The sequence below is a fragment of the Heptranchias perlo genome, chromosome 11 (assembly GCF_035084215.1).
Source record: "Heptranchias perlo isolate sHepPer1 chromosome 11, sHepPer1.hap1, whole genome shotgun sequence".
NCBI classification, from domain to species: domain Eukaryota; kingdom Metazoa; phylum Chordata; class Chondrichthyes; order Hexanchiformes; family Hexanchidae; genus Heptranchias; species Heptranchias perlo.
In genome coordinates this window covers 47,694,276-47,757,713 of record NC_090335.1, presented here as the reverse complement: position 1 = coordinate 47,757,713, position 63,438 = coordinate 47,694,276, and the positions used below count along the sequence as shown (strand labels likewise).

Below are 63,438 nucleotides of genomic sequence, written 5' to 3'. Positions count from 1 at the left end.
AACTTATGCCAGCTCAGCATTATTGAAGCAGAGTCCATAGATTCTTTTAAAAGGAAATTAGTTACTTGAAAAGAGGCAGATTAAACAGTATGGAGAGTGAGCAGGAGAGTGGAATTAGACCAAGTGGCTCATATGTAAATAAACATTGGCGCAGAATTAATGGGATGAAAGGCCAGTTTCTGTACTGTAACATTCTATCTGGACTCAGAGATCTTAAATCATGAAAAGTCTGAAGCTTCCTCCATCTCATCACTGCAGTGAGAATACCCATGGGCAATAACTGAAGATATTTTATGGAAATTATTAAAAATAGCTGAGATTTTATTCTGATGAATGATGCGTAGCACAGGGATGGAGGAAGACATACTTAAATCCTGCAGCTATTCTCCAACTACTAAAACGTTGCATTGATTTTAAAAGAGGGAGCTCCCAAGCTAAACAAAATACATGCAGTCTGTGTAACTGTGGAATGATTAAAAATGTGTATGAAAAAAACAACAGTGAAGAAGAAATATGGTTTAATGAAGTTTATTTAGGGCATTAAACATGTCTGAATCTCTTTAAAGTGCGACACAAACATCTTCAAAAATCTGCGTATGTTTTTAAGCTGGGAAAGTGTTAGGATATTTATAATCTATTTATGTTAGAAATCTGTATAAATGTTAACAGATGATGTCCCCAGTTTAATAAAAGTTTATAGCACAGAAGGAAGCCATTGTGTCAGTGCCAGCTGTATGCTAGAGCAATCCAAAACTAATCTCACTGTCCCCCTCTCCCCATTGCCCTTGTATCTTCCAATTTTCCGTTAGAAGATACAATGGTCTCTGCCTTAATCACTCCTTGTGGCAACCATTCCATGTTCCAACAAATGACATCTCTTTCTCCTTTCTCTCTCAGTAACAATCTTACATTTATGACAATTTAAAAGTCTTTCCCTATTCACTCTATCAAAACCTTTTATAATTTTAAAAATCTCATATAAATCTCCTCTTAACCTTCTCTGCTCCAGGTGAATGGTCCCCAGCAGTTAGGTAAGTGGTGAGGAGGGGATGGGGGGGCGCGATCTTATTCAGCAAAGGGGGAGGATGCCCAGGGCAAAGGAGGCTCAATGTTTCCTTGTGAGTTCCAGAGGATCATTCCTGCTCCTCCTGGTCCACAAGGAAATCTACATTTTAAAAAAAACTTACCTGTCTGACCTCTTCTGGTCCATGATCCAGCTCCTAGCAGGTTTGGCCTAGCAGGGAAGTCCCTGCTTAGGCCTCCAGTTAAAATAGCCAATCGAGCCTAGATGACGTCATCAAATTTGGATCTGCATCTTTAAATAGGACCCCTTCGGCATGTCCTTGCTACTTGCAATTTTAAATTGCAGGCCATCAGGTCGGGATGGAAAAGGAATGGTTTCCGTCAGGTGGGGGGGGGGGGGGGGGTTGGGGGGGGAGTTAAAATTGGGGCCATAGTTGCTGCATGACCATTTCTTTCCCTTTTCCATAACCCCCCAAGCGCCCCTGCTATCTGCTCTCCTAGCAATCAGATTTGTTTCTAAGGGCAAACTTGAAACTAAAGAAAAATGCATACACATACAACAAAGGCGAGGATGACAAAAGGGAATACGAAAAGGTTAGGAAAGAAGTCAAAAAAACAATTAGGAAGGCAAAGAGAAACGATGAAATTAAATTATCAAGGAATGTAAAAAGAAATAGTCAGGTATTCTACAGACACATAAATAACAAAAGAAAAATCAGGATAGGGATAGGGCCACTAAGGGATGCACACGATATATTCACAGGTAATGACAGCGAAATGGCAGAAATATTAAATAATTACTTTGCTTCAATATTTACCAGGGAGATTAACATTAGAAGAAGAAATCAAAAAAGCTATAAAGACATTGAAGATAGCAAGAGAGGAGATAATTGATAAATAGTCAAACTTAGAGAGGATAAAACCCCTGGTCCGGATGGATTGCATCTGTGCATATTAAAAAAAGTTAAGGAAGAGATAGCAGAGGCACTATTTTTACATATATATATATACACATATAAAAATTCATTAGGAAAGGGAATAATGCCAGAGCACTGGCGGACAGCTAATGTGATTCCTTTATTTAAAAAGGGCGCTAGAACCAGTCCAGGGAACTATAGGCTAATTAGCTTAATGTCAGTGGTAGGAAAGATAATGGAATCCTTACTCAAAGATGTAATAGAAAAACATCTAGAAACCGAAAATATAATAAAGAATAGTCAGCACGGATTTCAAAAGGGAAGGTCATGCTTGATCAACCTTATTGAGTTCTTTGAAGAAGTAACAGAAAAGGTAGACAAGGATAATGTAGTAGATGTAATATATTTAGATTTTCAAAAAGCCTTCGATAAGGAACCACATAGGAAATTCATGACTAAGGTCAGAGCATGTTGAGTCAGGGGACAAGAAGCAGAATGGATAGCAAGCTGGCTACGAAACAGAAAACAGAGAGTAGGGGTTACTCAGACTAGCAAAAGGTGAGAAGTGGTGTTCCACAAGGATTGGTGCTGGGACCACTGTTGTTCTCCATTTACATAAACAATTTGGATCCGGGAATCGGAAATACAATTTCAAAATTTGTCGACGACACCAAATTTGGGAGTATAGTTAATACTGAGGAGGACTGCGACAAAATACAGGAAGGCATTAATAAACTTGCAGAATGGGCGTGTAATTGGCAAATGAATTTCAATATAGATAAGTGTATTTTGGTAGGAAGAATAAGGAGGCCACATACTCATTGGAAAGCAACAGTCTGAATGGGGTAGAGGAGCAGAAGGATCTGGGGGTACAGATACACAAATCACTAAATAGCGCAAAGGTCATAAAAAAGCAAACCAAGCACTGGGGTTCATTTCTAAAGGAATAGAATTGAAAAGCAGAGAAGTTATGTTAAACTTGTATAGAACCTTGGTTAGATCACACTTGGAGTATTGTGAACAGTTCTGGTCTCCATATTGTAAAAAGGATTTAGAGGCACTGGAGAAGGTGCAAAAAAGATTTACTACGATGATACCAGAACTGAGAGGTCATACCTATCAGGAAAGATTGAGCAGGCTGGGGCTCTTTTCTCTAGAAAAGAGAAGACTGAGGGGTGACCTGACAGAGGCCTTTATGATTCTGAAAGGGTTTGATAGGGGAGACGTAGAGAAAATGTTTCCATTTGCGGGGGAGGCCAGAAATAGGGGCCATAAATCTAAAATAATCACTAATAAATCCAATAGGAGAAATGTCTTTACCCAGAAAGTGGTTAGAATGTAGAACTCGTTACCACAGGGAGTAGTTGAGGGGACTAGCATAGGTGTATTTAAGGGGAAGCTAGATAAGCACACGAGGAAGAAAGGAATTGAAGGATATGCTGAGAGGGTTAGATGAAGGAGAGTGGGAGGAAGCGCGTTTGGAGCATAACACTGGCATGGACTTGTTGGGCTAAATGGCCTGTTCCTGTGCTGTATATTCTATGTAAAATCGTACTTTGTTAACTCAATCTGGTTTCTTCTATGGTTCATTCCTAATTTAGTTCGCATCGTGGTTAACCATAAACTGTCACAGTTCCGTTTTGCGTCTTAGCTCACCATGCCTGACTGGACTGCTCAAGGATGTTTCTTCCTGTGTCAGCAGACATCTGTTATGTTTATATGCTCCAGCTACATGTCTTCACTTTGGCTAACTTCACTTCCCCATGATGCCGATGTTAGCCTTTTCCTACTAGTGTCTCTAAAACCTACAGCCTCATCTGTGATTGAGACCTTGGGAGTAGAGAGACCACATGAGATGGAAATTTCGAAAGGGTGTCCGTGAATATGGAGAGTTGATATGGAGGGAGAGGCTTAAGGAGCACAAGAGGGCAGCGAAATCAGAGGGCAAGGTGAGTTGGAATGGAGATTGAAATCAACGAGGATGAAGAGTCGCTTAGTGCAGAGGCTAAGGGAGGAAAGGAGGGAAGATATCCTGGCGAGAAACCTGGGATGGAGCTTGGGAGGGTGGTAGAGAATGAGGATTTTAAAGGAAAAGTAAAGAGGAGAAGGTGCTAGAGAAGTAAAGAAAGAGACCAAGGTATGATTTGGGGATAAGGGCCATACCAATGCTATTAGATAGAGGTGAATTTGACCGTGTTGAAATGGATATGGAAATAGTCCTCACTAGAAATAGAGCTCTTACAGCAGATTCACCCTAGGGTGCTGAAAGAAATTGAGGCTGTGTTATGTAAACCATTGTCTCAGATATTTAACAGCTCAGCAAGGCCTGAGATTGTTCCCATGGCCTGGAGAGAGGTCCATGCGGTGCCTATATTTAAAAGGGCAGTAATTCAGAACTAGGAAACTTTAGGCCTACAAGCAGCTTGGTCCTGGAAAAGGAGCTCCTGTCTCACCAACTTGATCGAGGAGGTTACAAAGTTGATGGATCGTGGAAGGATTCTACACCATGATCCTGCCCGTAATAGGGTAGGATAGCGGCGGAGGATGGAATAAATAAAATATGAACATTATGACCGTCAATCCGAGACTTATTTAGGAGAGTGACTGGTGAATGGCTGCCTGGTGAGACATTTAAATTCTGGATCTCAATGTGTGTGATAGTTTTTTTTCTGCTTTTTCAATAATAGCATTTTAAAAACAGCTCCCTTGGTGGTGTAATGGTAAGAACACTGCTTGGTGTAGTATTGTCACATAGAACACGATTCCTTGTCTGTCCTTAGTTAGCTGATCTCAGCCAGGGCAGCAGCTGGTCACTGCAATTGCTCTCAACACCTCTGACCGGGGAAGAGGAAAATCAACCAGGGTTCCTGCTAATTGCTGTCCACTGATCCCAGTTGGAAAGTGTGCAGTTATTGGGTGTGGACAGGATTGGGCTTAGCTGTGATACCTTCCAAGGCTGAATAAACTGCTGACACTATCTAGGCTCACACATTTAGTTTGGGAAGGTATTGGAGAGCTGTCACTGCCCATAGAATCGTATGTCAGTATGAGTCAGTGATTTCAGGAATAATTAGACAAACAAAACAAGGAAAAGAGCATTCCAAAGAAGTCACTTTTCACAAAAACAACTTGGGGAAGATTAGAAAACATAAAGGCAACAGTTTTAGCCAACATTGCTTATTTTGAGGAATATGGCCTAAAAATAGAATTCTCTTCATGGATGACCCAAAAACAGCAAAATAATTAAACATTACTTTCAAACACAAAAATATAAAATATTTTCTGTTACATTTTTTTACACCAAAGGCCAGCCATTCCTTTTCATCACACTCTTAAACTTATTTTTCTCTCTCTTTTTAATTCCTCTTGTCACATGGATCATTTACCCTTCAAGGTAAAGCATGGGTTACCTGCTTCTAATCTTTCTCCAATACCATTTTGTAAACAGGTTATAGTCAACATCCGAGAATAGCATAGCTATTGATCAGCCTTGGCTCAAAGATAGCATTGTTGCCTCTGAATCAGAGGCTATGCTGTACGGTTGGAGGTAATGGCTCAGAAATTAGGGCCAGGGGGCACGGGGTACTAGCCTGGGTGAGGCCTGAGGTGCCACCGATATTGGGCCTCAGGCCTCGTTTCCATGAAGTGGACAAGCTGTGGCGAGCAAAAGGCAGCTTGGCCGGCTGAAGATCGGGTCGCTATGACACTCGTACCGGCCTTTGGGTAAATGAGGAATGGAGGCAACTGGGAGGAAGGGGGTGATCGTTGTTGATGGGGGGATCGCTGGCTGGGGAGGAGGAGGAAATTGCTTGCCGGGGGTGGGAACGATCGGGCCTCGAGCCAGGGAGGAACATTGGCTGTCCTGGCCACCATCACTAAAACAGATCATCTGGTCATTTATCTCATTGCTGTTCGTGAGACCCTGTTGTATGCAAATTGGCCTCTGCATTTCCCTACATTACAACAGTGACTACACTTCAAAAATACAGTGCTTCATTAGCTGTGAAGCATTTTAGGATGTCCTGAGGTTTTGAAAAGTGCTACATAAATGTAAGTTCGTTCTTTACTGATTGTCTGTTCCCACGGAGAAATGGTTCACCTCCTCCACTTTGCACTGCCCTGCAGTGACTTAACTGAGAAGAGAAAATCCCCATGAGTGCCACACCGTGGCTGCCAACCCACATCCTGTTTCTGTTTCGAGCAGCACCTTAGTGGCATATTGTAACAACCTCCTGTTAGAATACTACAACAACCATTGTCAGCTGCTTCATCAATGACCTTCCTCCATCATAAGGTCAGAAATGGGAATGTTCGCTGATGATTGCACAGTGTTCAGTTTCATTCGTAACCCCTCAGATAATGAAGCAGTCCGAGCCCGCATGCAGCAAGACCTGGACAACATCCGGGCTTGGGCTGATAAGTGGCAAGTAACATTCATGCCAGACAAGTGCCAGGCAATGACCATCTCCAACAAGAGAGAGTCTAACCACCTCCCCTTGATATTCAACGGCATTACCATCGCCGAATCCCCCACCATCAACATCCTGGGGGTCACCATTGACCAGAAACTTAACTGGACCAGCCACATAAATACTGTGGCTACAAGAGCAGGTCAGAGGCTGGGTATTCTGCTGTGAGTGACTCACCTCCTGACTCTCCAAAGGATTTCCACCATCTACAAGGCACAAGTCAGGAGTGTGATGGAACACTCTCCACTTGCTTGGATGAGTGCAGCTCCAACAACACTCAAGAAGCTCGACACCATCCAGGACAAAGCAGCCCGCTTGATTGGCACCCTATCCACCACCCTAAACATTCACTCCCTTCACCACCGGCGCACTGTGGCTGCAGTGTGTACCGTCGACAGGCTGCACTGCAGCAACTCGCCAAGGCTTTTTAGACAGCACCTCCCAAACCCATGACCTCTACCACCTAGAAGGACAAGGGCAGCAGACACACGGGAACAACACCACCTGCACATTGCCCTTCAAGTCATACACCATCCCGACTTGGAAATATATCGCCGTTCCTTCATCGTCGCTGGGTCAAAATCCTGGAACTTCCTACCTAACAGCACTGTGGGAGAACGTTCACCACACGGACTGCAGCGGTTCAAGAAGGCAGCTCACCACCACCTTCTCAAGGGCAATTAGGGATGGGCAATAAATGTTGGCCCTGCCTGTGATGCCCACATCCCATGAACAAATTAAAAAAACAGTAACAATTTGCATTTATACAACGTCCTCAAGGTTGGAAAATGTCTCAAGGTGCTTCACAGGAGTGTAATCAAATGAAAATGGATGCTTCGTCAAAGAAGGAGCTATAAGATGGGATGACTAAATGCTTGGTTAAAAAGGTAGGTTTAAAGGTGGGTCTTAAAGGAGCAGAGAGCGGTGGTTAAGAGCAACCATAAATGCCACCCCCCCTCCCCCACCCATCATGGCCAGACTTTCATAGTAGTGACCACAAGGCAGTACAAACTTCAGCTGTGGTACAAGTGAAGTTGAGCTGTGTGCATATCAGAATTAGGAAATAGAAATGTATGAGACAAACTCAAATGAGGGACTAGAAACAAATGTTTGCTAATTACCCACCAGTGATATCAGCAGTTGAGAATGACAGATGAGAAGTGAATGTCTAAAGCTGCACCAACCATAGTCACACATGAACAGCCCGCACAGGAGAAGCCCCTGGTATCTAGTCATATTACGAAAACTCATATTGATATTTAATAAAAGGCCCTGATTTTAACTCTGGATCACTTTATGGCGGGTGGGCAGCAGTGTGAGCTCGAACTCACCCGTTGCTCCAGAAATAAGGCTCAGGTTATTTTAACTCCCGGGCGTCATTTAAATTCCAGGCAGGAAGGCAGTGGGAAATGGCAGAATATCTCCTCCTGCTCCCTGAAGGAAAATGAATAAAAAGTTAAAACTTTCCTTTTTGGGCTACCTTTGGCCCCAATCCACCCCTGCTTCAGCTCATCAGCTGTTGAAATCCTCATCCATGCCTTTGTTACTTCTGGACTTGACTATTTCAATGCTCTCCTGGCCGGCCTCCCATCTTCCACTCTCCATAAACTTGAGCTCATCTAAAACTCTGCTGCCTGTATCCTAACTTGCACCAAGTCTCGTTCACTCATCACGCTGTGCTCGATGACCTACATTGGCTCCCGGTCCGGGAACGCCTCGGTTTTAAAATTCTCATCCTTGTTTTCAAATCTCTCCATGGCTTCGACCCTCCCTATCTCTGTAGCCTCCACCAGCCCTACAACCCTCCGAGATCTCTGCACTCCTCCAATTCTGGTCTCTTGTGCATCCCTGATTTGCATTGTTCCACCAATGGCAGCCGTGCCTTCTGCTGCCTAGGCCCTAAGCTCTGGAATTCCCTCCCTAAACCTTTCTGCCTCTCTACCTCTCTGTTCTCCTTTAAGATGTTCCTTAAAACCTATTTTTTTGACCAAGCTTTTGGTCATTTGACCTAATATCTCCATATGTAGCTTGGTTTCAAATTTTATTTGATAATGGTCCTGTGAAGCGCCTTGGGATATTTTATTACGTTAAAGGCACATTATAAATGCAAGTTGTTGTTGTTGTTGGCCTGACAGGAAATTCACTGTGGCCTCCTGCTAAGGCCGCCGAGTTAAAGTTGAAGTCCAGTGTACTTGTCGCCAGCTCAGAAGAGCAGGTTAAAATTCCAAGCAAACAGTTCCTGGCAGCTCTAGGGCGGTTAAGTGAACCTGGGTGATTTTAACTGCCCGAAAGTTTCCATCGGGCGTGTAGGGTAAGAATCACCCCCAAAGATTTAACATTTTCATCGTGCCAGCAGTTATTTTCTATATTTAAGTTTATCCCTCACCTGCTATCTTTGGTTTGGGATTGTGGAAAGGGATGGGCAATAAATCATTCACTAGAATGCTATTGGGAATGAAAGGTTATGGTCAACTGTGACTCGGTTAATTGATTTTTTTGAACAAATTAAAGATAGGGAATGCAATGGATGTTATATATATGGATTTTCAGATGACTTTTGATAAGGGGCCACATAAGAGATTCATTAGAAAAATGAAGGCATGTGGTAGTACAGGGAATGTAACCACATGGATAGAGCGATGGTTAGGGGGCAGAAACCAATAAGTAAATGAATATTTTTTGGATTACCAAGATGAGGTTAGTGGTGTGCCCCAGCGATCTGTTTTGCAGCATCTTTTGTTTTACATTTATATAAATGACTTGGCCTTAGGGACAAGGATAATCATCTTCAAGCTTACTGATGATACCAAATTCATGAGTGTGACAAACTGTGAGGAAGAATGTGGGAGATTCCCTCCCATCTTAATGATACAAAGATGGGAGGGAAAGTAGAGAGTGAGGAGGACATAAAAACCTACAAGGGGATATAAACAGGCTGGATGAGTGGGCGGAGATTTGGCAGATGCAATACAATGTTGGAAAATGTGAGGTTATGCACTTTGGCAGGAAAAATCGGAGAGCAAGTTATTATCTCAATGGCGAGAAACTGGAAAGTACTGCAGTACAAAGGGATCTGGGGGTCCTAGTGCAAGAAAATCAAAAGGTTAGTATGCAGGTGCAGCAGGTGATCAAGAAGGCCAACGGAATGTTGGCTTTTATTGCTAGGGGGATAGAATATAAAAACAGGGAGGTATTGCTGCAGTTATATAAGGTATTGGTGAGACCGCACCTGGAATACTGCATACAGTTTTGGTCTCCATACTTAAGAAAAGACATACTTGCTCTTGAGGCAGTACAAAGAAGGTTCACTCGGTTAATCCCGGGGATGAGGGGGTGGACATATGAGGAGAGGTTGAGTAGATTGGGACTCTACTCATTGGAGTTCAGAAGAATGAGAGGCGATCTTATTGAAACATATAAGATTGTGAAGGGGCTTGATCGGGTGGATGCGGTAAGGATGTTCCCAAGGATGGGTGAAACTAGAACGAGGGGGCATAATCTTAGAATAAGGGGCTGCTCTTTCAAAACTGAGATGAGGAGAAACTTCTTCACTCAGAGGGTGGTAGGTCTGTGGAATTTGCTGCCCCAGGAAGCTGTGGAAGCTACATCATTAAATAAATTTAAAACAGAAATAGACAGTTTCCTAGTAGTAAAGGGAATTAGGGGTTACGGGGAGCGGGCAGGAAATTGGACATGAATTTAGATTTGAGGTTAGGATCAGATCAGCCATGATCTTATTGAATGGCGGAGCAGGCTCGAGGGGCCGATTGGCATACTCCTGCTCCTATTTCTTATGTTCTTATGAAAACAGGTTAGAGGAGTGGGAGGTAGGTAACAGGGATAGTTTAGTCCAGCAAAATTGGGGAAAAAGAACAATGAAAGGAAGTATTCCCTAAATAACAGAATGGAGGCACATAGGGATCTATAAAAGTGCAAGTAAGAAAGGTCATAAAAAGTCAAATGGGATTTTGGGTACTATAAATAGGGCATTTAATCTAGAAACAAGCAAATAATGAAGAATTGTACGAGACATTGCTTTTGGCCACAAATGGAAAATTGTATGCAGTTCTGGGCACTCCATTATAGAAAGGATATGATAGCCTTGGAAAGGGTTAATTGAAGAGCCACTGGAATGATACTAGGAATGAAATAATATAGTTATGATGAAAGGCTTGAAAATTTGGGACATTTTCATTGGAACAAAGACGTTTAAGCAGGGATCTGATAGAGCTTTTCAAAATTATGAGATCGGTAATAGTGAAATATTGTCTACAGTGGTTGGCAAATTGATAGATCTTAGGGGATTATTATGAGAAGAATGAAGGAGACATTTTTCTCATAAGGGGTTATTTGAACATGGAATGCTTCACCACAAGTGAATATTTAATCAGCTATTATAATACCATTTAAAAGGGAATTGGATAAGTACTTGAAAAGTAAGAATATAAAAGATTCTGGGGAAAGGGAAAGGCAATGGGATTGGATTGGATAGCTCTCGTTGAGGACCTAGCAGTGATATAGACATTATAGGCTGAAAGGCCTCTTCCTGTACTCTAATTTCTATTATACTATTTCTACTATTTTCCTTTGTGATTTCTATGGAACGCTGAGTCCATTAATATCCCAATGTCTCTTTCACCAACGTTCCAAGCTATTTCAGCACCATTCGTGATGTAATTATGGCATCCATTTTTTCTTCATCAGTTATCTTTGCACTTTCCAGACCTTTATAAACTTCCACAGCCTTGGGTTTTCTGTTGTTCACAGTTTAAACATCTGTACTAGTGACAAGGGGTAACAACTTTGTTTACTCTCACCCCAAATCATGGAACCCTTTCACACCAACAGAAGATTGGCTTCTGAGCTGTATAAATCTTCTTGGATGAGGTTACAGTTTCCAGACAAAGATCAGATTTTTCCACTTGACTGTATATTTCTTCTCTTTTCTTTCTGAAACGCTTTTTTTCATATGTTCACAGAGTGAAAATCAAGAATACTATAGAAATAATGCCAATGTTATTATTATATTTTACTAAAAAGTAAAGAAAGACCATATATGATCGGTTTTTTTTATTAATCCACAGGTGTAATTTACTATGGGTTGCCTGGAACCATTTCCATGGAGAAAAAGCAAAATACTGCAGATGCTGGAAATCTGAAGTAAAAACAGAAAATGTTGGAAACACTCAGCACGTCAGGCATCATTGGTGGAGAGAGAAACAGAGTTAACGTTTCACATCGATGACCTGGAAGATGTTAGAGATGAACAGCTTTTAAGCAAATACAGAGACAGGGAAAAGTGGGCAGGGAAAGAACAAAAGCGCTGGGCATATACCAGGAAATGTTATGTGCATTAGGCAACACGCCGGTGAGCTTGTGCACAATGTTGCAGAGCATGGCGGAGTCCAGATCCAACTTGTATTGGGGTTTCACACAAAGCATGTCCAACATGGACCGAGCAGTCAGCTCCATCAACACGACAGTGGCATCCACCATCATGGAGCCTCTCCTGCTAGCTCTCACAGCTGCCAAGGAAGCTTAGACGGTTGCCATCTTGATTTTGGGGGTCATTGTTGACAGGGGCTTCCAGAGCATCACGTCACTCCTACACTCTGTTCTCGTGCAGAGCTGCAGGAGTACTGAGGGTGCAGTCTCAGGAGAGTGGCCTTGGCTCCATGGGAGAGGCACCTGTTGCTGTCTCTCAGGATGCCTGCTCCTCCGCCAGTTCCCTTTGTTAGTGCCACACAGCCAGCTGTGCCAGACTGACCCAGCCTATGCCGAGATGCTGCAGTGTGCAGCTGTGCACTCAAGGCCCATAGCTGCTTGGGATCGACCACCACAGTCACCTGAAGTATCTTCAATGGAAGAACAGCAGTCTTCCATCTCCCTTGCTGTAGCCACTGGGGAAACACTTCGTAGGAGCATTTGGATAGGTAAACGAGCACACAAGACAGGCACTAAGGGCTTGCACAAGGGTGATTCATAATTATTTCTGTTAATTATTAGATACAGATGGAATTAAGTTGTTTGATAATTTTTTTGTTCTGGATTTGGTGTTAGTGTTTATATTTGTAGTGAATTGAGGGCAAGATCCATAAGGCTTGGCTGAAGTAAGTCAGTGGGATGGTGGTAGTAAGGATAAGATTAAGGATTGTGGGATTGTTGGTGTATTTGGGATGGTTTAGGGAAGTTTTCTTCGATGAGCTGCTCCCTGACAGCCCTGGCAACAAGGGGCACTGGTGGTCGATGCCTCTCCTGCTCTTCCTCCTCTTCATTCTCCTCCTCCTCCTGCTCTTGCATCACTTCTTGTTGCCCAGGTGGTGGTAAGGGCTGCTCCTTTATGATCACAAAGTTTTACAGCATGCAGCAGGCGACCACAAATCAGGATACCCCTCAGTAGTGTACTGCAAGGCTCCTCCGGAACAATCCAGGCAGCGGACATGTTGCTCGTGTCCGCAATTGTTTGCTCGACCATGATTCTCATGGTGGAATGGCTCCCATTACAGGCCAGCTCTGCAGCTGTGCCCGGGTTCCTGACAGGAGTCATGAGCCATGTCTGGAGGGGATAGCCTTTGTCGCCCGATAACCAGCCTGTAACTTGAAGGCCTGGCTGGAATAAAAGCAGCACAGAGAACAGGCACAGGATGAAAGAGACATGAGACACCGGGCACAGAGCTGCATGATGCACTGCCTGTGGTCGCAAACCAGCTGTACGTGGAGGGAGTGGAATCGCTTTCAATTGATAAAGATACCAGGCTGGTGATGGGGAGCACACAAGGCTACGTGGGCGCTCTCTATGGCAACTTGTACCCTGGGAAAGCCTGCCATGTGGGTGAAACCTACTGCTTTCTCGCCTTGTTTTGCTCTGTCCATGGGGAATGAGATGTAAGTGTACCTCCTGGCGTAGAGAGTCTCGGTGACCTCCCTGATACAGCAGTGGACTGTAAACTGTGATATGTCATTTATGGCACCTGCTACAGCCTGAAAGGAGCTCGTGGCATAAACGTTAAGGGCCACTGTGACTGTGACAGCCACAGGCAGTGTTGTCCATGCCTTGGTGCGAGGCTCGAGCTGTGGCTGCAGCAGATGGCATAGCTCGGAGACAGCCTCCTTGGTGAAGCGAAGGCATTTGAGACAGTGTTCCTTAAGGTCAGAGAAGTGCTCTCTGAGTACGTGCTATGCGTATGGCTTCCTGCACAGTGTCCTCCTCCTCCTCCTCCTCCCTCTTGTTGTAGCTGCTCCCGCTCTCTGCTGTCTTCCTTGCTGCTCCCCCATCTCCTCCAGCCCTAAAGACAGCTCTACCAGACTACCCATGACTGCAGTCAAACTGTTTAGAAGGCAGCCAAAAACAGTGCAACCCCAGCAAAATCTTCTTCTCAGCGCTCAAACTTAACTCTCCAGAGAGAGAAAAAAACGCCAAAAAACACCCAGAGGTTATCCAGCAGCCTGAAATAACAAACCAGCAACTAATCTGTAATTACTGCATGATCTCTTTAAATAGTGCTGATGAAGGGTTTTTCCTAACTCTTAGTGCCACGGGTTGCTGGGTGAGTTTAGCAGGTGACGAGTCAGGTGCTGGGATTTACCACTATCGGAAAAGGGTTCCCCAACATGAGCAGGACCCTTATTTGCATATTATTCATTGGGCATCATTTTAGCACCCGCTATCGGGTGCGTTCCTGGCGGGGGGGCTCCGAAAATATGGGAATCCCGGAGCGGGATCGGAGCCCGGCTCCAACCCGCCCACTTCCGGGTTCCCCACTGACGCGCCGGCGTGCGCGCGCAGCCTCCGCAGGTGGGAATCCCGCAGGCAATTAAAGCCAGCGGGATGCCACTTGAAAGTATTTATCTTGCTCGTTCAGGTGGTTTACAGACCTGATTGAGCTGTTTTATTAGGAGGGGTGGGATTTTACACTGAACTGAGACTGTCTCCCATACTGGGGGAAACACTCCCAGTTCAAACGGAGGTGTTGCAGCCAGCAGCCTGTGGCAGCTGCAAAGGTGCATTCGACAGGTGGCCACTCCGTCACATTGGACAAAGTTTGGCCTCCACCACCCTCCTCCTAACAAGAAAATTCACCGACCTGGAACTGCAACCCCGGTGTGAGGACAAACTTACCTACCTTGCGGACCCCCTCAGATGTACATCTTCTGGATAGGGGCCGCCGTAGCTGCAGTCATGACCTCCTCGGAGGGCGAACAGCCTCACCAGCCTCGCCGTCCACGCCGTCCACCTCTGACACGTGGAGCTCCACAACAGAGTGCTGTGACACATCCACCTGCACAGCAGGAGGGAGGGCAACCGCAGAGAGAGATGCGTCGCAGAGGGCACTACCCTCGCCACAGGGTCCACAGACCGAGGCTCAGCTTCCTGGACCTCTCTGAGCAGCAGTGCACACGGAGGCTCAGAGTCACTCGACATGTAGTCGTGGACATCTGCAGCCTCCTTCATGCCGAGCTGCTCCTGGCTGGCCTGAGCACCATCTTCTTACCTGTCGCTCTCAAAGTCACCACTGCCCTCAACAACTTCTCCTCCGCATCCTTCCAGGGTGCCACCGGGGACATCGCCGACGTCTCTCAGCCGTCTGCATAAAAGAGCCCTGCAAATACACCTACACCCACTCTGCAGTGACACAATGGGTGGCATCAGTTGTGGGTCTTCATAGTGATCCTCAGGAAAGGGCATTATTGCACAAACCAGACAAGATTCGCAAGGACGTGGCAGTAGTGGTGCCAATATAATATGTAATGTGAGTTGGTCAGAAATTAAATATAAGTAAAAACCATGACAAACCCTCAAACACCCTTGTGCATCCCCTTCATGCTCACGACACGTTTGCCTTATGCTTCCTACTGCACATATGTGATGCATGCTCTGTGGCTGCAGCACAGGTAGTGGCAGGTTGAGTGAGGCTGACTGTGAAAGAGATGCATGAGAGGGTGAGTATGAGACAGAGCCATGAGATTATATGAGGATTGGGTTGAGTGGTAGTGGCGGGATGAGTACTGGCGAGGTGAGTAAGTGCAGGTAAGATGAGGATGAGGTTTGAGTGGGTATGAGGGGTGATGTGACAGAGTAGTGTTGGCAGTGCAGAAGGAGGTGTGGGGTGGGGGCGGTGATGTGGCAGATGGAGTGTAGGGGAATGAGTAAGTGTACTCACTTTGGCTGAGCTACTGAGGTCATTGGAGCGCCTCCTGCACTGTATGCAGGTGCGTGATATGTTGGTGGTGCTGGTGACCTCCTCTGCCACCTCGAGCCAGGCCTTCCTGGTGGCACAGGCAGGCCGCTTCCTCCCGCCCGCCGGGGGGAAGATCTCTGCCCTCCCCCTCCTCCTCACCCCATCTATTGATACCTGGAGTGAGGCATCATTAAAGTGGGAGCAGCCTTCCCCCTGGGCTGCTCCATGCTGTAATTTTTTCTATTTGTTGCAGCATCAGTCAGTGGAGGACTGCCCCTTTAAATAGAGCTCCTCCAGCTGACAGACCTTACTGCGCATGCGCAGCCCGCCCGACGCTCAGATCAGCAGTGGGGAACCCGGAAGACCAGGTAAGTTGGTCCAATTGGGCTGCGATCGCGCGGGTGGCTGACTAATTTCACCGGGCGCGTTACCCATGCGCCCAATAGCCCCTCCGCTGCGAACCCGCAGCCCTGGTAACATCGCGCCCATTGTTTTAATTAGTTCTGGCATGCGCTGTGGACGCCTATGAAGCCCGATCCAATAGGGTGGGTGGCACACTTCCCGCTTGAAATGAGTGCACGCTTCATGGCCGCCATATTGAAGGCTTATGCGCTTGCTTAATGCCCAAAAAACCCGCGCAGCGCAGTCGAATTTTTAGTTCAGTGAGTCACTGGCACATTGACCTGTTGGACTGCAATCTTTGCTTTTGAAACTAATCTGTGTTTGGTTTGTCATTTTAAGTTTAAGTTATGTTTTACCTTCCTCATTTTATATCTTGCTCAGTTAATTCCACTCAGATGGTAAATAAATTGCTAATCACGCTTCCTGGTGCGTGCTGCCTGAAACCCTTTCACAACGCTATGGTCATGATTAAAAACCACAAACACTAATGCACAATCAGACAACTCGGTTTCCACTGCTGCCTGGCTAAGCAAATGTGTGACCTCATTTCTGTGAAGCTGAAGTATTCAAAATGACAAATGTAGGTTATGTTCATTCACTCCACCGCAATAGAGAACTGTGCAGTTTCAGTCAGAACTTGAATAGTACAAGGGGAATGTTTCTGTTTTCAGCATCAGTTAAAGTACACTATAATAAAAACTTACAAAGGACATAATGGTCTGTATTTGTCTCTTGGTGGGTGGAAAGAGGTTATTGCTGTCACTAAATGCGCTTTGTTCTCTTGTTGGTTATTTTCATCTTCTGGTAAACAGCAGATTAAAATATAGAAACGTCCATCTACTAGGTGCTAGTGCTGTTTAGGTCACTGCTGAATAACCGAAAGTCCATCTGAGCTGGAATTGGGAGCTGGGCTTCATCAGATGAAATTTCTTTCGCAGCCCCCTCTCCCAAAATAAACCCTGCTCTTTGAGTATATGGTTGGAGACCTGCCCTGGTTTCTATTTGTTTTTACATTGCTTACTTTACAAAGTATGAAGGGAACATCATGAAGTATTTTTAAAAATGAGTTCCCATTACTTAATTAAACATGATGTTGTGTTTAACGGATTCGCCAACAGGTGCTGGCATCGCAGCAAAGCAGATTGGCTGTAGAGCTCAGGTACTCTGTCATAGTCACTCCCTTAGCCCAGTGAATTCTACTATAATTGGACACATTTCATGTAAGAGTAGCTGTGCCCAGTACTTGATCTGAGAGTCCAAAGTGGTATGATGTTCCATTGCGAATGTTGTCTTCCCTTAAGTCTCCCTTCTCACTTATCTTCCTTCAGCTTATGTAATACTATCCTCTCTAAAATCAGTGACAGCAATTGAACACACTTTCATTTTTAATTTATTTTGGTAAGATACAATTTTAAGCATTTTTTTCCTAGGAAACACAAAGAATGTTTGTAATTTTTAAATTAGAAGCCATACAAAATGGAATGCTTTCCATTAAAGTCACCTTGCTAGATTAAGGTGGTTTCAATATATATATATATATGTATGTATATATATACATTTTACAATCATATAAAACCAGACAAAAATAGCAATATCTAGAGATCATTTAACAGAAGATAGTTTCCCCTGAAGGATTTGAATGATTGCCTTGTATCCCGGTAATCAAAACTGGCCACAGTATACATGGTGTGGTCTGACCAGAGCACTGTATAGTTTCAGAATAACATCCACCAACTTGTTCTCTACTGATATTGCAATTTAGTTCAGCACTTTTGTGAAGTCCAACCCAGAGCACAAATTCTATTATAACGGTATATTACTCTCCAAGTGCTCAGCCCTTTAGATTTTTAGAATCCAATACTCCTGGATTATTTTGTTATTTTTGACTCTCTGACTCTGTATCTGCGGCAATGGCTGCAAGGATCTCAATATAGGGAAAGGATTGAAGGATTGAAAAATAAAATCATTTGTGAAAAATTAGGTTTGAATTTAGGAACTGAAAGATTCAAGAGGAAGAAGGTTCACAAATATTGAATGTTGGCTGTGATGAGAAGCTAAAAAAACAATTGAGCTGTTTGAACCGGGAGAGAAGCTGTGGTAAGTGAAGACATATTTACAAATTTCTAGTTAGGCACAGTTCCCATAGCAACAAAAATATCGAAATACAAAATCTTATATTACATTTGCTTCTTATTCACCTTTAGGATCGCCAACGATTGGTTCTATCGGTGTCCAAAGGCTCTTTTCATTAGCAGATTTCTGCTTTTTCTTTGGCCTCCGGTGAAAATACAAAGCAAAAATGATAAGAACAATAAAGATTATAAACGGGTAGATAAATATGAAGTAGAAGAGGGACGGTGATGCACAGGCCTTCGAGTGAAGAGTAGCAACTAGGAAAAAAAGACAAAAAAGTTAGAAATTATGAAGTTCTTTGAAACAATGTAAACATAATCATATACTATACAATCTGGATTTGACAATTGTAAACAATTTTACAACACCAAGTTATAGTCCAGCAATTTTATTTTAAATTCACAAGCTTTCGGAGGCTTCCTCCTTCCTCAGGTACATTTACCTGAGGAAGGAGGAAGCCTCCGAAAGCTTGTGAATTTAAAATAAAATTGCTGGACTATAACTTGGTGTTGTAAAATTGTTTACAATTATACAATCTGGGGTAGAGGTTGGATCTTCAAGCAAGTTTTTCTGACTGGTTAAGTTTGAGGCACAATGCCAAGATTTTTGATTCTACAGAAAACTCAATCAGAATATAATTTGAGTTATTTCAGGACTATAGGCCACTCAATGGGGAAGTGCGCAATACAGAATTTATTATAAAAGTGAAGGTAACTTGACAATTTTTAAGTGTTGAAGTTACAAGCTATACATCAAGATCTTCCTCCTCCTAAAGGGGAAACATTTTGTTTCCAGTTCCCAAATAAGTATTTTGATTATACAGCACATATTGTATTCTCGTTCACCATTAAATATTCAGTATTCAGTTTATACAATACATTCTGTATTTTAGTTCAATATTCAAGTTATATAACACATTCTATATTCTAGTTCATTATTAAACATTCACAATACACAACATGCTCTGCATTTTAGTCTATCATTAAATATTAAGGTTGAGCTCGTATTCAATATTGCAGTCCTTCATAATATAATGATGAAAGAACTTCCATTTATATAGCACTTTATCTCATCCAAGTAATTATTTTTTTGAAGTTCCATGCAGGGAACGGAGAGGTCAGATGATGGGATTTTCTGCACAGAGGAGTGAAAGTACGGGAGCAGCACTTAAAGCTGTGCCTGCACTTCTGGTTTTCCAATTTCATGTGATCTTGCTGATACTTGTTGTAAAATGAGTCAGGAATCAGCAAATTTGTAGAGGAGAGGGAAAGCAGCTCCTTTTCCAGAGAGAGCCCTGAAGGTAATGTGAAGGGTGAATTCCCATTTCTGGATTTGAGGGGCACTCTCCTCAGCAAGCTCCAGTAAGGGCTGTCTGGGGAAAAGTTGCTGAGCAGGTCAATGCAGTTTCTGCAATAAACAAATGAAGTTGAAAAAGACCTAGGAATCTTAATAGACTCATACTTAACAGTTCCAACCAATGAAGAGCAGCAATCAATAAGTCAACAGGTCATGGAACTATAATCACCAACATAGTATAATACAAGTCAGAGGAAGTCATGATTAAACTGTATAATGCTATGGTCAGATCACACTTTCAGTACTATGTCCAATTCTGATCACCGAGGCATAAGGTAGACATTGAAGCAATGGAGTTTGTGCAAAGAGCCACAAGGCTGATCCATGTTCTTTGAGATCTGAGTTATGAGAAAAGACTGGAGAAACATGGGCTTTTCTGCTTCAATAGAAACCGGCCTGAGAGGTACAAACATACAAAAACAGAAGACAAATAAAGACCATCTGGTCCATCAAGCCTGTCCCTTACTATTATGGTGCAACTTATGCACCTATGGCCCCTATCTACTGTCCTTCAGAGATTTAAATACTATAACACCTAAATCTTCCTCCTGCTCAACAGCCTTAAACCCTGCCTGATGTATACATGTTTGGTGTTGGCCCTACCCATGTACATTACACTACAAATCGTATAAGATTATAAATGGTATAGAAAAGATAAATGTGGAAAATTACCTTCAATTACATTGCAAGAGTAGGTCAAGGGCCAGAGGTTTAAACTAGTTAAAGTTAAATTTAGGACTGATATAAAGAAGTTCTTCTTCACACAAAGAATGATCAACACATGGAATGGACTCCTGAATAGAGTAGTGGAGGCAAAAACCCTGGAATCACTTAAGAACCAGTTGGATGCTGCAATGGGTGCACTTTAGGATCATTCTGGATAAAGGACCAAGCTGGGCCGAATGGCCTTCCATCCATAATTATCTTGCGACCAGGAAGAAATTCAACCCCCCGGAGAAGAATGCCAAGTTACATGAGTCCTGTATGTCAATAAGGTGCCTACAACTGTGCAGTGATTTTTGACCACATGATGGAACTGCAGTGCACTCTGGTGCATATGGTACCTCCAGGGGTTACTGTAGCAGAACACCCCTTATTAGAAGTCCTAAGTATAGCTGTGGGCTCCTTCAGGAGTGTCATAACTATGGCTCAGAGCTCCATTAGTATGTTCTTAAGGGATTCTCCATGCTGGCGGATCATCTGAGCAGAATTTTGATGCAGAGTTGGCATAGCTTCACAGCAGCCATGTGGTCTGCTCCCAAATAAATGGCCCAACATGCTGAGAGAGTGCTCAGTAGCAGGGCCACAGCTGGAGGAAGCAGATAAGAAGAGGTGTCTCTCATGATGACTCACCATCTGTGCTACACATCTGCCTCACTCAAAGGACCTAACCTGAGCCATATGGCAAATAATCCCAGGCAGCTACTGCAGCAGCACATCATATTTGCAGTTGCATATGCCATTACCTTTAAGTGTGCATATTCCTTTAATTTGGTCTGCTGCCAGAATTTCCTCTTGCCCCATTGGGCTTGCTCCTTGCACAAGGACTAAGTTGCACAGGCAGATATACATAATTATTTAAAGTAAAGTTGAAGTGGCAAAGCAGAATAAAAACCTCAACTGCACCAGGAGGGGAATTGTTCTAACCACAATGCAAAATCCAGTCATGAAATTATAAAGTTCTATCTTCAAAGCCCCACATCCATTCATTTTAGATGAAATGCACAACAGAAGTACCGTTCAAATACTGCTACATAAAAAAAAATTTAAAATATTTTTTTTAAATTTCAGTGATCCCATCGTGCATTATTGAATAGAGTCCCTACTGGAACAGGGTCAGAGAGATGATTAAAGCAAAATGTAACCGCTGAGTAATGATACATGTAGTAAACAGCTCTCTGAATAATTATGTGCACTCCAGACTTACATTAGGACAGAATTGTTTAAATCTTGAGGCAATGGCCAATTAGAACAACAGACTAGGACTTGGTTCATGTTTGTGTAGCCCTGAGTCAATCTCAATGTTGATTGTACTTCAATATCAGTAAATAATTCATTATATGTCACTAATATGTCTTTGCCACTAATAGAAACAAAACCAGCACTTGATACAAATTAAATGGAAATTCATTTGTTATTTTTTATGCATTTTAAAAGTCTCTGAATTTGGAAAAATAAATTATTTTAAGATTTTGTTCATTCAGGGGATACCTTTAGGATAAATAACAGTTATTTAACTAGTATTCTAATGTATAGTTAAAGCTGATAAAGATGGAGCAGAATAAGACAGTTGGGGAGAAACACTATGGTATTCACGGATCTTGAAGTAAGGCTGAGGACAATAACAAGATAGAAAGAAAGAACTTGTATTTACATAACGTTTTTCACAACCTCAGGACATCCCAAAGTGTTTCACAACCAATTAAATACTTTTGAAGTGTAGACATTGTTGTCATTTAGGGAAAGGACTTTTTTTTTAACCAGGATGTTGGGCACATGTGCAAATGACATGTGCACTGGATGGTGCAGGCACTTAAGTAAATGAATATTCACTTCTGCAGACATCTCTTCAGGCTCTTCTGTCACTGGGTGAGGCTGGTCCTCTTCTTCTCCATGATTCATAGCAACGGCCCATTGTAGGAGCAGCAGGTTACATTCATTTGGGTCACCTCTGCCCAATACATGTTAGCACTACAGGCAGCAAGTGTCACATTATTGGCCCCAATAAGTCAAATTGCATCTTTATTACATGGGATTCTGGGATTTTAACTAGTGCTTTGGGGATGGCTTGCCATAATTTCATCTATTCAATGGTTTATTGTGGCTCAATGGTTTATTGTGACTGAAAAGTCAAATTCCATTTTTATTTTATGGGATTTTCCAGGATTCCGGCATGTTTTAGGAACCATATTCCTGATGGCCTTTCCCATTGCATTTCTTTGTTCATTAGTGTAGTGTGTGTATGAGTGACGAGGCATGGGGAATTTGTTCTCTTAGAAAAAAATGTTATACTGTACATTGTTAACAATGTCAAATTTACCTCAGATATGTTTGCTGCAATATTTTAAAGCTTTTGCAACAGAAATGAATAAAAATGTTTAGAGGATGCCTGAATAGTCTTTGCATCTTTCCAAATATTCACAGTTACTATTGTGTGACAGCTGTAAAAATGCTACTCTATAAATAATTAAATAGTTGTTCCTGAATATATTGCAAGAAAAATACAGAACTGTCTAGAATTATTCACCAGTTACAACCTTGATATTAATGGCATGATTCCAAGCATTAACTGATGAAATATATTTATATTGTGTCAATATGTAGAGCGCTATGAAATCAGAGAAGAAGATAGTTAATCTAGCTTTATGACAAGTTATTAAAATCTAATTTTGTCAGGACCATACCTCCCCATAATTTTCCTTTTTAATTGCTTACAATTTTTAATTTAAGCCTCAAATTGGTCGAGGTCTTTATCTGGTGAGTGGTTGGAGCCTGAGAGAGAGGGAGAGGGAGAGGTGCCCGTTATGGGGCTCTTTCATTGAGGAAGGAGGCTCAACAGGCTCTCCACTGCTGTCCAGAGTTTACCACCAACCTTCTCCTTGTGGTCTGAGGTCAGCCATAGCACGCTGGAAGGAAGTGAACTCAGGTGAGCATTTAAGCATGGTGCGGCAATCTGGGGTCAGGCAGCATACTTCCTGCAGTTTTTTTTTTATTCGTTCATGGGATGTGGGCGTCGCTAGCGAGGCCAGCATTTATTGCCCATCCCTAATTGCCCTTGAGAAGGTGGTGGTGAGCCGCCTTCTTGAACCGCTGCAGTCCGTGTGGTGACGGTTCTCCCAGTTGGGGTGGGAGGGAAAGTGTGACTGGTGCTGTGAGGCCAGTAGGCCACCTCACCTGATTTTTCTTTAGTTTTCATCACTATATAGCCTGATTTTGGACAGTGCAGCAAAGGAAAATCCAGCCCATCACTTCCTCCATAAACACTCTTTTCCTATTCTGATAATAAAAAAAAGTTGAATTATTGTGCTTAGCCTCCTTTGTTACATTCTGCTCTAATGTCCTTTTTGGACTCATAAAACCATTTATAACTCATTTTCAACATTTTCTTATATTACTTCCAAAGTTCTTCTCTCCCTTTCGTCCACTGGCTTTCTATAATTTTTCTTTCTTATCTCCATTTTAATTTCTTGGCTCATCCACTTTGGAGACTGTTTAGCTTACACTTAAGGGGTAACTTTCAGACTACTGTGAGCCCATATTGGAAATTCCAGTGTGCATTGCTTATGATTTTCCAGCCATTTAAATGAATGGTCTAAAAGACATGTGCTGCATGGACCACTGCCAGGCAGCTCCTGTCAGGAGCGCAAAGTCGAGAAATTGCTCTTTTAGAATCATTGCCAATCTTTTTCTCCACAAGGGCCATTGTATCTGTGCAACTGCTAGTTCCATATATTATTTGCACTTCAAGGCAAGTCATTCTTTGTTGCAGGAAAAGAAACAGCTCATAGTATTAAATAAACAAATTGCCATTTGCTCCAGTCCTGCAATTTTTATGAGATATTTAGGAAATTTGTTTACCTGCTCTATGCACTTGAACAGTTGTTGTTGCCGACGTATTCTCTCCCACTTTGTACCAGATGCTGTTGGGATCCAAAAGCCACTCTGTTACATGACAATAGTAACTTCCGCTGTCATCCACACCAGTTTTCTGTATAATCAGCTTGTACACACCATTAGAGGTCTTCTCATCCCGGAATTTCATCTTCTTCTGAGTATCTGTAAGCAATTCTCCATAGTACTGGACTATATTATTGCGACCAATGTTCAGAAGATTTTCCCCTTTGACATTTGGTTCCTGTATCTTACTGAAGAGCCACGTGACTGAGAACTCAGAATCATTTTGTGTTTGAGCTAAAATTCTACATTCAAGTTCAGTGATGTCATTGGTCCTTTTCTGTATGGTTCTAACTGGCTTCGTGAGCTGCAGGAGACTTGCTACACAGGTAGAAAAGACAGTATATCAAAATAATTTCATTGTATTTCTTTGTACCATTTAGGTTCGAGGTGAAGCATCACAGAGATCAGTCAATACCTAACTATTGCTTTAGTTTTATAAACTCATCTATGATTTAGGAGAGTGACCTTCCAGAATTAATGGCCATGTTGCACAGTTGAGCTCCATGGCACCAGCAATCATTCAGTGCACTCTCACCTCCTTTGCACTCGTAATGTTCTTATTGTAAATTTACACCTTAATTTTTATCCAATTCTTTCATATATTTGTCTTACTTCTATATATCCATCAGTTGAGAGAACAGGTTACCTTACGCTTGATTAGTTCTCTCATTACTCTATTAATACCAATTTTATTTTCTGAAGGTACAGATGAAGATAGAGAAGCTCAAACACAAATTGCAGATTTTTCAAAATTAATTTGAACTGGCCAACTTTAACTCCTTTCTGTTGTAATGTCAGGTTCAGTGCTGTAACACTGTGTAAAGTGGCAGAACATGTACAGAGCACCAATACATTTTAAAATATATGTTTTCTCCCAAAAAAACTGCAACAAAACTGCATTTTAGCAATATGTTGATATTGGGATAAGACATAAAAAATACTATTTGTGCAGCTTTGTAAAGTGTGGACTTAATGACTTAATACAGCCCCTTAGATAACTTTTTTAACTCAAGTATCTCAGATAGATACAAGTAACCTAATTTTCACAAGCACCGTTTCATAGTTGGTTGCATGTGAACGACCAGAAGTAACTGCAACGGATTGATGCGTCCTAATGATGGAAATAGTCTTTTTATTGCCTCTTGTTTGTTTTGCAATCTATTTATAACTCATCTTCCTATTTCATTGTATTTACTTATTTTGTTTTTCACCGATTCAAATTTTGCTTTCTTCCCCTTCAGTTTTCTCCCCTTCGCTCACAAATGCGCTAACTCCTGCTGGAAAATGGCTCAACAGTTGCCTGAGCTTTCCAGTACCATGCCGATGGCACCATTCTTCATGTGTGAGCCTAGACAGTGAGTGTTAGCAGGCTATTTGATCGTTGAGGATGTCACATTTGAGCCTGATCCTATCTTCATCTGATCATAGAATCATACAATCATTGAAAATTAACAGCACAGAAGGAGGCCATTCGACCCGTCATGTCCGCGCGGGCTGAAAATGAGCCAGCCAGCCTAATCCCATTTTCCAGCACTTGGTCCGTAGCCTTGTAGGTCACGGCACTTCACACGCACATCCAGGTACTTTTTAAATGAGTTGAGGGTTTCTGATGTCCACACATCACATACTTTTCCAGTAGGAGTCACCGGATAACAACCACAAGTAGATACCCTGGCAGATTTTAAACCCCCTTCCTATCCCAGGGCCACTGAGACCCTTCTCTCCTACTGCACAGACCCAGAATTGGAATTGGGACCTTGTGGTCTGCATGGCTTACTTCCATACTGGTGTTGTAAGATTCCTTACATCCATACTGCACAGTGCACATAAAAAATGGGGCCATTATTTCATTTTCAATTTTATCTTTCTTTTTAGAAGGCAGGTTAATATCTTTCATACTGGAACACGGGTTCCACTTTAATGTACCTTTGATCTTGTAATAGCTAAAAGCGCCCTTTCCGTCAAATTACCTGGGGGCCTAACCTTCACTTCCAGGATGTTTGATGTTGCACTGGCTTTCTTGACCCATTGGTTTGGATGATGTCTTCCCCATAATTCAGCGATACATAGGAACTTCCCAGCTTCCAGCTTGCTGGCTCTAGAGACACTCAGCCGGAGAGTATTGGACACCGTTTTCACTACTATCGCTTTTCCTTTGAAGTTTTCCACCTTGTCCCCCCACACAATCGCAGTGTCATGGGTGAAATTAACAAGGTGGTAGCTGTCATTAGAATTGGCTGGTTGGAATTTCCAGGATACAGATACTGACACATAGGTCAGGTGTGAAGGTCTAATGAAACATTGGAGTTCAAATGTACCATAGTATCTCACAGATGGTGTCCGGGTTATTGCAGTAACTGCAAAGCTGCTTTCTGTAAACATTAAAAGAGAAATTAATGGATATTGCCAAATCTAGAAAGACTATTCAGTACAGATCAGTGAATCTCAAATTGTACCAGGTTGAAGGAAAACAGCACAGGTGATCGATCCCACAGGGGACAAAAATTGTTCAAGATATTGCAATGTCAGTTCCCTTGGCACATATTCTAGAACAGGTCTGGGTTCACTGGACCAGAACAGTGCCCTTTTGACCAATTCAGTGGCAGTTTGAACATTGTCATAAGGGACCCCTAAAAGGCCCCATATCTCAGTACTAATTTGAAAACCAAATGTTAGTGCTGACTAAGTTCCTCTGTCCATTTTCCCCAAGAATGCCTGCTGGAGGACAATGGAATGAGAAACAGCAATCATGAAGGAGAATACAAAGACATTCTTTACTGTGGGACACAGCTGTCCTTTTGGAACTAATTTTGTTTAATTCCTTTTCCAAACAACCAAACCAGCCATATAGACAGATGGAATGTGGTTTATATGCCATTTTGCCCCATTTCCTACAAGAGTTAAGGTCCTTTTAATCCTGTCACATTGAAATGCAAATGATTTTAATACTGGTTTTATTGGGATTTCCATTATAGTCATTTGAGAAATGCAGTGTTGAACAAGGTGAACCCCAGAATTACTTTGTTAGTCCTCTTAAAATTCTATTATCATGGTTAAATAGTACTGCAAGGTAACATAAGGTTCTATATGCAGTTGACTACATGACATGAGTTTAGAAACCAAGCTCTGTTATTTATTTCCAGGCCATCTCAGTCCCCATCAAACTAGTAAGTTTTAAGGGGCATTGAACTGGTTAACAGGGAGGGGAGAAATACTGCACAGTATTCTTGGTGTGCTGACATCATAGCAAATGATTAATGATATGTCTGAATGCAAAATTCGTATCCAGTGTTCACCAAACAAAAAACAACAGTTACCAAACACTTGCCAAACACGTTTAATGGAAGCTACGCCTCTTTGAAGCTCATTTATAGATTTAGGATTGGAGCCAGTAGCAAAAAGGGCAATGTTTAAAACAAAAATCATGCAAAGCGTTATTAGAATATGCATTACTACAAGTTGCTATTGAAGCTGCATTAATCACAACATTGAGAAGGGATTTGATAAACATTTGAAAGAAGAAAAATATTAAAGAGTAAGGGGAAAGAACAGGGAAATCGGATTACAGTAGATGGCTTTGATATGGAGCTAGCACAGGCATGATAGGCTGAATGGCCTCTTTCTGCACTGAAATGTCCACGATTTTGATTTCTGTGATATAGTGTTTAGAGTAAAGCCATTGGGGTCGATTTTAACCCTACCCAGAAACCAGGCGGGTGAGCAGTTTAAAAGGAGCAGGTTACTTACCCATTCAGACCCCGATCATTTTCAATATTAACCTGCAGGGTTTTGCAGGCGGATGAGATGCTCGCCTAAGGCAGGCAGAAGCCTCATAGATTTAGGCAAATCAGGGTCCTATGACAAGAATTGGACCCCGATACAGTTTTAATTGGGGGCTGAGCGGGGAAGCCCCCACAGCTTTCCCACGAGGCAGAAGCAAGTTTGCAGGTGGTCTGAAGAGGCCCTTCAGGTAATTCTAAAACTTTCTTTTGTTGTGCTCCTCTGGGTGCAAAAAGGAAAGTCGCAGCCTCCTCTGCCCCAGGGTCTCCCTGTTTCCACCCCCCCCTCCTTCCCGTGAGACCATCCCGAAACCCCCTCCCCACCACTTACCTGGAAGTCGGCAGGTGGCTCTTCGCATGCCGGTAGCCGTTCTGTGCCCTCTTCACGCCCATTGTAGGTCAAAAATGAACCAGTGGCATTTAAATGAAGCCTGGCGGTTAAAATCACCGTAGCCTCCTTCTGCCTCTGCCAGGCGGGAAATCAACTCGCTGGAGCGGTATCCCGCCAGAAACCCGCTCCGAGTTAAAATTCAGTTTTCTCCATTGCTTGTTGCCATTTAGTTTCTTATTGAAAGCAAAATGAATAATACAAAGGAAATATGAAGCAATTTCATCTTTCACAGGTTGTGACAGGCTTCTATTAATCTATTCAAAACTATAAAAATGGAATAATTATGGGCTAAAGTTTCCAGGCCAAATTGCCACTAGTAGGGTATTGGAAAAAGATGTGTGCATTGCCCACGACTTTCAGATAAAGCTTTCACTGTGTGTGAGGCTCCATCAGTGGCATGGAGTCCTGGGAAATTTAACCCATAATCTATTAAATTCTAATATAAACCGGAAGATGCTCGAAATACACAGCTGCTCAGTTAGCATCTGTAAGGAGAAAAGAAAGGTTAATATTACAGGATTTTAACCCCAAATATTTTCTCGCTACAGATGTGCTAATTGACCCTGTTGTGTATTTCCATCATCTTCTATTTTTATTTCAGATTTCCAGCATTTAAAGGGTTGTTTTTGCTTTTTATTTGCTCAATTTTAATATATTTTCTATACAAAGCAATATGGTGGCCCCATAATTTGGGGCTCCATCACCCTGTGCCGTAGGATGGTGAGATGTTTCACGATTCCCCACATGGTAGATTTCCCATCTTACAGAGCTGAAGAGAGCGCAGGTGGATACTGGACATTTTTTTCAACGACGTGTGGAAAAATCAGAGGGCCATTCATCCCCACACAAACTCTCACACACCTTCTTAGCAGCTGGTCACGAGTCACCTGCCCATTTTCTCAGTTGGGAATGGTGCATGGAACAAAGAGACCCAGAGTGGGGGTTATTTTATTTTTAAAATTTTATAAATAAAGAAGTAAGCAAAGAAAAATATGGTCATTTTCTGCCCACAATCCACTACATTAAGCTGACAGTTACCAAAAATGGACTAAAATCAGTGAAAATAATGGAAGTCCCATTTTTCATGCAGTATGCTGTGCCTTGGCTATGTATAATAGAATAAGGACCATCCTATTAAAAACACGATCCACGACCATCAGAGAGCCCTGCAATTACTTACATTGAAGTGAAGTATCATAGATATTCAACACTGAATTGCTTACCAAGTGATTTGATAGTCACTGTCATATTGCCGCTGACATAATCTCCGATTAGCTGCCAGTTTCCATTAGACTCTGCTGCCCATTCCATCACTTGGCAAGCATACTGCCCTTCATCTGAAGTCAGTGCATTATAAATAACCAACGTGAAGGAATCCGATCTCACTCTTGCCATTCTGACATCACTGTTAACGACGCGCTCGTGGTAAGGTTGATAAGTAACCTGAGTACCATCTTGGTTCATTCCAATGATATCATAGCTTAGGTCCTGTTTGTTTATGAACTGCCAGGTAATAGAGAGCTGACCATAGCCTGCAGTTACTGAATGAATACCACAAGCAAACTGAAGGTAATCGCTTTCCAAAACCTCGGTAGTATTACTGCTGATTACTACATTTCGGTTGGCTTCTGTGAAACAACAAAAATTAGTGTTACTGTGAGAAATACATTGAGGCTATGAATGTTTGGTAGAGAGATATAAGCCCTGATAATAACCATGAGGTGGGAAGGGAGCAGTGGGGGAGGATTTGAGGCCAGGGTACCCAGAAGTATGGCTTACCCGCAACTCCTGCTGAATTTAACGACAGGACCTCTTTAAAATTTTTTCAACAGGTTTCCTGGCTGTAGCCAGCCAGTTTGACGGTCTGGCTGGCTGTTGGGTGGGATGGCAGCTGGGGAGTGGAGCAGAGATGAGTCCAACATTGCGGCTGTGGGGGGGGGGAGGTCGGAGGGCATTGCGGGGTTGGGCGGAGTTGGACAGTGCGGGGGGGAGGAGGGTGAAGTCGGATATCACGGGGGGCAGTCTGATATCGCAGGGGGGTGTTAGACATCACGGGGGAGGAGCTGGACATCACGGGGGAGGAGCCGGACATCATGGGGGAGGAGTTGGAGGACATTACGGGGGAGGAGTTGGACATCACGGGGGAGGAGTTGGAGGACATTACGGGGGAGGAGTTGGACATCACGGGGGAGGAGTTGGAGGACATTACGGGGGAGGAGTTGGACATCACGGGGGAGGAGTTGGACATCACGGGGGAGGAGTTGGACATCACGGGGGAGGAGTTGGAGGACATTACGGGGGAGGAGTTGGAGGACATCACGGGGGAGGAGTTGGACATCACGGGGGAGGAGTTGGACATCACGGGGGAGGAGTTGGAGGACATCACGGGGGAGGAGTTGGACATCACAGGGGAGGAGTTGGACATCACGGGGGAGGAGTTGGACATCATGGGGGAGGAGTTGGACATCATGGGGGAGGAGTTGGACATCACGGGGGAGGAGTTGGACATCACGGGGGAGGAGTTGGAGGACATCACGGGGGAGGAGTTGGACATCGCGGGGGAGGAGTTGGAGGACATCACGGGGGAGGAGTTGGAGGACATCACGGGGGAGGAGTTGGACATCACGGGGGAGGAGTTGGACATCACGGGGGAGGAGTTGGAGGACATCACGGGGGAGGAGTTGGACATCACAGGGGAGGAGTTGGACATCACGGGGGAGGAGTTGGAGGACATCACAGGGGAGGAGTTGGACATCACGGGGGAGGAGTTGGAGGACATCACGGGGGAGGAGTTGGAGGACATCACGGGGGGGAGGGAATCAGACATCGTTGGGGGAGGGGGGCGTCGGACATCGCAGGGGTGACGAGTCAGAAGTTGTGGGGGGGGAACATGTTGGACATCGCGGGGGGAGTCGGACGTCGTGGGGGTGACGAGTTGGATATCGTGGGGAGTGGTCGGGCATTGTGGGAGGGAGTCGGGCATCACGGGGGTGACGAGCTGGATGTCGCGGGGCGGAGTCAGACATCACGGGGGGAGTCGGGTATCGTGGGCGGAGTCGGGCATTGCGGGGAGATGTCAGGCATCGCAGGTGGATGTTGGGCATCGCGGTGGGGGGTCGGCTGACCACAGGGATCCCGCGCAGCGGGGGTGGGGGTGCAGGGGTTGGCCAATCTTGTGGAGGTAAGCTTAGTGGGCTGGGGGCAAGCACTCCTGCTCCTCCTGGCCCACAAGCAGTGCTGTAATGGCACTTATCTGCTGGATCCGGCCCTTCACGCCTCCCTTCAGCTGCCGGGTTTCCTGAGGCCCAAGAAACCCGGCCTGCAGGCACTAAAACTAAAATTAAGTTAAATTGGAGGCAAACGGCGGTATAGGGTCGGGTTGCCCATTTTTAATATCTTACTCCCACACCTGCCTGGGGGCGGGGGGCGGGGGTTAAAGTCACCCCCTAAACTCTGGATTTAATCAAACATATTAGATAACATAATATAGATCAAGAGGTGTGTGAACATCAGCAGAACCTCAGAATTGATTCACTATCAAATATCTGTGCATCTTTTTTCAAAAGATATATTTCTGAAAAGAAACTTATTCTTGACTCTCAGTTATCATTAGTGTATAGTAGAGACTGCGTAACATAGGCGGAAAGGCAGTGAAAAGGATTGTAAATTGCAAGCATAATCTCATATAACCTCAGCTCAATATGGACTGAATAACATTTTTCCCCTGATTATCAAAAAATTAAGTATTTGTTATATATTCTATCTCCATGTCCAATTGCTGCACTTTTCTCTCCACCGCCTGGATTTATATCCAGCCAACAGGGAGAGGATGAAGGTCTTTTCTCTCAGATGGACAATCCCAGTGCATTTATATAACACTGACAGATGTCGCAATTTCTGGCATCCATGAGTTCGTGATTTGTTCAAGGGCAGTATCGCCAGTTTTCCTTCAGTGAACTTTGTGCTATTTAAGATGAGAGAAACTATAAATTGTTTCCTATTTTTCCACCAAGTGTCAGCATCAAGGACTCCCAACTTAGCAATAATATGAATTAGGTACATGGTAACACTCTTTCTGTACTGTCCCAACTCTAACTTCAGAAGAGCACCAACTACTACACCACGATGATATTTCCATTTTGCCATCCTCATTGACTTCTTCAGTGGGTCAGCCTGAATTCAAAACAAGCTTTGTGCTGCAGAATCATTTCCATTTGGAGCTGGTTTCAGACTGCTGAAACCCATTTCCCATAGAAACCAATATGACATTACACTTTCTTTCTGTCCCAAGAGCCAAGTAATCTAGTTGGTGGTAATGCAGCTTTATTGTTTCCCGGCAGGTTGTGTCTGCAATATCCCCTCCTTCCTTTGAATCACGCAGCATCACCAGTATTACCCGCATTCATTGCATGAGGGGATAGTACATTAAGAGGGTGGGATGCATAGACCACGAGGGAAAATTACATGGTAATAAAGGACAAAATAGATAAACTAATGCATAGTATTGCTAGAAATATGCAGAACAAGTTTGTAAAATATGAAACATCTATTATTGGTAACGTGCAATGAGATAAGAATAATAGATCTCTAGTTAAACCAGGACATTAACTTGGAAATTAAAAACCAAGGTATAGAGTCTACAGAATGAATAGGCACCACAAAGGAGGTGAAAAATTGAAAATGTAGGTAAGAAAGGACACTGCGTGAATAGAAAGAAATCATATGCAGCCGAGACACTGTAAACTTAGTGGGAGGATAGAAGATTGGGAAGTCTTCAAAAGACAGCAAAAAGTAACTAAAGGATTGATTAAGAAAGGGAAGATAGATTATGAAAATAAATTAGCAAAAAATATAAAAACAGATAGCAAGAGTTTCTACAGTTATATAAAAAGAAAAAGGGTGGCTAAGGCAAACGTAGGTTCCTTAGAGGATGAGACCGGGAAATTAATGGTGGGAAACATGGAGATGGCAAAAATGCTGAACAAATATTTTGTTTCAGTCTTTACGGTTGAGGACACTGAGAATATCCCAACACTGGACAAACAGGGGGCTCTAGGTGGGGAGGAGCTAAATACGATTAAAATCACTAAGGAATTGATACTCAGTAAATTAATGGGACTCAAGGTGGATAAATCCCCTGGACCTGATGGCTTACATCCTAGGGTCTTGAGGGAAGTGGCAGTAGGGATTGTGGATGCTTTGGTAATAATTTTCCAAAATTCTCTGGACTCGGCAAAGGTCCCGGCAGATTGGAAAACTGCTAATGTAACACCCTTATTTAAAAAGGGTAGTAGGCAGGAGGCTGAAAATTATGGACCAGTTAGCCTAACATCTGTGGTGGGTAAACTTTTGGAGTCTATTATTAAGGAGACAGTAACGGAACATTTAGATAAACATAATTTAATAGGACAAAGTCAGCATGGCTTTATGAAGGGGAAATCATGTCTGACAAATTTGCTTGAGTTCTTTGAGGACATAACGTAAAGGGTGGATAAAGGGGAACCAGTGGACGTAGTGTATTTGGACTTCCAGAAGGCATTCGACAAGGTGCCACATAAAAGATTATTGCTCAAGATAAAGAATCACTGGATTGGGGGTAATATTCTGGCATGGGTGGAGGATTGCTTATCTAACAGGAAGCAGAGAGTTGGGATAAATGGTTCATTCTCGGACTGGCAACCAGTAGCCAGTGGTGTTCCGCAGGGGTCGGTGCTGGGTCCCCAACTCTTTACAATCTATATTAACGATTTGGAGGAGGGGACCGAGTGTAACATATCAAAGTTTGCAGATGATACAAAGATGGGAGGGAAAGTAAAGAGTGAGGAGGACATAGAAAACCTACAAGGGAATATAGATAGGCTGGGTGAGTGGGCCGAGATTTGGCAGATGCAATACAATATTGAAAAATGTGAGGTTATGCACTTTGGCAGGAAAAATCAGAGAGCAAGTTATTATCTTAAAGGCGAGAAACTGGAAAGTACTGCAGTACAAAGGGATCTGGGGGTCCTAGTGCAAGAAAATCAAAAAGTTAGTATGCAGGTGCAGCAGGTGATCAAGAAGGCCAACGGAATGTTGGCTTTTATTGCTAGGGGGATAGAATATAAAAGCAGGGAGGTATTGCTGCAGTCATATAAGGTATTGGTGAGACCGCACCTGGAATACTGCATACAGTTTTGGTGTCCATACTTAAGAAAAGACATACTTGATCTCGAGGCAGTACAAAGAAGGTTCACTTGGCTAATTCTGGGGATGAGGGGGCGGAGAAATGAGGAGAGGTTGAGTAGATTGGGACTCTACTCATTGGAGTTCAGAAGAATGAGAGGCGATCTTATTGAAACATATAAGATTGTGAAGGGGCTTGATCGGGTGGATGCGGTAAGGATGTTCCCAAGGATGGGTGAAACTAGAACTAGGGGGCATAATCTTAGAATAAGGGGCTGCTCTTTCAAAACTGAGATGAGGAGAAACTTCTTCACTCAGAGGGTAGTAGGTCTGTGGAATTTGCTGCCCCAGGAAGCTGTGGAAGCTACATCATTAAATAAATTTAAAACAGAAAATGACAGTTTCCTAGAAGTAAAGGGAATTAGGGGTTAAGGGGAGCGGGCAGGAAATTGGACATGAAGCTGAGTTCGGATCGGACAAGGCTCTGTGGGTGGCAGAGCGGGCCCAGGGGCTGAGTGGCCGGGTCCTGCTCCTACTTCTTGTGTTCTTTAGATTTGAGGTTAGGATCAGATCAGCCATTATCGTATTGAATGGCGGAGCAGGCCCGAGGGGCCGATTGGCCTACTCCTGCTCCTATTTCTTATGTTCTTAACTAAGATCATGGATAATGAAGGAAAAAGTTAATTATTATTGTTATCGATCTCATGGACAGGAGCAAAGGGTAGACAAGGAGATGCTTTTGCAAACAAGGATGTCTGTAAGAAGGACAGCATTTTAATAATAGGGAATTTCAATTGACTGGGTAAAATAGCAGAAAAAGAATGAAAGAGGAGTGTTTCCTGAAGTGGTGTAGTATTGCTTCTTTTACTCAATTTGTTGAACAGCAATACATTTAGCTGTTCTTCTGGCCCTAATCTTTAGTAATTAACTACGTATATTACATTGGAAAGAAATGGAGTACTATCTTCGATCTAATGATCCTAATATCATATTCACAGCCAATGTAAAAACGACAATGGCACAAAAATGTTGGAATTTTTAAAAAACAGATTTTGAGGGAATGCAAAATGGGTTAAACAAAGGTTAACTGGAACACAATAATGATTAAGGATCTACAGTAGAAAATGGGAAGTATTTAAGCAAATGTTATGCAAAAGCTACAATCGTAAGACATTCCCATCAAATCAAATCTAAACAGATTAAAAGGCAACAGAGGCCAATGTGATTAAAGGAAAATCATGGGGATAGGCAGAAGGCTATCAAAATATATAAATAATTCAGTAGGCAGGAGGATTGCGAAAATTATAAAATTATAAAGATAAGACAAAGCAAGTGAAAAAACTACTGAATTTAAGATGGCTGAGAACAATACACATATGGTTCATATTTTGCAACCTTGTTTTGCATATTTCCAGCACTTAAATATAGCATGAGGTCAGGCAGATTGTGGTAGACACAGAGGCCCAGGAGTGATTGGGACGACAGGGCCAAGGCAGGGTTGGGAGTGAGTGGCAAGTAAAGGCTGAGGCCTGCCAGAGAATGGAAGGTTCATGGTGCAAGCAGTAGGGAAGGCGGAGGCTGGCAGTGGAAGGCCCAAGGAGTGAACAGCAGGGGATCTGCTGGCAGGTATTATCAAAACAAACTAGGTTTGGTTTTGTATCTCTGCTGAGATGGTGGTGGAGGTTGAAGGAGGAAACTATCACATTGACTTCATCTTGCAGAAAACCTTTTCTTAACCAGTCAGAAACTGTATAAATACTGAATGTAGAGAAGGCTACACCAAACCAATCAGAAAGCTCATTTATGAGTCTGCATTCAGACAGACACAAAGATGTTATTATGTAGTATACACATGGTGAAGAAAGTATTGGTTCACTTAAAACTGATAGCTGGAAACCAGAATATGGTAACAAAGAAATAGCAGAGTTATTAAATGGTTACTTCAAATCTGTTTTTACTCAGGAAGAAGAAGGATTGTTGCCTAAGTCAAATATCAGATTTCCAGAAACTGCAGAGGGGGAGATTAACAATATGTAAATAACAAAGGGTATGCTTATAAAAAGGTGGGGTGTTCTTAAAAAAGTCAAAGTACCTATTCAGCTACACGCAGCCATACGTCTAAAAGGGGATAGAGATTGAAATGAACTTTAACAGACATTGTTGTAAGTTTGTTAAATTGAGGAATGATTCCTGAGAATTTATAGAGTGGTAATACAAGTTCACTATTTAAAAAGGGGTCAGGAGATATACCTGGAAGTCCAGGCCTGAGTCATAATCATAGAGCCCTGAAGAGGAGGCAATTTTTTTTAAGGCATTTTGTTCTCCATTGACTTCAATGGACAAGAAAATTGGACGGAGTGTAAAATGGACGGCCAATTCGTTATCGCCTGTTTTGCACTGTTGCCCAAGACAAATTTCTACCCCATTGAGTTTGAGATTTTACAATTATCTGGGCGTTGACCAGACGTTTTTCAGGATAAAAATATAAACATGCTCCTAATATCTTAATCACTACAAAAAGAAGAGTAAAGTCAATTTGAATGTTTCTTACGTGGCCGTTGAACAGTGATTGTAACCTCGTTAGATTTCTTAGTAGAGAATGCTCCAGATGAAATTTTCTCACTCTCCTCCACCTGACAGTGATATGCTCCGCCATCCTCCACTTGAATCTGATACATTTTCAGAACATAGTCTCTGTCATTTTTCTTACTGACCGTCACCTTTCCCAAGGTCTCTCTCATTTCATATTCACCATGAAAGGATGGTACTGCATTTGGTCCAATACGGATTATCTCATTGTTGTCCAGGAACCAGGCAACAGAGAAGAAGCGATCTGGGAAATTCTGAGCTTCAACCGTGCAGGTTATCTCCAGTGAACCACCTACAGTAATATTGACTGCAGTGGCTTTAATCAGAGCAAGAAACTTCTTACCTGCAGTGAAATAAAATCATTACTCTGCCAGTCAGTGTATTGGGTTTAGCCAAAAACAAAGAGAGCAAAATTTGCTATAATTTTAGTCCGGTGGAAGATCACCATTTCAATGCCAACTTGGATGTGGTGTGGAGAAAACAGGATCAAGTGCAAATTATATATAAATAGAAATATAATTTGCACCACACTGAATCTGCTTCAGTGGAGGGAATGCTGGGGACAGTTCCTGATATGTATAAGTTTCCTGGTGGTCCAGGGAGGTGGTCCCAACATACTCACATGCCTTTTTTGCTGATGTCAGTTAAATTTTGGATAGTCCCAGTCTACTACTAATCTTAAATGAATCCAAATGCTCATCCCTGTTCGACTGGAGATACCCAGGGCAAAGAGCATGATGCCATCAGGATTAGGGAGGGGGAATGGAACTTGGAGGCAGCATTAAGAAATCAAAAAGGGACAGAAGCAAAGGGATGTAAAATTAAACCAATGTGAATTTCTGAAAGCTCTCCTCATCAAAATTTAGAGACTGTCACCAGCTCAGTGTTGGCAGTTATCCAAGGTGAATCAACAAGTGTACTTATTACACTTGCCCTTAAATGGTGTAGCCTGGAGCATAAATGTTACTTTTAAATTGTAACACACTCCCTTTGGTGTAAACTGGAGAGTGCCACTGAAGATGAAACCGATCACATCAGCAGTTGAAGGTTAATAGCAGTGATTCACTCTGTGTATTAATATAATACTGACGTTCATCAAAGGTCATTGTTTCAAATTTCAACAAAAGAGCTGCAGTTAATGCATTTGAGACCATTTTCACTGTAATTAACCTGTCTAGTACATTATTGTTTCTTATGTTCTCCTGTCATTACCACTATTAGTCAGAGTCACAGCAAGCCGTTCAATGCTTGTCATCCAAAGCAGCAGTTCAGCTGAGAGCAGAGAAGAATAGAAAAGTTTAGAACATTTTAACATTTATAAATAACACAAATATATAAGTCAAAGGCACCGATGAGGTGGTCTCCAAAATAACTGATTATGGAGGCTGTAATTGGTCCCCACTAGGTCATAAAACATAACTGCACAGATTATCTATGACCAATTTTTGTTGTATTTGAAAAATGTAAAAAAACAAATGTGAGTTGGTTCCATTGAATTGTGAAATCCAAATGTGCTCAGCTCTTTGACCTGGTTCAGTATATTATTCTAAATAGAAGTACTCTTTGACCTAACTGCCAGTGCATGTGACCAATGCCTAGGGTTTCTGATTGGTTTTATCTGAAAACTAAAAGTTGGGTGAAACTGATTGAAATTTGGGGTGGAGAACTACCACACAGGTTCTGCACAGACCAACTGGCACCAATGAGATCAGTAAAGTCCAGCCCTAAGGCTCTCTTTAGTTGATCCTCAAGTCTATCAAAGCCAGAAGAGATAATCCATTCAACCCTGGAACACCATGCCTTTCTGACTGCAGTCTGAACATCCGTGGGAGAAGCACCAATTGTCCTTAGACTTGGGGGCTCTACGGCAGGTGTTTCTGGAGTTGCCACCCAATTCATTATGGGCTGTACTGTTATGAACCATCATGCAAGGCTGTGCAATGTGGGTGGTGGACTCCAAGCCGTCAACTGCAGCATACTGCTTAGCACAATTGCCAATGAAAGCACTAACTCTTGATGCTCAGAAAGCATTGTTCTTTTAAATAATTGAAAGGTCCAGATATGGTATTGCTAAGTGTACCTTGCAACATAATGTACGTTCATGGTTAGTACTGAAAGCGCTTTAAGATACTGTGAAGGGTGCATAATTGTAAGTGCCGTGGATGCTTAGTACACTCAGTTAATGGAAGGTAACAGTGGGTTCTCATAACTTGGCCGGCTTGGTAAGGTAATGAAACTTCTTTTGGCATTGCCTCCAGCTGTGTGGTATGTTGCTCATGGCATTCTAACTTGTAGTCTCTGCTATGTTGTTGGGTTTTACTCAAGATATTTTTCTCAGCTTTAGCATCCCAGACTCTTCAGTGGGTGAGCCTTTGTGCCTTATGACCTGAAGTGTGCCTTTACCTGCTCAATATTTAGGTATCTTGTCACAAACCCAAGGATAGGACAGAAAATCCTCATTGCTGTATTTTGGCTCAGTAGTTATGTCACGTGCCTCACGTGATCTTTCTCGACTTTGGAAAGTAGTAGAACAAACATTCCACTGGACCATGACTCCCTCACACATCTGTACTTTCTCCCCTTGTAGGAGAAGTGAGCGCAAAATGCAAGGGAGAGGAGTCAGATTGGAGGGAGGCCTCCATGAATCATGGCCCTGACAGAGGCGAAGGAGTAGGCCTTGGAAATTAGCCGAATGGTGGAGTGCCTGGCCGCACCCCCACAAATGTCTGGTGACAGACCTTTAACATCCCTCACACACAACATGGATTGATGTTATCAATGATTGACCTGTTGCCCACCTCAGTATGCTCATCGCAACATTACTTTTGCATTGATTCTTAATATTGCTGTATGTTCTCTTCCAGGGTCATCAAGGAGTGAAGACGTGGATGACGGCCATTGCTCAGGGGAGCTCCATGCCTCTAACGTCATCCACCAAATCTTAGTGAGTCATGCACCAGTGCAGATACTCACACCTCAGTGGGTCCTATTAGAGAGGTAGTTGGGTTGTCACCCGGTGGGTCACCACACACAAGCGAGCATGAGCAGACACTGGGGGCAGGGGCAGCAGTAGAGAGTCCGTGTCAGTGGACGCATTCATCTCCAAGCTTCAACTTGGCACAGATACTGAACACCGGGGGCCATACTTGAAAAGGAGAATGATAGAGGTACAGATGCACCTTTGCGACATACTGGAAGACATGCCACGCACATTTTCCACATTGATGCAGAGGATGAAGGAGTCCACCTCCAGCATTAGTGGACTGATGTTGCAGGTAAGTGTGGGAATGATTGCAATGGATGGAATGGCAGCCTCCATTGCGTTTCATGCACGGCTCACAAATGACTCCATTCAGGCCCTGGCAACAGCCGTGCGGACTCAGGGTGAACAACATGCGGCCGCCTTAAACAGGCAGACTGAAACATTAGCACTGGCCTTACAAGGTGTCACACATGTCCTCCAAACTGTGGTCCAACAGAGTGGTAGGAGTGATGTGGGCCTGGCCTGGGGGAGAGATGGTGGCGAAAGGTGCCATGGAAATGGAGACTCCACTCAAAGCGCCCCCATGTCTCATCCGGTGCCCCCCCCCCCCATAATCGGTACCCGCAAAGCTGCCTCCTCTCCAGATGGCTGAGTCTGCCCCTGCACAGGTGCAGGTGGAGCAGTCTTTGGCGGGTCCCTCACAGGCTCCAAAACCCAGAGGGCATAAGCCGAAAGCATTTAAGCAGTCCGGGCATGATTCTGAGCAACCTGCCACTACCTCTGCTACAGCCACATGGGATGCACCAAGTAGAAGCGGTAGGAAGAGGAAGTGGAAGGTTTTGTGATCACCACGGGTATGCACAAGGGTGCCTGACAGACTGTCATCTTTTTCAATTATATTTGGCTTTGGTTAAATGCACGTTAAATGTTATGATTCTCACCACCGCTGCCACTTCTTGCCCATTCTTGAGTCCCTTTTGAGAAAGCGCCCTTTCATGTGCTTCATCATAAATGGCGAGACTTGATGCCACCCATTGGGTGCATTTACAATGGGTATTTGTGTGGTTTTAGGACTGTTTTATGCAACCTGTGGGTGGTGTTGGTGGTGGTGATGGTGCTCATTCCAGGTGGTCTGTGTCCTTGACTATTGTCACTTTGCAGATCTCCCTGTGAGAATCTATCAAATATGAGTGACTTCCTGGCATCACGAGCAGCCAGGCGAGATGTTGCTCTGCCGATGGTTCACCCATCGTCCACCGACCCCCTCCTCCTCCTCCTCCTGCTCCTCGTCTTCTTCAATGTTGATGGCAGGTGCAGCTGCTTCACGAGCGCATGGGACCTCATCCACCTGTAACCCTCTCTGTTGAGCGATGTTGTGCAGGACGCAACACACGATTATTGCACACACGTAGCAATCTGTTCATCAACTGAAAGGGATATCACTTCATAAATGCACAGCTGGTTTGCGACCACCGGAAGAGGTTTCTGCAGGTGTGCGCCAAATTCCCTGACAGCTGCCACGATTCCTTCATTCTGCGTGAATCCAACATCCCGGCCCTCTTCCACGCACAAAACAGACTTAAGGGCTGGCTCCTTGAAGACAAGGGATACTCCCTGCAGATTATTATTCTACACATCCTTGCCGGTGAATACTGAAGGATTCCCCCAGATCGATCCAGGCACCTGAAGCGCATCTTCAGCATTCCTATGGCTTGTTCAATGACAGACCTGGTGGTGATGTGACTCGTTGTACCACAGCTGTGCCTTGTTGGAGGGGTTCCTCACAAGTGTCATGAGCCATGTCTGCAGGGAATATCCCTTGTCTCCAAGGAGCCAGCCCTTAAGTCTGTTTTGTGTGTGGAAGAGGGCCGGGATGTTGGATTCATGCAGAATGAAGGAATCACGGCAGCTGCCCGGGAATTTGGCACAAACCTGCAGAAACCTCTTCCGGTGGTCGCAACCAGCTGCGCATTGGTGGAATGATATCCTTTTCGGTTGATGAACAGTCCTGGCTCATGTGGAGGTCCTCGGATTGCTACGTGTGTGCAATCAATTGCACCCTGTGCCCTTGGGAAGCCAGCCAGAGAGTGGAAACCCACTGCCCTCTCAGTCTGGCTGATGTTGTTGATGGGGAAGTTGACGTAGTCGGATACCCTGGCAAACAAGCCATCCGTGACCTGTCGTATACACTTATGTGCAGATGACTGAGAGATCCTGGTGATGTCACTGGTGGCACCCTGGAAGGATCCGGAGGGAAAGAAGTTGAGGGCAGTGGTGACTTTAACTGAAACGGGCAATGCGTGGCCATCGGGCCCATCCAGGAGCAGCTCTGCATGAAGGAGCGCACAGACGTCTGCGACCACCTGGCGACTCAATCTGAGCCTTCGTAGGCACTGCTCCTCTGAGAGGTCCAGGAAGCTCAGCCTCTGCCTGTAGACCCTCTCACGAGGCTAGTGCCTCCTGCGACCTCGGGCCTTCTATTCTTCCCCCCTCTGCTCTTCTGCAGTTTCTTGTGGTGCACCTCTGCCTTGTGGAGCTGCAACTCCCAGAACTGCACGCCGTGCCTGCTACAGATGCTGATGTGCCTCCTCCTCAGATGTAGTGCTGAATACATCTACTGCGCACTCCCCCCCATCCTGATGATGTCAGTTTGAGGGGGCCCAAAATGTAGGTAGATATGCGTGAACACAATAATTCTGAATGTGAACAAAGAAATCTCAATCTAAACACAAAGAACTCCCAGCCATAGGTTTGTCTGAAAGAACTGATTGCCCTGCTGCAAAAACTCACCTTTTCTTCACATGTGTTGAATGGTTTAAATATCCAAATGGCTGCTGGCTGCAACTCGCCTCCGTTTCCATGGCATGTTTCAGAGGCCACGGGAGACATGTTCAGGTAGAGTTAAAGTCATTTGTCTGCCTCAATACACTATAATGTAATTCCCTTAACTGCTTCAAATACCTTAATTGCCCCTTTAAATGTCATCTGGCCGGCTGTAAGTGCTGGCGGGCTGGGTTTCTGAAGCGTGTGTGTGGCTAGGTACGTCTGGGTGAAACGCGGAAGCTGGCAGGTTGGAGCCGGGATTCGTTCCCGTTCCAAACTTTTAACATTTTTACTGCCATGCAGACTTAATAGGCAGTATTTTCTGGTTGGGTGGAATCCCACCACAACGTCAGTCCCAATGGCCCGTGCTGATCCCTGATTTTCTGGGGTGAGCCTCAGTTAAATAATTTGGGCCGACTCCCAGTGGATTTCCATCTGCAACAGGGATCCAGCGTCTGAGGGAAGGTGGAAAACAGTGAAATAGGGCCAGCCTCCTCTGGGATGGCTGAAGACAAAATATATATGTTTTCATTTTTAAATTTGCTGGACAGAGGATATAATCATTTGCCCCGCTCCCGTGGGAGAATTTAAATTTTAAATCTCTCTCCCCTCTCCATAGCAACACTATACACAAGGAATGTTGTTCCTACCATCCTGCCTTAATTATGGTGTTATTAACAAGACATGTGCCATATGATGTTTTCCCATCATTAACATGTCATTTGAATATGCACGCCCATATTTGGATGGACATCTTCAACATCTGCCGGCAGATAATCCTGGAAGTAGCAGCAGACCACCGGGAGCCCGTAGAACAGTTCACCACATGAATTTCCCCACACCTACCCCAGATCCACCCAAACTCAACAGGTACAGGAATTGAAAGATCAGCTTAAATTCTGAGTATTTGTCTAGATTGTGGGTGTCAAAACAAGCTGGGACATTTATATGATATACCAGAGACAAAAATGCTCCATTTTGGTCGTACCTATCTCATGCCATTCGCATTGTGCTGCTCATCTGGGCAACTGTGTCATTCCCTCCCAAACAGAGCCAACAGCTTCATAAAGCCCCATTCTAAAATGGTGGGCATCCTCTGTACTGCTACATTTCTTCCCAGCTTGCATTAGTATATGTACAGTAAGAACAGATAGTGATCATGCATTTGCCAGCCAAATGGCCTTTCTCAACACCACCCCACCCTGCCAGAGTGCATATCGGAAATTCAGGCATGTGCTGCACATAATGTTCTGACCATAATGGATGTAACAATCAGATTATGAAATTGTGGCTGTTTAAAGGACATACATTTCTATGCTTATGAGCCTTACCTATGCTTTTAACATTCACCGTGGTTTTTTCAGTACGTTTATTAGTCATGACTTGCCAAGATTTGTCTAAGTCTTGGATCCACTCTGTGCCTTCACAGTAAAACTCCCCTTGGTCTGACGTTTGCAGTTTGTAAATGGTTAGTTTGAATGAAGTGGCTCCAATCTTGTCCAGTCGTACATCTCCTGATGCCTGTCTCTGTTTGTACGCCTCTCCAGAATATAGGACAAAATCCCTTGTTAGAGAGATGACCGTGAGATTCTGATCTCCCTTCTGTAGGTACCATGTGACAGCCACGTGTGTGTGCTGTGATGTTTGTTTGGATACTTCACAGACCAGTTCCAGGGAGTCACCTTCCACTTTATTCAGGGTCTGGGGTACTGATGTTGCACTGAGTGTGTCTGAAATAACTGTAAGAACATATGTTTTCAGCATGGTTTGCAGGATCCACACTGGATATTCATAGGTTGTGGACAAGAATGCAATACTTCCACAATCTTACTTGTCTTAAAGCTACCTTAACTCAATTCATATCATCAGATGTTCAGCTCTTCCGCAGTATGGCATTTTGAATAACAACATAGAAAAACAAATAAAAATCTAATACTTCACGGGGATTAGTTGGCATGGTGATTTACAGGCCCTTAGCGTTTCATCATTTGGACTTACATTCAAATCAATCTTAGATAGAGGAGATGGGAGATTTCCAAGAAGAGCAGTTTTTACGTAGCATAATGTATTAAAGTATGCTTCGTCCTACATGCCCCCGAGGGCTCAATGGATAAGTGTACTGTATTGTATGGTACTGCGCTGTACACACCACGATGGTTATAGGTCACATCTGGGACACTGATGAACACCATTGTTGTCCTCAGAACCCCTTGGCTAGGATGGGAATAATCAGACAGGGATCCTGCTCCTGATAACTATCTAGTTATCCCTGCTGGAAAGTGCATGTGTATGGACATTGGTTAAGAATTAGATTGTGCTTGGCTGCAATGCATCTGAAGCTTGAATAGTCTGCTCAAACTGCCAACCCAACTGGCTCACTAATGTCCTTTTGGGAAGGAAACCTGCCATTCTTAACGAGTCTGGCCTATATGTGACTCCAGTCCCACACCAATGTGGTTGACTCTTAACTGCCCTCTAAAGTGGCCTGGCAAGCCACTCAAAACTGCTACCCAGCGGTTCAAGATGGCAGCCCACCACCAACTTCTCAGGGCAACTAGGGGTTTGTTAAAGGTCCTACTGCAGTCACTTTGAAGAATGTCAGTCCAGTTCCCGGCAAATTCAAACCCGCAGAATATAACTGGAAATGATCTAAATCATTTGGCATTAAATGGACAATCTCATGGATGATCCAGCCCTCATTAGGCACCAAGGAAACCAAGCGACTCCGCCATTGCCCTGCGGGGGAGGGGGGGTGGGCAGGGGGTGGTGCTGATGGGGGGTTCTGCAAGTCTCCTGCCAGTTGGAGACCAATTGAACTGTGTGATCTCTAGGGCTCAGTACTACAGTCGGCATTGCCATTGCTCACTAGGCCAAGGAGAGCTGCAAACAAAAAGCATTTTGAACATTACAAACAATGAAGGTTAATACTGTTCTTATGTTACTTGAGCAGATCACTCATCTGATTTGATTGTCAGTGAATGTGTTTCCCGTTCTATCCGCTCTTCCATGCAAATCACAAAGAAAATCTATTTCCCTGTAAATAAGCAAACTGCATGTACAGGTATCTTACATGATGCATTACTTTACATTTAATAGGATTTAAAAAAAAACTGTATGTTTAATAGAGTTCCATAATGGTAAATTTTGACATGGGGTTCGTAATGTAGCAGTGCTGTGTGTTTAATAGGGATTCATTATGGAGCATTGCTGTGAGTTTAATGGGGCATTATACTTCTGCATTGCCTTGTGTACAATAAGGTTTCAGAATGTTGTATTGCTCTAGGTGTTTAAAAGGGTTTATAATTGTGCATTTCTTTGTGTACATTAATATTCAGAATGGTGTATTAAAATTTGGATTGGATTGATGACAAGTTTTTGCTGCATTTTTAATATGGTGCAATGGTCTTTCTGTGTACTTTCAATAAGAATTAAGAATTGATAATGGTTAGGTATAGTACAGCCTTGAAAAATGAAATATAAAAGATGAGAATGTTTGAATAACCCACCTGTCAAGTTCATCACCGCACTGTAGGATCCCCAGTATACACTGTCTGTGTTGGGGGTGAAACACTCATACACCCCTTCATCGCTTTTCTGCAGGTTTGTAATGTGTAACAGCACAGAGTCTCCTTTAATTCTCTCTATGTAGATCTCTTTATTCATCACTCTTTTCCCATATATGGCATAAGAGAAATTGGGATCTTTTGTGCTGATAATCTGAATTTTCAGATCAGGCTTGTCCGGACGAGAGATGGACCACTCGAAATTCTGCTCTGGAGACTGCTGGTACCCACTCACATCACATTGAATTGTTATATGGCGTCCCTCAGCTCGGACTAGGGGCCCTTCTTGTAATTTCACTTGTCTTTGAGCAGTACACAGATCTGTATCAAGATATAAATACATGAGGTATTTCAGTTCCTTTTTTCTCTAAGTGATGACAAGAAATTCTGAAAGAACTAATCTGAATTTTATTCTGAAGAACAAGAAAAATTAAAATCTAGTTTTCATTTTGGAATGTAGTACAGAAACACTGATGTACTCCTTAAATGGCTAATGGAACTCAGTTACAAACAATGGTCATTTTAACAGCTGGTCACCAAACATTTGCATCATGAACAAATCCAACAAACACTACCTTAAACTAAAGTGAATAAATAGTGGATTCTTACATCTGGGGACTGCTATTTGTGTACTATGTTAACAAAGTTTTAAGCCTGTTTATTTGAAAACATGCCGATGACTGTTAAAATAGTGTATACAGAAATTTGACATGAATGCATTAACTGATGTGCAAAAAATAGCACACAGAGGAACTTCAACCACCATCAGGTGTGCAGACTGAGATGGAGGACACCTTGAGCATGATATTAAAAGGGGAAAACGGGTGGGTTGGGGGTGGGGGGACAATCAAAATCACTGTTTTTGGGAGTGGGCAGACATCCCAGCTGGAACCCGCACATTTTTGAATGAGACTCAGGCAAATCTGTGTGTGTGCCTACAGCAGTCACCAGGAAGTCCCACCCCCACTTAAATCCAGCAGGCTGATAATTAAAGGAGCAAATGTACCTCATTGAGGTACTTAAGGTAGTTTATTTTTTGTGTATTGGATAGTTAAAAAGATTTTATCATTACCTGGGCACTTTCCCACAGCTTCCCATTCACGCCTGGTGAAACCAAACGGAAAGGGCCAGGTCAGTGAAAAATAAACTAAATAAATTAAATAAAATTATATTTCCCATTGTGAACAAATTAAATAAACATACCTTAAAAACGATGTTGCCTGGATCCCCCCCCCACTCTGATCCCGATGTCTGATGTCTGCCCTCTGACCCCGATGTCCGATATCTGCCCTCTGACCCCGATGTCCGATATCTGCCCTCTGACCCCGATGTCCGATATCTGCCCTCTGACCCCGATGTCCGATATCTGCCCTCTGATCCCGTGTCCGATGTCTGCACTCTGATCCCGTGTCTGATGTCTGCCCTCTGATCCCGATATCCAATGTCTGCCCTCTGATCCCGTGTCCGATGTCTGCCCTCTGATCCTGATGTCCGATATCTGCCCTCTGATCCCGATGTCCGATGTCTGCCCTCTGACCCCGATGTCCGATGTCTGCCCTCTGATCCCGATGTCCGATGTCTGCCCTCTGATCCCGATGTCCGATATCTGCTCACTGATCCCGATGTCCGATGTCTGCCCTCTGATCCCGATGTCCAATGTCTGCCCTCTGATCCCGATGTCCGATATCTGCTCTCTGATCCCAATGTCCGATATCTGCTCTCTGATCTCGATGTTCGATGTCTGCCTCTGATCCTGATGTCCAATATCCGCTCTCTGATCCTGATGTCCGATATCTGCTCTCTGATCCTGATGTCCGATATCTGCCCTCTGATCCCAATGTTCGATGTCTGCCTCTGATCCCGATGTTCGATGTCTGCCTCTGATCCTGATGTCCGATATCTGCTCTCTGATCCTGATGTCCAATATCTGCTCTCTGATCCCGATGTTCGATGTCTGCCTCTGATCCTGATGTCCGATATCTGCTCTCTGATCCTGATGTCCAATATCTGCTCTCTGATCCCGATGTTCGATGTCTGCCTCTGATCCTGATGTTCGATGTCTGCCTCTGATCCTGATGTCCGATATCTGCCCTCTGATCCCAATGTTCGATGTCTGCCTCTGATCCCGATGTTCGATGTCTGCCTCTGATCCTGATGTCCGATATCTGCTCTCTGATCCTGATGTCCAATATCCGCTCTCTGATCCCGATGTCCGATATCTGCTCTCTGATCCCGTGTTCGATGTCTGCCCTCTGATCCCGATGTCTGCTCTCTGATCCCGTGTTCGATGTCTGCCGTCTGACCCCGATGTCTGATGTCTGCTCTCTGATCCCGATGTCCGATGTCTGCCCTCTGACCCCGATGTCCGATGTCTGCTCTCTGATCCCGTGTCCGATGTCTGCCCTCTGTCCCCGATGTCCGATGTCTGCCCTCTGACCCCGATGTCCGATGTCTGCTCTCTGATCCCGATATCCAATGTCTGCTCTCTGATCCTGATGTCTGATGTCTGCTCTCTGATCCCGTGTTCGATGTCTGCCCTCTGACCCCGATGTCCGATGTCTGCCCTCTGACCCCGATGTCTGATGTCTGCTCTCTGACCCCGATGTCCGATATCTGCTCTCTGATCCCGATATCCAATGTCTGCTCTCTGATCCTGATGTCTGATGTCTGCTCTCTGATCCCGATGTCCGATGTCTGCCCTCTGATCCCGTGTTCGATGTCTGCCCTCTGTCCCCGATGTCCGATGTCTGCCCTCTGACCCCGATGTCCGATGTCTGCTCTCTGATCCGGATATCCAATGTCTGCTCTCTGATCCTGATGTCCGATGTCTTTTTTTTTTATTCGTTCACGGGATGTGGGGGTCGCTGGCGAGGCCAGCATTTATTGCCCATCCCTAATTGCCCTCGAGAAGGTGGTGGTGAGCCGCCTTCTTGAACCACTGCAGTCCGTGTGGTGATGGTTCTCCCACAGTGCTGTTAGGAAGGGAGTTCCAGGATTTTGACCCAGCGACAATGAAGGAACGGCGATATATTTCCAAGTCGGGATGGTGTGTGACTTGGAGGGGAACGTGCAGGTGGTGTTGTTCCCATGCGCCTGCTGCTCTTGTCCTTCTAGGTGGTAGAGGTCGCGGGTTTGGGAGGTGCTGTTGAAGAAGCCTTGGCGAGTTGCTGCAGTGCATCCTGTGGATGGTGCACACTGCAGCCACAGGATGTTTAGGGTGGTGGATGGGGTGCCAATCAAGCGGGCTGCTTTATCTTGGATGGTGTCGAGCTTCTTGAGTGTTGTTGGAGCTGCACTCATCCAGGCAAGTGGAGAGTATTCCATCACACTCCTGACTTGTGCCTTGTAGATGGTGGAAAGGCTTTGGGGAGTCAGGAGGTGAGTCACTCGCCGCAGAATACCCAGCCTCTGACCTGCTCTCGTAGCCACAGTATTTATATGGCTGGTCCAGTTAAGTTTCTGATCAATGGTGACCCCCAGGATGTTGATGGTGGGGGATTCGGTGATGGTAATGCCGTTGAGTGTGAAGGGGAGGTGGTTAGACTCTCTCTTGTTGGAGATGGTCATTGCCTGGCACTTATCTGGCGCGAATGTTACTTGCCACTTATGAGCCCAAGCCTGGATGTTGTCCAGGTCTTGCTGCATGCGGGCACAGACGGCTTCATTATCTGAGGGGTTGCGAATGGAACTGAACACTGTGCAGTCATCAGCGAACATCCCCATTTCTGACCTTATGATGGAGGGAAGGTCATTGATGAAGCAGCTGAAGATGGTTGGGCCTAGGACACTGCCCTGAGGAACTCCTGCAGCAATGCCCTGGGGCTGAGATGATTGGCCTCCAACAACCACTACCATCTTCCTTTGTGCTAGGTATGACTCCAGCCACTGGAGAGTTTTCCCCCTGATTCCCATTGACTTCAATTTTACTAGGGCTCCTTGGTGCCACACTCGGTCAAATGCTGCCTTGATGTCAAGGGCAGTCACTCTCACCTCACCTCTGGAATTCAGCTCTTTTGTCCATGTTTGAACCAAGGCTGTAATGAGGTCTGGAGCCGAGTGGTCCTGGCGGATCCCAAACTGAGCATCGGTGAGCAGGTTATTGGTGAGTAAGTGCCGCTTGATAGCACTGTCGACGACACCTTCCATCACTTTGCTGATGATTGAGAGTAGACTGATGGGGCGGTAATTGGCTGGATTGGATTTGTCCTGCTTTTTGTGGACAGGACATACCTGGGCAATTTTCCACATTGTCTGGTAGATGCCAGTGTTGTAGCTGTACTGGAACAGCTTGGCTAGAGGCGCAGCTAGTTCTGGAGCACAAGCCTTCAGCACTATAGCTGGGATGTTGTCGGGGCCCATAGCCTTTGCTGTATCCAGTGCACTCAGCCGTTTCTTGATATCACGTGGAGTGAATCGAATTGGCCGAAGACTGGCTTCCGTGATGGTGGGGCTATCGGGAGGAGGCTGAGATGGATCATCCACTCGGCACTTCTGGCTGAAGATGGTTGCAAACGCTTCAGCCTTGTCTTTTGCACTCACGTGCTGGACTCCGCCATCATTGAGAATGGGGATGTTTGCAGAGCCTCCTCCTCCCGTTAGTTGTTTAATTGTCCACCACCGTTCACGACTGGATGTGGCAGGACTGCAGAGCTTTGATCTGATCCGTTGGTTGTGGAATCGCTTAGCTCTGTCTATAGCATGTTGCTTCCGCTGTTTAGCATGCATGTAGTCCTGAGTTGTAGCTTCACCAGGTTGGCACCTCATTTTTAGGTACGCCTGGTGCTGCTCCTGGCATGCTCTTCTACACTCCTCATTGAACCAGGGTTGATCCCCTGGCTTGTTGGTAATGGTAGAGTGAGGGATATGCCGGGCCATGAGGTTACAGATTGTGCTGGAATACAATCCTGCTGCTGCTGATGGCCCACAGCGCCTCATGGATGCCCAGTTTTGAGCTGCTAGATCCATTCTGAATCTATCCCATTTAGCACGGTGGTAGTGCCACACAACACGTTGGATGGTGTCCTCAGTGCGAAGACGGGACTTCATCTCCACGAGGACTGTGCGGTGGTCTGCCCTCTGATCCCGTGTTCGATGTCTGCCCTCTGACCCCGATGTCCGATGTCTGCTCTCTGATCCTGATATCTGATGTCTGCCCTCTGACCCCGATGTCCGATGTCTGCTCTCTGATCCCGAAATCCGATGTCTGCCCTCTGACCCCGATGTCCAATGTCTGCTCTCTGATCCCGATATCCAATGTCTGCTCTCTGATCCCGATATCCAATGTCTGCTCTCTGATCCTGATGTCTGATGTCTGCTTTCTGATCCCGATGTCTGATGTCTGCCTCTGATCCTGATGTCCGATATCTGCCCTCTGATTCCGTGTCTGATGTCTGCCCTCTGATCCCGATGTCCGATGTCTGCCCTCTGATCCAGTGTCTGATGTCTGCCCTCTGATCCCGATATTCAATGTCTGCCCTCTGATCCCGATGTCCGATATCTGCCCTCTGATCCCGTGTCTGATGTCTGCCCTCTGATCCTGATGTCCGATATCTGCCCTCTGATCCCGTGTCTGATGTCTGCCCTCTGATCCCGATGTCCGATGTCTGCCCTCTGATCCAGTGTCTGATGTCTGCCCTCTGATCCCGATGTCTGATGTCTGCCCTCTGATCCTGATGTCCGATGTCTGCCCTCTGAACCCGATGTCCAATGTCTGCTCTCTGATCCCAATGTCCAATGTCTCCACTTTAATCTTTGTACCCCCCGCCCCCTCCATCTCTATCCTGACTGCCGATGATCTCTCTCTCTCTCTCTCTTTCTCCCCCCTTTCCCCTGAAGGATGTACAGCTCCTGTCGGCAGTCAGCCTGTCAATTACCCCCTAACCCCGGACTCTTCCTGTCAGCATGTTAAAAATTGTGCTTCTTGTGTTTGTGGTTAGACAACCCTGCTTGTAGATGCAGAGTTTACAAAACCTGAAAGAATTGTTTGTGATCAGGTCAGAATGAGACAACTCATTACCCTATTGTGCGGAGGAGGCTGCTGAAACAGGAATTGCTTGCTGAAAGAGCAGATTGGCTGGCGTGACAGTTAAGATTAGGAAAGGAAGTGGCAGTAGGGGAAGAAATTATACTTCATTCATTTGCATCGGTCAGATGCCCCTCTTATTGGTTGAAGTCACGGAGAAGTCTGAAATGTTCGTAGTGACTAGGCACTGATAAAAACATATAAAGGAGAAAATGGCGGAAAAGTATATCCTTATTTGAGTAGTAGATTGTAAATAAAGCTTTCTGGCATTAATAACACCATTCAGACAGTCATAAACAATATTGTACCTTAGTGCCAGATATATTTTTGGTTACATTTAGATCTGAACTTTCTCTTCTTGAAACAAGCCCTCAAGATAAATATTATACGCACAGAGACATCCTGGATATGGAGGCAATAAATACTGAATGCAAATGGTCAACTTTATAGAGTTAAATCCAATTTTGCTTCAATCAGACTTAAATTGACTTCCCTGGGTGGGCACGCTTGGACTTGATTTCAACTATAGCTTTTTTCTCAATTGTTCTGCTGATCCAAGGCTGGGATGAGATTATCGTCACAACAGTCTTAATACAGCTGAGGCTCAGCATTTGATCTGATTTTAAAGTGTCACTGATTGATTCAGGTCCCCATACTGCTTGACGAGTACATTTAACAACTAAAGTTAAAACAAAGAGTGACGAAGTTGTGTCAGTTGTAGTTGCACTCCTGTTGCTTGTCGATGCCTAGAGATTTTATTACAAAGATACAAATAATAGTTGATATTGAGGGGAAAGTTTTCCAAGACCCTGCACACTCAGTGGATGGCTTGTCAAAAAAAATCACAAGTGCACTGCCCACAGTTTTCCATCCATTGTTTTCTATGGACAGTGCACCAGCACAGGGTCTTGGAAACTTATGCCCTTGATCTTACATTGTGGCTTTTAATCTGCAAAATATTTGACGTTATAATGAGAAGAGGTGACTATTAAAATGGAACCTCCATTAGTTGCATTTCTGTCATCTGCCATAAATTATCCACTAGGATATTTACAGCACAAAGCCTTGAAGAGGACATGGACAACTAACACAATCCCTCCACTTTCTTTAAATAGCGTCATGGGATCTTCAATGTCCATCTAAACCAATAGATCGACAGATTCTCAGTTTAACATCTCAGACAATGGACAGCATCTCCAATGATGCAGCATTCCCTTACTTCTGTACTGAAGTGTCAGCCTAGTTTATTTGTTAAAGATCTGGAGCTTGAACCCACATCCATCATTCAGAGGAGAGAATGCTACTAACTGAGTTATAATGAAATGCATCCATATGTGTAAAGAAAGAACTTGCATTTATTTAGCACCATTCACAACGTCAGGACATCCCAAAGAGCTTCACAGCCAATGAAGTACTTAAAAAAAATGTAGTCACTGTTGTAATGTAGGGAAACACAGCAGAGAATTTGTGAACAGCATGGTCCCATAAACAGCAATGAGATAAATGACCAGATAATATTTTAGTGATGTTGGTTGAGGGATAAATATTGGACGGGGTACTGGGAGAACTCCCATGCTTGTGCGTAAGTATTCACTTATTATGTCATATATTTATCATATTGTAATAATCTGTGTCTATCAAAAAAAGATTAAGGCCTGGATTGTAACTGTCAGTGGATTGCTGGTGGAAAACAGTGCTGGTGAGTTAATTTCCTGTCAACCAGCGGTAGAGTAAAGACCAGACTGATTTTAACAGCCAGGCCTCATTTAAATCCTGCTGGCAGACTTCCTGCTGGAACAGGCGGGAGGTTGGCAGGAAGTGGCGGAAAACCATGCGGCACAGGGGCCGCCCGCCAACACCATGGTAAGTGGCAGATTCAGCTTCAGGGACTGTCTCATTGGGACCTTGTGTTTGAGAAGGCGGGGGGGGAGTCGACAGCAGGGGTGGTCTAAGTTTTCCTTGTGGGGCCTGGAGGCGCACTCTTCTGGCCCCGGATACTCTTCCCTCTGGCGGGAAAGCCACAGCAACTTCTCCACTCATACCACAAGTTAACACTGCAGTCAGGTCCCTCTGATGAGCGTTAAGTATGTAATAGTCATAGACGGGGTCACCTAGCAATTTGAATAATAAATATTATAAAGGCAGGTCAGCGGTATCACAGTAAATCAGCATTAACTGAATTGCTGATGATCAATCAGTGTCTAAGACTGATATAGATTGGTGAGATTAATTTAGGATTAAACTCCTTACAAAGCTAACAAGTTCATAGTATCATTGTAGGTACAGCACAGGAGGAGGCCATTTGGCCCATCATGCCTGTGCCGGCGCTTTGAAAGAGCTATCCAATTACTCCCACTCCCCTGCTCTTTCCCGATAGCCCTGTAATTTTTTCCCTTCAAGTATTTATCTAATTCCCTTTTGAAAGTTACTATTGAATCTGCTTCCACCACCCTTTCAGGCAGCACATTCCAGATCATTACAATTCGCTGCGTAAAAAAATGTTTTCCCATGTCACCACTGGCTCTTTTGCTGATCACCTTAAATCTGTGTCCTCTGTTTACCGACCCTTCTGCCACTGGAAATAGTTTCTCCTTATTTACTCTATCAAAACCATTCATGATTTTGAACATCTCTATCAAATCTCCCCTTAACCCTCTCTGTTCTAAGGAGAATAACCCCAGCTTCTCCTGTCTCTTCACATAACTGAAGTCCCTCATCCCTGGTAACATTCTAGTAAATCTCTCCTGCTCCCTCTCTAAGGCTTTGACATCATTCCTAAAGTGTGGTCCCCAGAATTGAACACAATACTGCAGCTGCAGCCTAACCAGTGTTTTATAAAGGTTTAGCATAACTTCCTTGCTTTTGTACTCTATACCTCTATTAATAAAGCCCAGGATCGCATATGCTTTTTTAACAGCCTTCTCAACTTGTCCTGCCACCTTCAGAGATTTGTGTACATACACCCCAGTTCTCTTTGTTCCTGTACTCCCTTTAAAATTGTATCATTTAGTTTATATTGCGTCTCCTCATTTTTCCTACCAAAATGTATCACTTCACACTTCTCTGTGTTAGCCTTTCCACCATCTACAAGGCACAAGTCAGGAGTGTGACGGAATACTCTCCACTTGCCTGGATGAGTGCAGCTCCAACAACACTCAAGAAGCTCGATACCATCCAGGACAAAGCAGCCAGCTTGATTGGTACCCCATCCACCACCCTAAACATTCACTCCCTTCACCACTGGCGCACTGTGGCTGCAGTGTGTACCATCCACAGGATACACTGCAGCAACTCGCCAAGGCTTCTTTGACAGTCCCTCCCAAATCCGCGACCTCTACCAGCTAGAAGGACAAGAGCAGCAGGCACATGGGAACAACACCACCTGCACGTTCCCCTCCAAGTCACACACCATTCCGACTTGGAAATATATCGCCGTTCCTTCATTGTTGTTGGGTCAAAATCCTGGAACTCCCTTCCTAACAGCACTGTGGGAGAACTTTCACCACACGGACTGCAGCGGTTCAAGAAGGCGGCTCACCACCACCTTCTCAAGGGCAATTAGAGATGGGCAATAAATGCTGGCCTTGCCAGCGACGCCCACATCCCATGAACGAATAAAAAAATTTTTTATCTGCCACGTGTCTGTCCATTTCACCAGTCTGTCTATGTCTTCCTGAAGTCTGTTACTATCCTCCACATTGTTAACTACATTTCTGTGTTTCATGTCATCTGCAAACTTTGAAATTATTCCCTCTTTACCCAAGTTCATGTCATTAATATATATCAAAAAGAGCAGTGGTCCTAATGTTGACCCTGGAGAACATCACTGTATACTTCGCTCCAGCCTGAAAAACAACCGTTCACCACTACTCTCTGCTTTCTGTCCCTTAGCCAATTTTGTATCCACACTGCCACTGTCCCTTTAATCCCATGAGCTTTATTTTTGCTAACAAGTCTATTATTTGATACTTTATCAAATGCCTTTTGAAAGTCCATATACACAACATCAACCGCACTATCCTCATCAACTCTCTTCGTTACTTCATCAAAGAACTCAATCAAGTTAGTCAAACACGATTTTCCTTTAACAAATCTGTGCTAACTTTCATTTATTAACCCATACTTTTCCAAGTTAACAGCATTAGATACCCAGTCTATTAGATAGATTGGAGTCCATGCCATGCTGGTAGCCAATGTGCTGAACAGAACTTGTATGACTTCATCGTTATGAGCAGTATGATTAAGCTGATTGTTTGCCTTCCTCTGGGACAATGATGTTGGCTTCTGGACTGTATGGTTGATAAGCCTCCTTCTGTAGAGGGGTTATCCATTCCTTGCTCCTTGCTAAATCCACCTTACATACTGGTAATTGTATCTGGATTAGCTGGCTTAAATCTCACCTTCCTTGATGTCAAGAAAACTTGTATATCTAAGTAACACACTATCTCTGCCTATAACTGGCTGGTATAGCCTTACAATCTGACTTTTATAACCTCTTCCTCTTTGTACTGGAGGCACTTTGACCCCTTTAGAGGCACCCTTCTGCATACGCTAGGTAAAGACTAAAAAACAAACAGAAGAGAAAGAAGACAAAAGAGAACAAAGAAAATCTGTTAAGTGGTGTACCAAATCCCTCTTATATACCTTGATTTTTACAGAAAACCCCCTCTCTCATTCAATTGACCAATCTGAGTGACACATGTTAGAAGAGTTTATCTCTTTTGGTATCAATCACTTCAAGCAGCCTTGAGGACCTCCAAGTTAATGAGGCATGGGTACTTAGGCATGCCAGATCATAATCCTACTCCCTTGCTCCTCAATCCTCCCCTAACACTGGGTTTTATGCAGGTACAGATAAGGCATGACATATTTATATGCCACTAATGAGCTAGCTCCAAGCTGGTGTACTTGATGTTGGTTTTCTTTCACTAGTAAGGAATGTTTTGTTCATATATGGTTTTAATTAGTTTAATATCTTTTGACTCCTAGAACTCAGTTTAACTACTGATTCTATTTTGAGGACAACTTTAAGCTTGAAATTTAATTTTGAGGACACGTCCCAGGCAATTCCAGGGCATTTCGCCTGCACTTGTACATGTCCAAATTCTTTGACAGGGTCCGGCATTGTGAACTTCTAAACAAGTTACCGTAATATGGCCTCCCCCAATGCTATGTTCTTGGTTATCTACTTTTCTCTCAAACCACTTTATCTGCACTGAAGTTGATCTCTCTTTCCATCAATCCAGGGATTCTCAGGCTTCTGCACTGTCTCACACTCAGCTCCTTCTCCATAGGAAAACCTTCTCCATTCATTGTCCAATCCTAACCATTCAGCCTGGCAGATTCAAACAGCTGAAATGAACCTTGGAACATCATAATCACTCAGCGCTAATAATACTATGAACTCAGAATTTATATTGCAGTGACATAATAATACATGTATGTAACATAATACATAACGTATTGTAGTACACACACAACAGGTTACAACATATCCAACACTTTGAACAAGGCTGTAGATAACCACTTTAAAATTACTTTCAACCATTCTCTTAATCAATCAATTACAGTAACTTACTTCAAAAAATAACATATTTTTGCTAATAACGTGGTAAATGTTATGATTTATCTATCCTGGTGCAGAGCACCGATGGTTCAAATGGTTTCAAACTGCAAACTGGAAACTTTAGTAGTTCATGATTGTTACCTGTACCCCAAAAACTTATTGCAGCCTAGAAATCGCTCTCCATATATCAATGATATTCATGTTATGTGGGAACTTTTAAACTTTTTGTCAGTTTTGTTTCAAACAACAGCTGTCAGTGCAGACAGCAACTCTCCACTTTGTGATCCAATGTGCAGTGATATTCAAACAAGACAGCTAATGATTGCAATATTAAGTTCACTGCTGGTTCAATAAGGTCTAATATGGACGATCTATGCTGGATATGTAAGAAATGAGGTGTAGGCAACAAGAATGTTTAAAGGTGCTTTTATTTCTGAAGGTTTTGCTCCAGTTTTCGGAGCGTTTTTTAAATTCTTTCATGGGATGTGGGCGTTGCTGGCGAGGCCAGCATTTATTGCCCATCCCTAATTGCCCTTGAGAAGGTGGTGGTGAGCCGCCTTCTTGAACCACTGCAGTCCGTGTGGTGAAGGTTCTCCCACAGTGCTGTTAGGAAGGGAGTTCCAGGATTTTGACTCAGCGACGATGAAGGAACGGTGACATATTTCCAAGTCGGAATGGTGTGTGACTTGGAAGGGAACGTGCAGGTGGTGTTGTTGTTCCCATGTGCCTGCTGCCCTTGTCCTTCTAGGTGGTAGAGGTCGCAGGTTTGGGAGGCGCATCCTGTGGATGGTACACACTGCAGCCACAGTGCGCCGGTGGTGAAGGGAGTGAGTGTTTAGGGTGGTGGATGGGGTGCCAATCAAGCGGGCTGCTTTGTCCTGGATGGTGTCGAGCTTCTTGAGTGTTGTTGGAGCTGCACTCATCCAGGCAAGTGAAGAGTATTCCATCACACTCCTGATTTGTGCCTTGTTGATGGTGGAAAGGCTTTGGGGAGTCAGGAGGTGAGTTACTCGCCGCAGAATACCCAGCCTCTGACCTGCTCTTGTAGCCACAGTATTTATATGGCTGGTCCAGTTAAGTTTCTGGTCAATGGTGACCCCCAGGATGTTGATGGTGGGGGATTCGGCCATGGTAATGCCGTTGAATATCAAGGGGAGGTGGTTAGACTCTCTCTTGTTGGAGATGGTCATTGCCTGGCACTTGTCTGGCGCGAATGTTACTTGCCACATATCAGCCCAAGCCTGGATGTTGTCCAGGTCTTGCTGCATGCGGACACAGACGGCTTCATTATCTGAGGGGTTGCGAATGGAACTGAACACTGTGCAATCATCAGCGAGCATCCCCATTTCTGACCTTATGATGGAGGGAAGGTCATTGATGAAGCAGCTGAAGATGGTTGGGCCTAGAACACTGCCCTGAGGAACTCCTGCAGCAATGTCCTGGGGCTGAGATGATTGGCTTCCAACAACCACTACCATCTTCCTTTGTGCTAGGTATGACTCCTGCCACTGGAGAGTTTTCCCCTTGATTCCCATTGACTTCAATTTTACTAGGGCTCCTTGGTGCCACACTCAGTCAAATGCTGCCTTGATGTCAAGGGCAGTCACTCTCACCTCACTTCTGGAATTCAGCTCTTTTGTGCATGTTTGGACCAAGGCTGTAATGAGGTCTGGAGCCGAGTGGTCCTGGCGGAACCCAAACTGAGCATCGGTGAGCAGGTTATTGGTGAGTAAGTGCCGCTTGATAGCACTGTCGACGACACCTTCCATCACTTTGCTGATGATTGAGAGTAGACTGATGGGGCGGTAATTGGCCGGATTGGATTTGTCCTGCTTTTTGTGGACAGGACATACCTGGGCAATTTTCCACATTGTTGGGTAGATGCCAGTGTTGTAGCTGTACTGGAACCGTTTGGCTGGAGGTGCGGCTAGTTCTGGAGCACAAGTCTTCAGCACCACAGCTGGGATGTTGTCGGGGCCCATAGCCTTTGCTGTATCCAGTGCACTCAGCCATTTCTTGATATCATGTGGAGCGGTACTTCTGGCTGAAGATGGTTGCAAACACTTCAGCCTTGTCTTTTGCGCTCACGTGCTGGACTCTGCCATCATTGAGGATGGGGATGTTTACAGAGTCTCCTCCTCCCGTTAGTTGTTTAATTGTCCACCACCATTCACGACTAGATGTGGCAGGACTGCAGAGCTTTGATCTGATCCGTTAGTTGTGGAATCGCTTAGCTCTGTCTATAGCATGTTGCTTCCGCTGTTTAGCGTACATGTAGTCCTGAGTTGTAGCTTCACTCGGTGGCACCTCATTTTTAGGTACGCCTGGTGCTGCTTCTGGCATGCTCTTCTACACTCCTCATTGAACCAGGGTTGATCTGGCCACTGTGGCCACTGTGCATTGCGCTCGGATTTTGAAATTTTTGGGGCAATTTTCCTGGGTCTGCACCCTGGTGCACTGGATCTCCTGGACATAGCAAATATAGAAAAACTAAGCAGATTGGAGTATATGCCTGTAAGGGAACCCGCCTGATTTTCCTTCCATTCATTTAAATTAAATCCAGTGTGCCAGGGTACAGACCCAGGTAAATCTCAGAACAAAGATTAAAATTGCATTTCTGATGTAAGGTCATCGACCTATTTCTGATGAAAGGTCATCGACCTGAAACGTTAACTTTGTTTCTCTCTCCACAGGTGTTGTCTGACCTGCTGAGTGTTTCCATTTTTGTCTGTTTTTATTTACAATTGCACACGGCCTGTTGCTGTCATCTATTACATGTTTCCCTCTGTAATGTGAAAGATGCCTCAATTGGAGTGAGTTGGTCCAAATGGTCTGTCCTTGTGTTAGGAGATTGTGGATTCATGTCCCACTCCAGAGACTTGAGCACTTATTCTAGTGCAGTACTGAGAGAGCGCTGCACTGTCAGAGGTGCCGTCTTTTAGATGAGATGTTAAACCAAGGCCCCGTCTGCTCTCTCAGGTGGATGTAAAAGATCTCATGGCACTATTTCGAAGAAGAGCAGGTGAGTTCTCCCCGGTGTCCTGTCCAATATTTACCCCTCAACCAACATCACTAAAACAGATTATCTGGTCGTTATCTCATTGCTGTTTGTGGGTCCTTGCTGTGTGCAAATTGGCTGCAGTGTTTCCTGTATTACAACAGTGACTACATTTCAAAAGTACTTCATTCAAAGTAAGACGCTTTGGCATGCCCTGAGATCATGAAAGGTGCTATATAAATACAAATCCTTCTTTCTTTCTGAAGTGTATAAAATTTACCATGGCAGGAGCCTTTCGCTTTTTGCTGCTGCTACTTGCTGATTTACAATTGCTCCAAGTTAATCATTTCTGGTTGAGCAATTCTGAAAGAGGTGCGGCTTTTAGAAATTCTGGATTGGATTTAGCTACAGCTAGGTGTGGCATTTTGTAACAGAGAAGCTAGCAGCACTGATTCCACATAACAAATAAAGAATAATGAACGAGCTGATTACTCACCGAATGAGAGAATCAAAGAAAATACAAGAAACATTCCAATCTTCAAAGGTGTCTCTTTAAAACAGGGCTGCTCCATCTCACTCTGAGCTCGAGCTGCAGTTTGACCAGAACTCAGCTGCAAACAAAGTTTAACAACTCAGGCAACTGGGAAATGTAATTTTTTTTTACAACCGCAGTTTTCAGCAGAAGTCTAGCGAAAGGGTAAACCACTAAAGCAGCAGTGGTTTAAGTCCAATATTACATTTTCAACGTTCTAACATTTGAAGAAATCAGCCAAGACACAGATACTTCCTTCCATGTGCTGGGTAAAGTTCATGTAAATTCAAATGCTGATTCATTTAAAGAAAAACTATGATGCGAGCAGTAGACAGAAAGCAAACCTCCATTGGGTGTGCATTGTATTGTCAGGTTTGTCTTCGTTATAATTTGAGCTGTTACGTAAATGGGTCACAATATAATAGCAGCTGTAGTTCTAAGCTGGCACAGAGTCAATAAAGAATTTAAGTGCTGGATATTTATTAATATAGGGAGTGGCTGTCCGGGGATCTTCGAGTGTGACACTGTCAATGAGGGAGTGTATGTGAGAAATGTGAGCAGTCTCTGTGTGGGGAGGGGGAGAAAATGGGCAGTCTGTGTGGGGGAGAGAATGGGCAGTCTGTGTCAGGGGGAGAATGAGCAGTCTGTGGGGGGATGGTGAATGTGCAGTCTGTGTGGGGGGAGAAAATGGGCAGTCTGTGTCAGGGGGAGAATGGGCAGTCTGTGGGGGGATGGTGAATGTGCAGTCTGTGTGGGGGGGGAGAATGAGCAATCTGTGGGGGGATGGTGAATGTGCAGTCTGTGTGGGGGGGGAATGGGCAGTCTGTGTCAGGGGGAGAATGAGCAATCTGTGGGGGGATGGTGAATGTGCAGTCTGTGTGGGGGGGGAATGGGCAGTCTGTGTGGGGGAGAGAATGGGCAGTCTGTGTCAGGGGGAGAATGGGCAGTCTGTGTGGGGGGGGGAATGGGCAGTCTGTGTGGGGGAGAGAATGGGCAGTCTGTGTGGGGGGGGAATGGGCAGTCTGTGTGGGGGAGAGAATGGGCAGTCTGTGTCAGGGGGAGAATGGGCAATCTGTGGGGGGATGGTGAATGTGCAGTCTGTGTGGGGGGGGAATGGGCAGTCTGTGTGGGGGAGAGAATGGGCAGTCTGTGTCAGGGGGAGAGAATGGGCAGTCTGTGTGGGGGAGAGAATGGGCAGTCTGTGTCAGGGGGAGAATGAGCAATCTGTGTGGGGGAGAGAATGGGCAGTCTGTGTCAGGGGGAGAATGAGCAATCTGTGGGGGGATGGTGAATGTGCAGTCTGTGGGGGGATGGTGAATGTGCAGTCTGTGGGGGGGGGGAGAATGAGCAATCTGTGGGGGGGGGAGAATGGGCAGTCTGTGTGGGGGGGGAATGGGCAGTCTGTGGGGGGATGGTGAATGTGCAGTCTGTGTCAGGGGGAGAATGAGCAATCTGTGGGGGGGGAGAGAATGGGCAGTCTGTGTGGGGGGGGAATGGGCAGTCTGTATGGAGAGGGAGAATGTGCAGTCCGTGTGGGGGGGGAGAATGGGCAGTCTGTGTCAGGGGGAGAATGGGCAGTCCGTGTGAGGGGGAGAATGGGCAGACTTTATGTGGGGGGGGAGGAGAATGAACAGTCTGCGTGTTGGGGGGGGGGGGGGGATGAGGAGTCTGTGGGGGGAGGGAAATGATCAGTCTGTGTTGGGGGGAAGGGCTCCCAACCCGTCTGAAGTTTCCCCGGAATTGGGGCTATCTCCCCTGAGCACTGCCTCCAGCAGCCCGGGAGATCAGCAATTTAAATTTCCCACCGGAGTGTGCCCCCACCCCATGACACGTCGCAAAGAGCTGGGACCACATGGTGCTGCCAGGGAGAGGGC

The 63,438-nt window shown here is 44.4% G+C and overlaps 1 protein-coding gene across 1 annotated transcript; it reads right to left on the bottom strand.

Annotated features, from left to right (window-relative positions):
• Positions 1 to 17,357: 17,357 nt before the first annotated feature.
• LOC137327289 (immunoglobulin superfamily member 3-like) lies at positions 17,358 to 61,982 on the bottom strand. Its single transcript, XM_067992942.1, has 8 exons — positions 61,529 to 61,982; positions 46,390 to 46,767; positions 44,215 to 44,622; positions 37,040 to 37,420; positions 29,550 to 29,954; positions 26,127 to 26,528; positions 24,058 to 24,474; positions 17,358 to 18,380 (listed from the first exon to the last, which is right to left on the bottom strand). Exons 1-8 carry the CDS (start codon positions 61,602 to 61,604, stop codon positions 18,181 to 18,183), a joined length of 2,667 nt encoding a protein of 888 aa, XP_067849043.1. The 5' UTR covers positions 61,605 to 61,982; the 3' UTR covers positions 17,358 to 18,180.
• Between the last annotated feature and the right edge of the window lie 1,456 nt (positions 61,983 to 63,438).

What these genes read in the sequence shown, in the direction of transcription:
- LOC137327289 (XM_067992942.1), bottom strand. Translation starts at nt 61,604, where the DNA reads ATGGAGCAGCCCTGTTTTAAAGAGACACCTTTGAAGATTGGAATGTTT. An exon ending in TGCGGTGATGAACTTGACAG is followed by an intron (nt 44,623 to 46,389) that starts GTGGGTTATTCA and finishes ATGTTCTTACAG; the next exon opens with TTATTTCAGACACACTCAGT. An exon ending in GGTGAATGTTAAAAGCATAG is followed by an intron (nt 37,421 to 44,214) that starts GTAAGGCTCATA and finishes ATTTCACTGCAG; the next exon opens with GTAAGAAGTTTCTTGCTCTG.